The 61,222-nt window shown below is 53.8% G+C and overlaps 5 protein-coding genes and 1 pseudogene across 5 annotated transcripts in view; 3 read left to right on the plus strand and 3 right to left on the minus strand.

The window, feature by feature from the left end:
* Positions 1–2,082, minus strand: part of LOC119097279 (RNA-binding protein 45-like) — a gene marked incomplete at its 5' end in the record, with an annotated part of 9,317 nt that extends 7,235 nt beyond the window's left edge. Inside the window, 1 exon segment of the mRNA XM_037220328.1 lies at positions 1,890–2,082. Coding sequence (XP_037076223.1) covers positions 1,890–2,082 — 193 coding nt within the window.
* Positions 2,083–4,001: 1,919 nt separating this feature from the next.
* Positions 4,002–24,468, plus strand: LOC119097280 (zinc finger protein 628). Its single transcript, XM_037220330.1, has 12 exons — positions 4,002–4,022; positions 6,229–6,376; positions 6,756–6,862; positions 7,005–7,176; positions 7,816–7,985; positions 12,038–12,129; positions 12,598–13,165; positions 14,016–14,099; positions 14,826–14,958; positions 20,540–21,181; positions 22,148–22,257; positions 23,856–24,468. Exons 1-12 carry the CDS (start codon positions 4,002–4,004, stop codon positions 23,907–23,909), a joined length of 2,301 nt encoding a protein of 766 aa, XP_037076225.1. The 3' UTR covers positions 23,910–24,468.
* An 11,074-nt stretch (positions 24,469–35,542) lies between these two features.
* LOC119096733 (cytidine deaminase) lies at positions 35,543–37,596 on the plus strand. Its single transcript, XM_037219644.1, has 3 exons — positions 35,543–35,605; positions 36,196–36,473; positions 37,248–37,596. Exons 1-3 carry the CDS (start codon positions 35,599–35,601, stop codon positions 37,374–37,376), a joined length of 414 nt encoding a protein of 137 aa, XP_037075539.1. The 5' UTR covers positions 35,543–35,598; the 3' UTR covers positions 37,377–37,596.
* A 50-nt stretch (positions 37,597–37,646) lies between these two features.
* Positions 37,647–45,721, minus strand: LOC119097634 (protein LSM12 homolog). The gene is made up of 5 exons (XM_037220672.1): positions 45,567–45,721; positions 40,521–40,657; positions 40,089–40,198; positions 38,964–39,093; positions 37,647–38,241 (listed from the first exon to the last, which is right to left on the minus strand). Exons 1-5 carry the CDS (start codon positions 45,685–45,687, stop codon positions 38,188–38,190), a joined length of 552 nt encoding a protein of 183 aa, XP_037076567.1. The 5' UTR covers positions 45,688–45,721; the 3' UTR covers positions 37,647–38,187.
* A 542-nt stretch (positions 45,722–46,263) lies between these two features.
* On the plus strand, positions 46,264–47,717 carry LOC119097281 (coatomer subunit epsilon-like; annotated as a pseudogene).
* Positions 47,718–51,471: 3,754 nt separating this feature from the next.
* Positions 51,472–58,698, minus strand: LOC119097282 (ras GTPase-activating protein 3-like). Its single transcript, XM_037220331.1, has 10 exons — positions 58,626–58,698; positions 57,154–57,312; positions 56,733–56,803; positions 56,309–56,452; positions 56,047–56,153; positions 54,597–54,721; positions 54,088–54,206; positions 53,574–53,680; positions 53,029–53,197; positions 51,472–51,499 (listed from the first exon to the last, which is right to left on the minus strand). Exons 2-10 carry the CDS (start codon positions 57,208–57,210, stop codon positions 51,472–51,474), a joined length of 927 nt encoding a protein of 308 aa, XP_037076226.1. The 5' UTR covers positions 57,211–57,312; positions 58,626–58,698.
* Positions 58,699–61,222: the final 2,524 nt, after the last annotated feature.

The following is a 61,222-nucleotide window of genomic DNA, read 5'->3' on the forward strand; positions in this document are numbered from 1 at the left end:
CAGGTTGCTGACCACCTGCCTATGAAATGGTTTGGTCCTGAATCCAAAGCATATTGGCAAATTCCAAAACTAGTGGGATTATGGCTACAACAAAAAAGCCTTGTACTTGATTGCATACTACCATGGGATACTCTTCAGAGCTTATTTAGTGCCTTTCCCTTCACTTTAAGTTTTACTTTGTGCTGCTATTACAAAAACTTTTGACCTGGCCTGGACCTGGATGGAGCCAACTACACAGCAGAGGTTCTGAATTTATGGCACACTTTTGGTTCATAGCATGGTCAAAGGCAAGATGCTTTTAGGCAATTCAGCATATGGCTGGTGCCACATATCTTGTTGTTGTACCTGTCATGTTTGCCCTCAAAGGGATAAATAGCTTGGAGCCTTTATTAAAATGACATCCATCTAAGATTCATTGTAAAATGACGTAGTTGAATTTTTGAAAAGTAATAGTCTGCTTGGATTGATAATGCAACTTGAGAACAGGTATACATCTGGAACAGGTACACAGCAGGAGAACAGGCACACAGCATGGAAGGAGCCAACTTTGCTCTGTGCCATGCTCACCAGGTATAAATTCTATGCATGCCAGTCTTCAGATATCTTCATGCATATCTGCTATTAACTGCAATGCATTTCACATTCATGATGGCCACTAAGTGGTGACTTTGACAGCAGCCAACAAATGTATGTAGTGGCTGGGTGTGTCATCTATGTGGTCACTTCCACTGAAATCTGCACTAAATCTTGAAAAGCCAAGTATAACAACCTTTGACTTGTTCCTGTTAGAAGCACCTCACTGCCTTTGAGGCCATCCATGGAAGATGGTTAACTGATCACAGCACTATATACCAGAATGCAATGCATGCATGCTGTGCTGAACATGTCCAACATAGCTGTGACATTACAGCAATTTCAGCTCACAATTCTAGTAAATCTGAGTGCTCAGAACTGTTGGTACACAGCCAGCTCTGCTCTGAGTGGGCAGTGAGCTAAAGTTCAAGAAGTGTGATGCTGCAATGACAATATCAGACACAGATAGTCCAAGCTGCTTTTGGCAAGCAAATGTTGTCAAAATTTTGTTCAAGTTCACCTGCCATATGACTGAGGCACACAAGCTCAAGGTTAAGTATACCAACATTGTATAAGTGTTTATCTCTAGAGAGACTATTTTGCCTGTTGGGCTGGGTAGAGTTTTAAAAAGTTCCTGTCAAAACATGACAGGCTCTCTCATTCCAACATACACTGTGCATATCAGCAATAGCTATTTCTTTAACTCTTATGCAGAAATCACCAGAACTACCATATATGTGTTCAGATCCTTGAGAAATGTAAAGCCCTGGCAGGTATACTTACAGATCTCAAAATACATCACATAAAAAAATAGAGCTGGATGTTTCATATGGTGCAAGGCACTGATGCAGCCTACCAATCACTGGATATCTTGACAAGATCTTGCTAGGGCAAAGCTAGGATTTAACCTTTAACTTGGGGCTGCATGTCAAAATTTGGTGTCCAAAATTGTTGATTTGAAGCACTGAGGGTATCATATTCTGTTTTATAGCATACAAATATGACTAGTTCACAGAAAATGGACAAATATCATGGTGAATCATATTTTGAAAGCAAATTTCACAAAATCTAACCTAAATAGAAGAGGACACTACTCTCTTTAGGCAGGATTGTCTGACAAAAGAATTGTGTTGGAATATGTGTCATGGTTTGCAGATTATACAATACTGTGCCTTATTGGTCAGGCTGATATGCAGGATCAAATTTATGCATCTCATTTAGTATGGTGCATCCAATTTTACTAGCACCTCACTGACCTGTACATCATGACACAGCTTGTGATAATCGCATTATACTTAATAAAAACATGTACTTACCCTTAGGTTCACCTGTTGCTCTGTCCTTCACAACCCATACTTCCGAGACAGTTCCATATTTGGAAAAGCACTCTCTGAAATCATCTTCTGTGATTGACTTCCCACAAACGATGAATAGTCTAGAATTGGGTGGATCACCATATTTCCTTCCTTGTTGAATCTTCCACCATCTGAACCCATGAAGTCTCTCATCTCACCATTCGTTCGCCGCGAGCTTCCACTTCTATAACTACTCGTGCTTCCAGAATCACCCCTTGAATCAGCCATCTTGAACAATGAGGACGATGGATGCCCTAATGAAAACCCTGCACAAAATGAGGCACACTATCTACTTTGGCAAATCCTCGGCGGCAATGCGACAATCCCGAAGCCATTTGTCAAAGATCACTGAGCCCAATTAGATAAGAGTTGATCACTAGCAATATTGAATTAAATGACCAGTATTTGTCTGATAGCAGTCCTGGAATAATACAGAATTGATTTTATGACGAAAGTTCCTTTAGATTATCGGTAACATCAATTTCCCAGACGATCACTTTCACTTGCGTCAAGTATCAAGTACAAGAATAGTGTGTATCATTTGGAACATCTCTAAAAGAAAGCTGTCACGCAATACAGCGCACTGTTACATATTTGGAACATCTTGTTTTGATCCGTTGCTAGCCGCGAGATTTAACTGAGCAACGCATGCATGGAAAAGCGCGCGCCGGCGCCATTATCTCTGGCCTGTTGACTTTTGGGAGGTCATCACCAGTATTTCATGCTGTTTTCCTCGCATGTACGCGTTGTATGCCCCGCTCCAATGCGCCCCGTTACGTCGGAAAGCGTTAAAGCATGTCCTCAAGTCTACAAACTCTGATAACCATGCCGATGAGACGTTTGGGGCAGACGGGATTCTGTCCCGGGTGGGGATAGTAGACCTGGCCCATTTCGGGGAATTTTTTAACTTACGTTAACCCAACACACTTGCCAGCAGATTTGATAATTTTCTGTGTTCCCATCAGTTTTGTGTATAATATAGTGCAGGATATCCTTACTAGTCCAGTAAGTTATGCCCTAATATTTTGGCAAGCAATGCAGACTGGAAAATGTGTTCCTCCCCCAGTGCATTTTAATAGAATAAAATGTCAGCAGCATACAGAAATGCCATTCTGATCATGGGGCATATGGGTTCTGGGTCCAGGGTCTATATCAGCAGTGAATAGCATAGCCATGCAGTGACCGTGTAATGTCCAGGGGATGTGCATTGATGCTGCTCCGAACTATTATTTCTTCTGAACCAGGTCACAAAATATTTTGGCGTGCAGTGACGCCACCACAAATCCCAAAACAAGAAACAAGGATCTTGTGCCACCAAGAGATGGTCAGATATTTCAACATTCTTTATGCCACCTATTGTTAGAAAAGGGAGGGTTAACCATTGGAGCTTTGGTTGTCTGCATGGCTACTAAATGACTATATTTTCCACTGAGAGTGTTCAGTTACAAAGTCATGTCTTGTGTTTAAGTATTTTTTTAGAATGCAAATGTTATTCAACTGAAAGAAAACTTCCTCACAAGAATTAAATCGAGGGACCCATGATGCTTCTCTCTCACTTGTTTTTGTTGAGCATAGGATAGCTTGTTGTCATACACTTATATGTGGCTGAACAGAACATTACCAGTACAATCTATAGCTACCATTTAGGCCATTTGGGCATATTTTCCATGAGCAATATGTCTCCAACTATGACAAGCTTGCATCTGCCAAAATTGCATCTGCTTTGTCTACCTGTACCATTGCTTGGCACATGGGTGTGTATGTTAGTTCTTGATTGGTGGTTGGTACAAGATTTCTGATGTGCTAGGAATGCCATTACATCACACTGCTTTATTGAATTTAGGAGATACCCAAAACTGAGTTGAGCTGGCTCTGGCTTGTTAGTTTGTGCTGGACTGTTACTGCATTGCATAATATGTATTCAAACTTCAGGGCTCAGCAGAGGCTGGATGATTCTCATAAGCAAATATGACATCCCTGAAGCAGGGTAATATTCTATCATGTAAGACCTCAGCACTGAAACAATTTGGCAGGAGTACCAATAGTCATGCCTCAGAGTTGCCACAAACAGACATGGGAATCAATAAAATACAGGTAAGTACTGCAGGGATATACTCAAAACATGTTACCCCAAAATTTGGGATATTGTGATTAGACAATCACCATACTGCACTGTGAAACTTGTGTCACCCCAACTTGCAGTGGTCATGATGTCTGCTGCTCTGCAGCATATACTATGATACATTCCAGTGCTGGGATATCACAACATTGTGTCATTGTATTGTATGGCTGCACACCATGCTCTCAACCTACAAGGCCATCAATATTTGCTGCACTGCATCCACAGCCATAAGATCTGTGACTTGATGCCTGATCTTGACATCGCAGGTTCAAATCATCAAGGACGTGCGGCGTCCGGCCGCCGGTGGGGCGGCGGCAGGCGGGCCCCGCTGCCGCCAGCGGCAGCGGTGCGAGGGCGCCGACTGGCCGCGGCCGCCGCCCGGGGACGGCTCCGTGCTCCGACTGACGGTGGACGTCGGCAGGGCGGATCGCGTGCTGCGCCGCGGCCACAAACACCGCTTCAAGGTCAGTGCTGGGCTGTGGCCACAAACACCGCTTCAGGGTCAGTGCTGGGCTGTGGCCACAAACATCGCTTCAGGGTCAGTGCTGGGCTGTGGCCACAAACACCACTTTAAGGTCAGTGCTGGGCTGTGGCCGTAAACACCGCTTCAGGGTCAGTGCTGAGCTGTGGCCACAAATCGCTTCAGGGTCAGTGCTGGGCTGTGGCCACAAGCATCGCTTCAGGGTCAGTGCTGGGCTGTGGCCACAAACACCGCTTCAGGGTCAGTGCTGGGCTGTGGCCACAAGCATCGCTTCAGGGTCGGTGCTGGGCTGTGGCCACAAACACCGCTTCAAGGTCAGTGCTGGGCTGTGGCACAACACAGCTTCAGGGTCAGTGCTGGGCTGTGGCCACAAACACCGCTTCAGGTCAGTGCTGGGCTGTGGCCACAAACATCGCTTCAGGGTCAGTGCTGGGCTGTGGCCACACACACTTCAGGTCAGTGCTGGGCTGTGGCCACACAACCGCTTCAGGGTCCAGTGCTGGGCCCGGTGGCCACTACACACCGCTCAGGTGTCAGTGCTGGGCTGTGACCACACACACCGTTTGCAGGGTCGATGCTGGGTCCGCGGCCACAAAAGCATCGGCTTCAAGGGTCAGTGCTGGACTGTGGCCACACACACCGCTTCATGGTCAGTGCCGGGCTGGACCACCAAACAACGCTTCAGGGTCAGCGCGGGCTGTTGGCAACACACACTGCTTCAGGGTCAGTGCTGGGCTGTGGGCCACACACCCATTCAGGGTCAGTGCTGTGCTGTGCCACACACACTGCCGCAGGGTGAGTTGCATGGGGTTTGGCCCACACACAGCCGCCTTCAGGGTCAGTGCTGGGCTGTGGACCACACCACCCCGCTTGCAGGGTCAGCGCTGGGCTGTGGCCACCAACACCGTTTCAGGTTCAGTGCTGGGCTGTGGCCACACACACTGCTTCAGGGGTCAGCGCTGGGCTGTGGCCGCACACACCGCTCACAGGGTCCAGTGCTGGGCTGTGGCCACACACACCATTTCAGGGTCAGTGCTGGGCTGTGGCCACACACCGTTTCAGGGTCAGTGCTGGGCTGTGGCCACACACACTGCCGCAGGGTCAGTGCTGGGCTGTGGCCACAAACACCACTTCAAGGTCAGTGCTGGGCTGCGGCCACAAACACCACTTTAAGGTCAGTGCTGGGCTGTGGCCACACACACCGTTTCAGGGTCAGTGCTGGGCCGCGGTCACAAATGCCGCTTCAGGGTCAGTGCTGGGTCACGGTCACGAGCACCGGTTCAGGGTCAGTGTTGTGCGGCGCGCTGTCATGCATCCGTGGCTTCACACTAGGTTTTTACCGAAACCGGGCTTCCAGGCGCGCCTGCTGTAGGCGTTATACTTGCTGTTGTGCTGGGATGGAAGTGTTCCTTTTTTGTCCGTCACGTTTGTCTGTTGCTCCAGTGACCAGTGCTGTCGTGTGGAAGCAAGTGTTGCGCCCCGTAGGTTGCTCAGCGGTAATATAAAGGAGATGCCAGAGTTGCTCTCACCCTGTGAGTTGGTAGACCCCACGGCACTGGACCCAGTGCGTTCGTGCCACACCATTGAATTGGAAAGCGGCGTTATCAGCTGGTGCTAGCTCCCCTCTGCCAGCTCCTCCCCCCCGTCCTGGTTAGCTCGGTGGACGGAGACGTGTCACCGTCACCGGTCGCCGTCAGGTGGTGGACCAGAGCACCAACCCGCCGCCGCTGGAGCTGCCGCCCGACGCCAGCATTCTGGTGCTGCCCGAGGCCGACTGCAGGCGCCACTACATGCTCTTCACCAACAGCGCTGGCAGGGTCACCAAAAGCTGGATGTGTGGGATCTGTGAGTGACAGGCTAGCAACACAGTCAGTGTTGGTTGTGGCTTTTAAGCATATCAGATTATGGGAAATGACTATTTTTAGGCTACTGATGCACCACCTTTGCAAGTTCAAGTCGTCTGTGATGAGAAAAGTCAATGCTTCATTGTTGCTGGTCTTCAAGTTATGCCTTGATGAAAATGATGGGGTTTGAACTCATTTTATTACATGCCATTTTTTTTGTTACGTTTGCATGCATTGTTATACCACATTTAATCCAGCAATATTGCATGTAATGGTACGTAAAAACCATCGTCCGATTGTTGCAGTGGCATTTATGGACGGTGACCGCTTCCACACAATCCTGTGCCCGGTGTATCCTTCCCGATCTCTGTTTGCGCCAGGTGGTAAAGAGTTCCCCAAGCAGTACGCTCTGATGCGGCATCTGCGGATGCGCCACCTGAACGTGCGGCTGTTCCGGTGCGGCACGTGCGACAAGGCGTTCAAGACGGTGGGTGTTGACGCCGCCGCCACGCTGGCGCCGATGGGCACACGGGCCCATTGACCGGTGCGTCGCCGCCGCTGCCGCCGCCACCGCCGCCGCCACCGCTGTCGGCGGGACCTCCGTTGACCCTTGGCCGTTGCGTCGGCAGAGGATGGTGCTGATGCGCCACTGCGCCTGCCACTCGACCCTGCGGCCGTACGTCTGCGGCGTCCTGCCAGAAGCGCTTCAGCCGGGCAACGGCGCTCGTCCAGCACGGGCCCGTGCACCTCGGCACACAAGTCGCTTCGCCTGCCACTGCGGCAAGCGCTTCCACCAGAAGGGTGAGTGGCGCCGGTGCGGGCAGACCTGGGCTGGTGGCACGAGGCGGATTTGGGCTGATGGTACGGAGCGTACCTAGGGTGATGGTATGGGCGCACCTGAGCTGGTGGTAACAGGGCGCACCTGGGCTGATGGTATGGGGGCTGATGGTACGAGGCGGACCTGGGCTGATGGTATGGGGCTGATGGTACGAGGCGGACCTGGGCTGGTGGTACGGAGCGGACCTGGGCTTTTGCGAGAAGCCCTCCCAAATGCTAGCGACAATGCAAAATCTGAGCTTTTAAGGAACGATTGGAGAAGACTACCTCCGCAGCCCAAGAAGAACGAGTCCAGTCTAAATAGCTGCAGATGTGTTAAGTCAAATTTGGACTCAAGTTGGCAAGTTGGAAGTTGGCATTTTTCATTTCATATGATGCCACTGTGCTGTATCACTTCGCTGTTCAGGTGTAGGTGTAAAGCGTGGCTGTTCTGAGCATATTTTCCATGAATTCTTGTTTTTAAAAAATCAGAACAAAGAAAAATAGCTTCAGAATATCACAAATTTAAGTGTCAAAGACATGAAAACTGCGAAAACTGTAAAATCATTGTTGCGCGGGAGATATTGCGGGGCGTTCAATGTGTCGCGGTGCCTGTGTTCCCAGCGAACTTGGTAGTCCATCAGCGGACGCACCAAAACTTGAGCAAGATGTCCGCGGCAAGCAAACTGGCGAGCTCGCGCCCAGCCTCGCCGCCACACCATCCGATCTTCAAATGTTTCAACTGCGACAGTGAACTGGACTCACTGCAGGCCTTCCGGGATCACCAGCAGAGGGTACGTGACTGGGCTGTGGCAGGTTACCTGGGCTCGCTGCAGGTCTTCCGAGATCACCAGCAGGGGTAGGTGGCCGGGCTGTGGTAGACCCCCCCCCCCCCAGTTGCGGACTGGACACCACAACTGGGGGGGGGGGGGGGGGGGGGGTCCCCGCGCTGTAGGTCTGTTGCAACTGGTGCGGGAGTGATAGGGGCCACTTTGCTTCGTATGACGCCGTTGGGTGCCTTAGCGTGTCCGTCTTCGTGGACTTAGATGTGTGATGAAATGCTCCGTCTTTGTAACATTAAAGTCTTTTTAAGCGCAGATATTATTGGTCACGCACAGACGGTCAGTTGTTATCGAATTAAAAATCAAATCATAAAACAAATTGTATATCAAGTTAGAAGAGGAAGAAAGTCCGGGGCGTCCACGAGCATTAATTGTCGAATGGGCGAGGAGAAATTACAGACGTTGTCCTCCCCACATTGTGCTACTTCTGTGGGGAAGGGGGGGATGCTGTGGCGGGGTGCCTCCGCCGCGCTGCTGCCGGGCTGTCGCTGGATGTGTGCGCCGCCGGCTGCGGCCGTCACACCTCTCCACAAAGAGCGAATTTATACTGAGGAGCCCGTTGGTCAACATACTGGCCAGATGATGTTAGCGCACGACTCGGCACGTTGTGACTCTGGTATACCCGACATCAACACACACTCTTGTGGGCCACGTAGCTAGGGTAAAACGGGTTGACCGGGGCTTTGGCGTGATGGTAGGTCCGGTCAGCACCATGAACGGCTGTCTCCCCGTACATAACTGTGCACCCTTAACCACGGTATCCCACTTCCACCTTTTTAGTTGATAATAATATTTAAACGGGGCACGAACGGAACCAGATGCAGTGATAATACGCCCAACTGGCGGGGATCACACGCAACCGACGTATTACACTGGCAATGGTCCGCTGGATGGCGACCCTGAGAGTCCCCCTCGGACCTCACTAATCCACGTGGACTCCATGCATCCGGCGCCCCACCACAATCGCGCCAAGCATTCACATCCGCCGGCGCCCACGTCACCCCACTCATTCTCGGCTCGCACAGGGATGGAACTGCCTCCCACTTTTTTATCCAGCGCCTTGGCATTTAACTGGCTAGTCTGCGTGAGCCCTCGTTACGATGAATTAAGTTTATTTATCACATTTCAAACATTCAGTACAGCCAAGTTTAAGCGCTATTTAAAATATACCATGTCAGTTTATCAGCTCGGCATCGACGCAGCTACTGGGCCGACATTAGGTTTCCGAAGCTGGACGACTCGTTCCCCTGCCTGACCTCCAGGGTGACGGCTCCCTATTCGAACGACTCTTCCCGCGTTCCGTTCACGGTGGGCGTCCCAGCATTTTTCGGCCACGCCCACCGCTCGCAGCTTTCCGCTGCTGCGCACGCGCCTGAGGCAGCGCCTCGTCCAGGACGGAAGCGTCGCCGTCCGGCGCCTCTCTGCCCTCCGCCTGCCACCTGCCGGAGGAAGCTTTGCATGACACTGCCCCACGGCGCGTCCCTTAGAGGCCTGAAGAAAGACAGCGCGCCCGATGGGACGGTGGAGCCCCTCGGCAGACGGCGAGCGACCGGCTTAACCTGCGTTCACGCCGTACGGTTTTCTCGGCTGGCGCGCTCCTCGAGACTCGGCCTGACCGGCCTGTCCGACGACCTAGTTCCTTGTCGCCCTTCCTTTGAGCGTCGAAGGCGGGATCTCTATCCGTCCCGAACATCCCGCCATCAAGCCCTCATAAGGCCTGGCGTAAACCACGCCGGAGGGGAGCATGCTGTGCGCTGTTTTCCCCTAAGGCATGGTACGCCGACGGATAGATCCAACTACCACCGCCGTGCATAGTCCGGCACCCCGGGCGGTCCCCACCGGTCCCTGGTCAAACTATGGCATATGCCTCTTCATGCCGTCACGCCTGAGGTCAAGTGAGAGACAACGAAACTAGTCAGGCGTCTTCTAGTCCAAAACGGAGAGTGAAACCATGTCTTCAAGTCGCGCTGCTCATCCACACATTGATGTGCGTGAGAGCAGGACCGCGGTCGTCTGGCTCCTCAGCCTTGCTGTAGTCGAGCCGTGCTACTCGAGCGCGTTCCACACCTATCACCCCTTGGTCACGATCACCGAGTGGCTTGATCTTAGGGAAAAGGGCGGTATATTGCGCACCGGACAGACGTCTGGCAGTCTGGCGGGAGGTCAGCTCCAAGGCAATCAGTCATTCAAATCACAGCAAAACAGGGAAAACAAAATACACGCGCACGAATGGTACGCAAAATCAGTTAATAACTCGGGCCGGACAAGAGATAAAGTAGAGTGAGAGGACAGCGCTCGTTGATGAAATCAGTGCGTGTGCGATGGACGGGGCTCGGGCGATGGTCCGGCCGCCCCGAGCAATGGAAAAAGAATTAAGAGAATCAGAAAAGACACGCCGTCCAACTAGCCAACCCATTTGCACCATGGTCAGAGGACACCGTCAGGAATGTGCAGGCGTGGCCGATACGCCGCGCCTGGTCGTGACGTGGGACATGACGAGCCGCCTCCACGTGGCCGCCTCCAACGGTAAAAACCCAGATAGCCACGGCGCGGGCTAACGGGCGAGCCGTCGCGCCGAAGCGTGCATCATGGATCTCGGACGCCATGCCCACCCACGCCGGGCGCGAGTACCGTCACCGCCTGGCAGAATCACCCCCAGCCTCGCTTTCACGCCGAACAATTTAAAAGGCACACTGCCAACTGTATTTACAAAACAAAAATCACTGGGACCTAGACGAACCATGTGACGCATCGTCCCCCGTCCTCCCCCCCCCCCCCTCCCCATTCCCTTCCTTAATTGCGGGAGTGAGACCGAGAAACATTGCCCGGCCGGGAGGGTCCTATGGTCAGTGCCCCCCCCCCCTTCCCCACCCTTCCCTAACGATAGGGAGGTACAGGTGGCCGTGATCCGAGCCCGCCCGTTGGGGAGGGGTCAGGGGACACGAGAGCGCCAGCCGTCCATGGCGTGGTAAGAATGGGGACAACAGCCTGTGGACTCACGTCATGTGCGTTGTCACCGGTGGCCTGTTGTTCGCGGGGCCAGGTGTCGCCTCCACTTCTCCTCAGCGCTCCTCACTCTCCATCGCCTCCGCCTCCAGCGCCTTCTCGGGACTCTCCTTTTCTCCAGCGCTTCGTCAAGTCTCCCTCCTTGTGGGAGACTCCACTTGCTAGCCCTCTTGCATGATCCGTAATTTTCCGTGATTCTTTCAGCTTTGTCAGCCCGCCCTCGCTTTTGCGCATGGGTCAATAGTTTTACCGCAAACCCTCCCCCCCCATCCATTGTGTTGCCGGGCCGGCCCAACCTTCTGGGGATCTGCCCCAACGTGCCCCTGGGCCAGATCTCGGGCGTTGCGTCGTCGGCGGCAGCGCAAGGCCCGCCCGCTGTCGCCTCGCGTGGCTCCACGCGTCCCCCTCTGGCCCATTTCCCACGTGGCGCTGCGCCTCTGATACCAGCTGGGTTAACGGCGTCGCAGGTGCGGCGGGGTCCTCGGGCAGGGCGGCGCATCTCTTCATATCAGACAAACATGCCTGCGCGCATGACGTTTGGCCGGTGCTCTGGCTTTTTCGCGTCCATTAATCTTGATCGGCCGGCGGCGGGGGGGGGGGGGGGGGCAGGAGTTCCCTTTGACGCCATGGCCCATTTGGGTAGAAGAGGCCACTGTTCTGGGCGTTTCGGGAGGAAAACGGCGGCTTACCCTACCTGACCGGGCGACACACACTGTTTTCCTTAAAAATCCGGTCAATGATGCTGACCGATCGGCCGGAGCATCGGACGGGTCCGCATTCAGCTCCCAAGCCCCGCTCGTCCTAATGGTCGTGTTTGGTTAGGCGGGGGGAATTACTGGCGATGGTCGGCCTGCTCGCCGTCCCACGTTCCGCTGGGGAAGCCTCACCTTTCCTGGACGGGTGGCGCGCGAAGTGGAAAGTAAGAAAATGCGTGCCTACACTTCCTGCCGCAGACCCAGAAGACGGGAGTGATTTGAGAACGGTGACCATGGTTTCAGTGCACCCCTTTACTGCCGGCGCTGCCGCCTCGGAGTCAGAACAACACCCCGGATACAAACCACTGCCTGAATTCAGGAGGACAGGAGGACTTGTGAGTGTCATGATAGCGTACCACTTAGCTGCTTGGTAGAGGATAACAGAAAAGGTAGCGCTAGTAATCCACGCACTGTAAGAAATTGGAGTTGGCATTATTTGTAAGGACGGCTACTGCCTTACAACACTGGAGAGCCATCCGGTGTCACTTACGCGTGTTTTTCCTTGCGTTGACACGGGACTTCAGCTGAGTACTTCCACAACTGGTGGGGGTAGATTGGAGTGGGGGATGGGGGGATTATTGAGCGTCATTAGTGCCACCTATGACCTGCTGATGCTGACAAAGATAAAACATGTTTTTGCGATCGGAGATTTGCCCTCCGTGATACCAATGCTAGGGCGAAGTCACCAACCAGTTTACCAAGGCCATGTTTTGCGAGGTAACCGGAGGAAACCGTGGCTATTGCGCGGCGAGGTCGCTGCTGGTGGTGCCCTCGGTGATTCTCCTTCGGCTCTCCGCTCGCAGGCCTGGCGGGCTGCTACGCAGGCTCCTCAGCCTCGGCGAAGGCCTGGAGGGGCGGCGACCGGCCAGTCCGGCGGCCGAGCTCGCTCTGCAACCGCTTCCGCCGCCGCCACCGCCGCCGCCGCCCAGTCCGGCACTCGGACGGGTGCAGACTGGTCTACCGGTGGGGCAGCTGCAGGCTGGTCTGCCGCTGGGGCGGCTACAGACTGGTCCGCCGCTGGGGCAGCAGCAGGCTGGTCTGCCGCTGGGACAGCTGCAAGCCGCTCTGCCCCTGGAACAGCTGCGGGCTGGCCTGCCGCTGGGACATCTGCCAGCCGCTCTGCCGCTGGAGCAGCTGCAGACTGGTCTGTCGCTGGGGCAGCTGCAGGTCGGTCCGGAACAGCTGGAACAGCTGCAGACCGGTCCGGAGCAGCTGCTGACCGGTCCGGGGCAGCTGCTGACCGGTCCGAAGCAGCTGCAAACTGGTCCGGCACTGGAGCAGCTGCAGACCGATTCTTTGCTTGTGCAGCTGTCTCCACAGCCAACGCCCGTGCCCGCCGCCGCGCAGCAGGAGATGTCGAAACTCAGACAGGTTGGGTTTGAAGGCGGGATGAGAGTGCTTTGATGGCGTGTGTCCAATGCCACATAATATTTTGCTTTGGGTAACAAACGACACGCAAACGGTAATAGCATTCCAGTAGCAACCAACTCATGGGAGAACGCATATCTTTACTTGTGATGACTGGACCCTGCCGCGTAGTATGGCGCCGTGGCCTGGCTCGCTTCTGTATGGCTAGTGTTAATCTGTCATGGCCTACTTAGTCTACTCAAGCGAACTATATATATATATATATATATATATATATATATGTATATATATGTATATATATATATATATATATATAATATATATATATATCGCCGCCCTCAGCACCGGCCACCGCCGCAGGTTCTCCGGCGTGCTGATGGTGGGCCCGATCCAGACGCGCTCGATGCGGCTGGCGCGCGCGCGCAACATGCAGCCGTTCGCGCTGCTGCGGGCCGACGGCGAGGAGCCGACCCTGGCCCGCGTGCTGCGCACTGCCGACCGCCGGGAGGTGAACCTGGCGGCGGCTCATCACGCCCCCACCCCCCACCCCGCCTGCTCCTCCCATGTGTCGTCGGCACTCTCATGACAAACGCGCTGACGCAAGCTGTCCGACTCTGCGCCAGTCTGTGACTGCGCCGACTCTTCCGTATGACCCAGCCTGAGAAAGCGATGGGGTTGGAAGCATCTGCGCGATCTCGGGTAGTCGGGCTGCGGCCTGATGTCGTGTCTTCCGGTTGTCAAACCCGTGCGTGATTGATGTCTGTTTTGTTACGCGGCGTCCCGCCGGTGTCTGTCACTGTCCGGTGTCGAGTGGGCGTGCCGCCGGTGCTGACCTCGACCCCGCCGCCGACAGCTGCTGATCCCGGCCACCACGGAGGACCTGCGGCACCTGCAGCGGCAGCAGGGCGGCGGCGGCCCCGGGCACGACCGGGTCGACGTAAGCACGGGCTAGGCGAGATGCTATGAAATTGGGGAGGGAGGGGGGGGGGGGGGGTTGGGAGGCGCTTGGGAGGCAAGCGCTGCTGCAGCTCGCGTCCGCGCAGCAGCATCGCTGGGAGGGCCTGGCGCCAGCTCGAACAAATGACACAATCGGCCGGGGCAAGGTGTGTAGGAGGGCTTCGCCAGTTAACTTGCACTTCGTTCCTCGGGAAGGTACGAAGGTCTCGATTGTGGCGCTGCCCTAGAAGCTAATGTCGCCTTGTTTACTAAAGTGCCGCGACGCTGAATTATGATTCCATTTTAAGGCTGGCGTTGTGATTAGGTTCCAAGACACAGCTCAACCGTCTTGAGGTGGGCCAGCTGACAGTGAACCAGAACACTTTATCTGGTACGGGCGCCGGCCTGACAGTGTTGCACTAACAGCATTGGTTAACGCTGTCTGGTTAATTATCCGGCATAAACAAATCATGGACTGCAGCTGCGCCACTTAACGGGCCCGACGGGTTCAGAACGCATGCAACAAGGTCCGCCTAACATGAACTTTGAGCCAGATCTGTACACACGAGCCTCTCCTGCAACCCGGCACGGCGGACCTACCATGCGCAGCGCCTCGGGCTTTGCCAGTGGAAAATGGCCGCTGGGTGACGCAGCGTTTCCCGCCAGATGCCAATGGTTGTCGTGGTAACGCGGTACCAGAGTTGGGTGACGCGGCGTTTCCCGCCAGGTTCCGGTGGTTGCCGTGGTTACGCAGTACCACAGCTCCGACGGCACGCACCTGCACGTGCAGCCGCCTAGCTCGGAGCGTCCCGACTGCTCGGAGGTGGCCGTCTCAAGGATCGAGGTGCCGCTGACGGACGGTAGGTCGCTTAACCGCCCTGACAGCCGTCTGACTGGTCAGTCTGAGGTCACGTGTCCACCTGCTGGCCTCTTCTCAGTGGTGCCGGCTGCTGGCACGGACTTCAGACGGTGACCTATTAAAGGCGAATGGAAGAAGTTCACGTGAGCGTGATCAGCATTATATGCTTTAGCTCTGATGGCTTAAAATTATGGAAAATTTGTTTATTTTTTAATGTCATTGACCACCATGGGACATTGACAACGGTATGCCACACTCAACAGCAAGAACCTGTGGCGAGGTCACCGGGTGGCATAGTGGACATGTACGGTACGGAGCTGAGACAATCATGACGTGGTCACCGGGTGGCATAGTGGACATGTACGGTACGGAGCTGAGACGATCATGACGAGGTCACCTGGTAGCGAAGTGGACATGTACGGTACGGAGCTGAGATAAGCGTGACTAGGTCCCGGGTAGCGAAGTGGACATGTATGGTACGGAGCTGAGACAATCATGACGAGGTCACCGGGTAGCGAAGTGGACATGTATGGTACGGAGCTGAGACAATCATGACGAGGTCACCGGGTAGCGAAGTGGACATGTACTTTACGGAGAGACAGTCATGACGAGGTCACCGGGTGGCGAAGTGGACATGTACGGTGCGGAGCTTAGACAATCGTGTTCTGCAGGGGAGGAAACCGACATCGACAGCCATTGACACAATAGGTGCTGCACTTATTGGCGACTGTTGGGTCTAGTCTCAGTGCATAGGGTCTGTCCGCAGTGCATAGGGCCCGTTCGCAGTGCGTAGAGCCTGTCCGCAGTGCGTGGGTATCGTGGATGGGGTAAGGCAAGGCGGGTAAGGCTCGGCCCCCCCCCAAAAAAAAAAATAGCTCCCGTCGCAAATCCTTGTAGCCCTCCCCGTCTCCCCCCCCCCCCCCCCATTACTACTCCTAGCTCTACCCCGTTTAACAGAACACCGTCGGTCTTGACAGAGCGCACACACGCCGGCGTCACTTCTGTGAGTTTGTGTGTGACATTTTGATAGCTTGAGTGTCCTGGAGCGGCGTGTTTAGCGCTGGTGTCGCCCGTGCGCCTGTTCGGTGGAGGGATCGCCGTTATGTTTACGTTCCCGAACGTCTGCCGTGATGATGACCGTATGTCTGCGATCGGATATGTGGGCGCTTGTTTGGGAAGCTGCTGTGCGGGCGCCGGGCTTGGGAACACATCCCCACGGGGGCCGGGTAGATCCATCCCCGGGAACCAGATAAAGCCATCCTGGGAGACCAGATAAGTCCACCATCGGGGGCCAGAGAGGTCCATCCTCGGAGACCAGCTTGGTCCATCCTCGGAGACCTGGTAGATCCATCCTCGGAGACCAGCTTGGTCCATCCTCGGAGACCTGATAGATCCATCCTCGGAGACCAAGCACACACGCTCCATGACCGTGTGTACCGTATGGTCAGAGTGATTTAGGAGGGGAGCATCCCGACGACATGACCAATGCCCAATATTGATTCATGTTACATACCCCGAAATACGATTTCGTCTCAGATTAAAGCCGCTGTTCTTGCGTGCAAAGAAAAAAAAACACGAGAAATGCGGCCGACTGGCTGCGATGTAAGGCGGAGCTCGAACGGGGACTAGCCTGCTAGGCGACTAGTCCACCCGTCCCTGGACTCAGGGCAGATCCAGGTCTTTTAAGTGGAAGGGGATTGCGGCAGTACCAGAAATCACAATATGACTTTCTCAGGACTCGATATAACAACCTTTCTAGACTATATGACAACAGACTTCTCCCGATGGCAGCACTGATAGCTGCCTTGTGTCCCTTTTTTGCTGTTTGTACACAGATATCAAACATTTTCCCGTTACATTCCGTGATTTTCCGACAGCGTTATGGATTGCATGTACCTGTTATCAATACACCTAACAGCTAGGGATGCGTACAAGAACTGACAGCTGCATATACCTATGCAACACATTTGGCCTGTGCAAAAAGCTGTAATCATGACCGAAACGGTACGCATTTTTGCCCATCCCAAAGTCACAGCTCGGGCATGTGCCCATGTATTTGTCAGACACGTTCACCGCGGCCGGCTGACCGTGTCAGCTAACGGCCCGGCGGTCAGCTGATGGATCAGTGGCCAGACGGCTGGCAAGCGAGCCGAAAACCGGCCTTGCTGGTCTGAATGAGTAGCTAGCGTTACGCGCAGCGAAACCGCCGAAAGAAAGGAAGTACACAGTTCCCTGACCTTGCAGGAAATGGTTGAAACCGATTGCAGTAACTTGTACAGGAGTTCTTAATTGTAAGAACTCAACTGACGTGGCGTACACAGGCATTATTATGTGGATAGTGATAACGGAATGCCTTAAAACCAGTGCAATTTTGAGGCCTTGAGGCCTTATATTTCCGCGGCAATAAAACATGGACTTGACTCTGTGGAAGGTGCTAACAAATTACTTAATGTCGGTGCAAGGCGGAAAGCAGGAAAGATTTTGCTGCACGTGTATAATGAAAGAGTAGGAACTATACCAACACTCGGGCTGTGTTGAGAATATGATGTCCAAGTACTTTAATGTCACAAAGACGATAGCCCAGAAAAACTGAGCTCGAGGCCTTACGGAAAATCGTCATGTAGATTTCAGATTTTTAAATGTGAATGGATTTGACAAGGCCTATATCCGACCAAAAATGCCCGAAAACACCCACAGTTTTGTTGTGGTGAAGGCACATTTTTAATACCGCTGTCCTGAAAGATGCGGAAAATATTCCATGTGCGTACCGAAGTACTGTATTTATGTCTTGAGCTTGAAAAACTGATCGCACGAGAGGTCAACGGTCTCGACTCAGAAAGTCATTGACGAAAGCTGAGGAAAATGTGTAATTTAGCCGGCCGGTGATTAATCTTTGGACGCTTGATTTGAACAATTTGCCTACAGCATTGCTACAGTAAAAGTCACGTTTAATAAATCCGGGCACGACCTCATGCTGACCGTGATGCCCAATCGTGAACTCTCCGCACGCGCTAGCACCACCATGAGTGACGAAGTGATGGTAAGCGCGAGCACATGTTGGCTTTCGGCATCGGCGTGAGGTTCCTCTGAGGTCATGGGATGAGCCCAAGACCGATGTGAAGGACTCCGGGGCCACCTGGATTGCCCTGGCCGATCAACATCTAGGGTCTCTATCAACATCGTAGGCCCTCCAAACCATGAGAAAACCCAACGCCAATGCGGACGGCATCTGAGCGGTCGAGGGTGCAGCGGCAGTTACATAAACAGCCCCCCCCCCCCCCCCACACGGCAGCGTAGGAATCCACGGGCAAACGAGAAGGGTCCAAGACCAAGGCGTCGGGGCACCTGAATGATCATAGTGCCCCAGCGGGTTGACATATGGGGCCCAGAGGCCACAGCGGACAGAGATTTCCCGGTGAATGAGAAGAGCCCATGAATCAGCCATGCCATCATTTTCTTTTCTGCTCATTGGTCCTTCACTTTTGCTTCCGGCTTTTCTTGGTCGACTGGAAACCAAAGGCTTCCGATCACTCACGTGTTGTGTTAAAAGCCGCGCGCGATCACGCGGTATGGCTGCAGAGTTCCCAGTTCACGGCATTTCCTGTGGCCGCTCTGGATATGTCACGGGCTGCAACTGCTGTTAGGTATGTTCCCAGTTCCCAGTTCACGGCATTTCCTGTGGCCCCTCGGGATCTGTCACGGGCTGCGACTGCTGTTAGGTATGTTCCCAGTTCCCAGTTCACGGCATTTCCTGTGGCCGCTCTGGATATGTCACGGGCTGCAACTGCTGTTAGCGGGGTATGTGGTCAGTGCTGGGGAAATTCGGCCAGTTTTCCCCCTGCGCCGACCCTGCGTATTATTACTGGGAGCAGACAGCAGACGCTCGCAAGCCAGACAGGCAGACATTGGGAGCAGACAGAAGACCCTCACATACCAGACAGGCAGACACTGGGAGCAGACAGCAGACGCTCGCAGACCAGACTGGCAGACACTGGGAGCAGACAGCAGACGCTCGCAAACCAGGCAGGCAGGCACTGTGAGTAGACAGCAGACCCTCGCAGACCCGACAGGCAGACACTGGGAGCAGACAGAAGACCTTTGCATACCATACAGGCAGACACTGGGAGTAGACAGAAGACCCTCGCAGACAAGACAAACAGACACTGGGAGCAGACAGCAGGCCAGGCAAGTAGATACTGGGAGTGTACAGCAGACCCTCGCAGACCAGACAGGCAGACACTGGGACCAGACGGATTCCGGAGACCGAACGGACCCGTTCGTACCGCAGCTACATGAACAGGAATCAGAGTGCCTATATCACGCCACTGTGGCAACACATGAGACTGGTAAGTGGCTAATGCGCTGTTTCCGCAGCGTGCAATGCTGGCAATGATGGATGGGGAGCACCGGAAGCTACTGATGATAGTAGGTAGCGCATTGGCCGAAAGAACCATCCATCTCACTACCATTTATTTCTCAATATCTCACCGCTAATTGGATGACGCTTGGTGTCCTTGGATGAGTATTAGTGATACCTCCACCAGAAAGTTTGTGTTGTTCGGTTTCAAAATGGTGGTCTGAACAGTGCAGCCATCAGTACCCTCATTTTCCATCTCTCCGACTTCGTTCTCCGCAGACAAAGGCGGCGTCGATAACGACAGAAGTGACACGTCGGGGGGAAATGTGGACGCATGAGTTGTTATTGCTGCGTTCTGTGTGTTGATTGATCAATGCGGACGGCATGCGTGCTGCCCAGCCTTACCAGCTGTCGCCTGCCACCCCCCCCCCCCCCCCGCCCCCCGCGCGCCATGAGAGGCCGCACTCATGCCTACGCAAATACACAGTCCGCGTGACGCAAATCCTGAAAGCTTTGCAGAGAGATTCACTGCCTCTCAAAGTTCAGGATATAAACATTCCCATCTGAGCTGCGTGCAGCGATTTTCGCACCCGCGCACCGGTACTCTGTGCACTTTGTGCTACGATTTGCACGTCGTCAAGAGCTCAGGCCTGGGCATCATTATCAGCATGTGATCGTGCCCGGATTTACCTGTCGCGGCTCTCGCGTGGCAGTGCTGTGCAGCGATTCGTTGTAAGAAGCGTTCAGAAAATCACCACGGGCGGACTGGAACGCACATTTTCTCCAGCTTTCGTAGGCGGTCTTTTGACGCGAAAATTTCGGCCTCTCGTGCGATCAGATTTTTTGTCAGTGTAGTAAAAAAAACTCCTATGTCGATTTTATAGTTTGTTGGGATGCAGCTCTGCTGCTAGCTTGTGGCGGTGCCTGGGTTCCCTGTTACCGGGGGCCTTAGGTGTTGGTTGTACATTTCTGAAATCGGTTTAAAGCCCTGAGCAGGGTATGGTCCTTTCTTGGAAATTGTTGAGAACACAAGTAGTTCTCTGCCCGTAGTCGTCGCTGCCGCGGCACGTGCTTCCAACACTAAAGACCATTTGTAGGGTGGGGAATTTCAACGATATAGCACATAAGCATTGACACAGCTTGGGTCGCCCGTGATGTGGCCTCATGGGCACACCAACCTTGAGGCCTCTCCAGCGTCGACACCCGGCGCTGCCGTTCGTTGCAGACGGGCCGCCGCCGGCCTCCTGCCGACGGGAGCAGCTTCTCTCGATGCCGACGAGCGCCGAGCTCCTCAGCACCGAAGCCGACGGCCCGGCGAACGCGGCCGACGACGGGCCCGGGCGGGCCGTCCCGCCGCCAAGCGTAGCCGACATGCTGTCGAGGGGAGCCGACAGAACGGCGGGGACTGATGGTCGGCCGAGAGCGACCGAAGCTCTGGCGAGGGGCGCAGACGCTCTGGCGGGAGAGGCCGGCGTGGTGCCGACGGACGCGGAGGTCCTGCCGAAGGAAGCCGGCCTGCTGCCTGGCGGGCTCCAGCTGCAGCTGCCGACCGAGCTCGACGCTCTGCCGAGAGGATCCGACACCTTGCCCGCTGGAGTCGACGCGCCGCCGTTAGGAGGCGACATGCTGCCGAGAGGGGCCGATTCGCTGCCCGCCGGAGCCGACATGCCACTGTTAGGAGCCGACATGCTGCGAAGGGGAGCCGATTCGCTGCCCGCCGGACCCGACATGCTGCCGTTAGGAGCCGACATGTTGCTGTTGAGAGCCGACATGCTGCCGAGAGGATCCGCAATTCTTGCCGAGGAAGCCGCCGTGCTGGCGGGAGCAGCCGAGGGGCAGTCAGATGGAGCTGACCTGCTGTCGGCCGGTGAGTCAGATGGAGCTGGCCTGCTGTCGGCCGGTGAGTCAGATGGAGCTGACCTGCTGTCGGCCGGTGAGTGAGACGGTGTTGACTTACCGTCAACCGGTGATTCAGACGAAGCTGACCTGCTGTCGACCGGTGAGTCAGACGGTGCTGACCTGCCGTCGGCCGGTGATTCAGACGGAGCTGACCTGCCGTCGCCCGGTAAGTCAGACGGAGCTGACCTGCCGTCGGCCGGTGAGTCAGACGGTGCTGACCTGCCATCGGCCGGTGAGCCAGACGGAGCTGACCTGCCGTAGGCCGGTGAGTCAGACGGAGCTGACCTGCCGTCGGCCGGTGAGTCGGACGGAGCTCACCTGCTGTCGACCGGTGAATCGGACGGAGCTGACCTGCCGTCGGCCGGTGAGTCAGACGGAGCTGACCTGCTGTCGGCCAGTGAGTCAGACGGAGCTGACCTGCTGTCGGCCAGTGAGTCAGACGGAGCTGACCTGTTGTCGGTCTTAACACGGACCGCCGCTCCACAGCCGGCTGACGCGCGGTGCGAGGTTGGGGGAAGGGGGCTCGGTCTGGACAGGGTACAGCTGTGACCATTGCCGCACCTTCCTTTTCCACCGCGGGCGGGAGATGGGAGAAGACAGGCTATTGACGAAAAGGACAACCTGTTAACTTTTCTCAGCCAGGCGGGGATAAATTCTGTCAGATTGTGATCCATAGGCAGATTGTGTCCTCAACGGTAACTATGGCGACTTGGGCGTATCGTCCCGGTGGGTTATCACTGCTCCTGATTGAAGTACGAAACGGCAACACTATTCCTGTCGTAGGTTTAAAAGCGCGTTCTCGTACCATGATTTTAACCCAGTTCAAGGAAGAATAACGTTTTGCAACGTTTTGGTGCGTTCACCCTGTTCAATGCGCCGCCTTGCGCGTCTTGTGTGCGCCTGTCGATGACGGCCCGCGGCGGGCGTCCGACAGGAGCCGACACGATGGTGCAGTTCGTGCGCGAGACGCCGTCCGGAGGCTTCGAGGCGGTCTCGGTGGCCGAGGCGGCCCTCCTCTTCAGCCAGCCAGGCAGCTCGTACCAGGTGCCGTTCGGTTATAGAGCTATGTAGAACACGTACTGTGGTTCCGGCTCACCACACGGTAATGGAGTTCGGAAAGAGCCCGTGTCGGCAGACGTATTTTGTGTATGTATGAGCTTGACCGGTATTGTAATTGAATTGACCTGTATTGACCTGTATTTAACCGGTATTGTATTGCAAACGTTGGGGTTTGTACGTTGCGATATTTCTTCTCGGATTGTTGTCTGCTGCATCAGGAGTGACCTTGAGAAAGTGTTCTTTTGGTACACGAATTGTCTGCTGCATCAGTGGCGACCTCGGGAAAGTGTTCTTTTCGTACATTCATTTTTTGCATTATCAATCCATGAAGTTAAAGCAGTGTGAATGGTCTAAGACAACCATTTTCGTAATTGTCAATCAGTACGGTGTTCCGGCTTGCTGTTTCATGACATGTGGACACTCATGATAATCAACTGTCCGAACGTGTCCCGGCCCTGACCCCAACGTAGCGTCTCTGCCTTCTCTCACTCCATGGCGGCCTCTCAGCCGATCTCAGAATGCTGGCACGTGTTGTGCGTCCCCCGCCACGTCGTGGACGGGGCCTTGACACCCAAGTCGGCTGTGAGACAGCGCCGGATCCAGGGCGGCCTTTCTGACCCAGATGCGTCCCGCCAACGCTGCGGTGTCGCATTACCGCCGAGCATGGACATGGTGTCGGAACGGGCTCGCCTGGTGTAAACAAGCCCGCCTCGGCCGGTGGCCGGCCGCCGGCTTTTTGAGAAGAGGCCGGCTCATTGCGTCATCCGAACGCCCTGGTCCAGTTTGGGCTCCGGTCACTCCGTGTTACTTGTACTCTTTTTTACTTTTAACTCCGGTTACGGGGTTACTCGGAAAGAGAGCTTGCTCGTGTAGTGCTTGAGTGTAACGCAGTGGAAGTGATCTCCTCAAAGGTCTGTCCGAAAGCTGTGTGGAATGGCAGCGCTCTTCGCAACGGCCCAGGGGCATATATTAACTGAGCATTCGAGAACATCTCTTACCTTATTCAGTCATTGCAGCTTGGGTGCCTGAATGTTGTTTCCCCGTGATGGCATTGTCGTCGTCTCTGCTTACACCCTCGGCACACCACCGGGTTCCACGAGCCCGCGTGCAGCCTCGCATAGAGTACCCACGTTAAAAGCACTCTTTAAAGGCGCTGTCTGCGAAGCAGAAGGTGCTCTTTAACCTAAGACTCCTCTCTGAATTGAATACCCAGTCTTCTGAGCGAGAGTATGGTCTGGCCGGCTACGGGACCTCATGTGCATAGCACGCTGTGGAAAACATCACTGCACCCGAACATCTCATCACCTGACGTTGCCGAGGAGCTGTCTGCGTCCCCATGACGTCTCAGGAGCGCCGGCGGCACGACGATTTTTTCAGTGGAGCTGCGACTGTCTGATGACATGGTAATCCCCAGCTCCCAGCCTGGACTGGCCGGGAGCCCGCCCGCCCGCCCGCCCGCCCTGTCTATTCATCGCGCTCGCTGACAGTACGGCGTTTGCGTGCTGTCGATGGGGGCGGGGCGGGAGCTCGCCGGGTGCCCCCGCCACCCCGCGCGTCTCGTGACTCCTCGGGCCGTGTTCCAGATCCTGCCCGGGGAAGACCGGCACTCGCCGTCGGTGGCGCCGCTCTCCCGCTGAGGGCGGCGGCGCCCGCTGGCCGCGCGCGCACGGGCTAGTGATAGTGCGGCCGTGAGTCGGTCCGGACGTGTTCGCGCCATCCGCCGCCGCCCACGCGCCAAAGTAAGCAGAGGCGGGAGGGACGCGATGGCGGTTGCCATGACAACGCCATGTCCGGTTGGTATGGCTGATTGTACGGGTCCTGCAGCCGTCGGAAAAGAGCATGCAACGAAGACGGTGCGGTGATTCTAAGGTTGTGCTTCGGACGGGAGGTTCCCTCTAACTGATCTTTTAAGCGTTAACCTTCGTAACGTTTATTCATGAAACGAATACGGTGAGGTGATTGTAAAGTTGTGATTCAGGCGAAGTGATCTCTCCAACTGATCTCTTAAGCATTAGCGTTGGTAATGTTAGTTCCTGCAACGAAGACGGTGTGGCGATTATAAGACTGTGGTTCGGAAGAGATGTTCTCCCCAACGAATCTCTTGTTCGTTAGCGTTCGTGGCTGTTCGTTGTGTTGCGCTATGCCGCGCTTTAGTACTATCTCGCCATTAGGTCCAGAAGTCACGTGATAGCCTTCACCCCATGCCATTGCGAGCCAGCGGCTAGTCATATCATACCACCGTTTTGTGATTGCGCAGAAGTTTTTCAATAAAGCTGTTTGTGTGTCTGCAACACGGTGTGCATTTAAGAGAAGACTAAGAGAAGAATGTACCTATAACACGGTATGCATTTAAGAAAAAACGAAAAGGAGAATGCAATAGCTTTTGGGTTCTACTGACTCCGAACGTCGTAAAGCGGGTCTTACCAGTGCGGTTCAGACTTAGACATTTGTAGCGCATCAAGTTTCTTGAAGGCATGTGTTGCTCCCAGTCTGTTACTCCGACTTAAGCCTGACATGATGCTCTTTTGGCTAACTAGAGAAATAAAAAGTGCATGTAACCGGCCAAACATGACAGTTGTGGACGCTGCACGACCTACAGCAGTCGATGTGCCCCAAACCAAAAACCATCATCATCAGCAACCCTTCGGGAATATTGCAGAAGCAAAGGCTTATGGTTTCGTATCGCTTGGAAATGTCGACATGCGCAAGAGAGAATGGAATGCTTGAAACACCGTTATTACCAAGGGCGTATACAGCAGGCGTCCTAAATTTAACAACGGACCTGTTTGTGTCGCGTAGGAGTCTACACGGTTCACCTCAAATCCCGGTGAGCACCCTCCCCATTCCAGGGTTTTTAAAGTTTTTAGGTCTGGTCAAGAGCACTGAGCCTGCTAAAACTTTCGCGGGCGATGGCCAAGGACTTCGCCGGGCGTCAGCTGCCGCCGCTGGTCGGGTCCCCTGCACGAACTCCGTTGGGCATTAGCTGGCACCGTTGGTCGGGTCTCCCTGCACGGACTCCGCTGGGCATTAGCTGCCGCGCTGGTCAGGTCCCCTGCACGAACTCCGTTGGGCATTAGCTGGCACCGTTGGTCGGGTCCCCCTGCACGGACTCCGCCGTGCGTCAGCCGGCGCCGCTGGTCGGGTCCCCCTGCACGGACTCCGCCGGGCGACAGCTGCCGCTGCTGGTCGGGTCTCCCGGCCTAAAGCTGGTGTCGCTGGTCGGGTCTCCCTGCCCAAAGCTGGCGCCGCTGGTCGGGTCTCCTCCCCGAAACCGATCGCAGTTACTCGGTGTTGTCAATGCAAATGGATGATCGGGTTTTCAGTTGAATCCATTTCGTAGTGTTAACAACAAACGTTTTGCACATTCTCTTAAAAATAACCCTATGCCAACACCGCAGGACACGGCAACACCATTTCACATTATCACATCACACAAATCGTACACGTCCTCGCATTACATGCATACCAGGTTTCCGACCACGCTCCGTCTCTCACTACGCCAGTTGTTTGATCTGAGCTGATCTTGCCGCCCCTCCCGCACCCCATTTTCCTCCCAGATCCCTCGCCCTTTCCCACATCACATATCTGTCTGGCAGCCTTCGATCTGGTGGTTTCCTTCCGTCTTTTCTTGTTTTGGCGCCTTAGTTTGATTTGATCAGTATCGTGAATTAACGCAGTTTTGTCTCAAATTCTGTCATGTTGGTATTTTTATTGGCAATTCACCATTCATTTTCCAAGTCACGGTGTCTCCTTAAGACCCGAGTAACTTGGTTTCGCGTCATGGAAGACAGTTTGACAGGCTGGTGCATGATTTGGTGAATAATTTGGTTTAGACAGATCGGTGCATAATTTGGCATTGGAGGTGTTGAAATTTCGTTAATTTGGTGCGACAATAAGTAATTGTAACTTTTGCCGCTCAATACAGAATTACGGCTTACAAAAAGTACAATACGAAAATACGGTACGAAAAAAATACGATACAATACGAAAATACAGCTCATAGTATCAATTTTTGATATCGGTGATATGAATTTTCCATATCATATCATTTCTTTGCCCATCTTGGTATAGCTTTTGTCCGATTCCTCCCATTGCAGCCAGGTTAAAGTCAGAGCTTCGTACTTCAGCGATTTTTTCGATTTCTTCTCTAGAAATAATGTTGAATCTCTGTCAGTCGCGCTCAATTACTTGCCTGGATCGTTTGCTCTCACAATTTTCCACGCTCGCATATCTCGCAAAAAATATCGACACCAGGCATTGCAGTCTCCATAGGCCGCTCAGCGTCGGCTCGTGGTTAACACCAGGTCATGGTCGACAGGTGGACGGAAATGCTGACCCATTTGAAAGAGGTACCATTAAACGCCTTAGGACATAAAATTGCAAATTTCTGTTGATATTTGGCTTTTGCGGGACTGCGAAGTAGTGCTGTAATCGGGTGGTGAAACTGATGCAGTTAAGGAAGAATCTCTATTTTTCCGTGCTGCTGTAATTGTAATATTTCCAGAGGACATCCTTAAGTTGTAAAAAAGATTTACACAGTCTCGTCTTTTAGCTGTACGAATTAATTTAAAAGGCATTCAGAAACGTTATTTTACGATGGTCGTTGCGCGCACGGCGCCCGCCGTTTGGCGTTGCTTGCAATTGCCAACGCCGTTCGGTTTTACGGAAAGTGCGACCCAGACTATGGCTGTCCTTGCTACCCGAGATTGCCGACGTGTCAGTGGGGCTTTACGACTCAGCTGCTAACGCTAGATGGCGTTTCCTGCCTCTCATCCTGCCAGGGACGGCGTGGACCACGAGGAATCGAACCCCGTACCTCTGGTTTACCAGGCGCGCAGAGGTTAACGTAGGCCGGTTCACCACTACCCTATCGGTACCCAGCGCGCAGGCTCAAACATTTTGATGTTATTGATTTCACTGGTCGATTATGCCGGAGAATGAACGTTTTCAGGCAAACATGGAACTGTCTTGTCCTTTTTTGGACTCATTTCGACTCACTCCATTCAACATTAATGATGTCCCTTATTTCTTTCCACGCAAGGGGTCATCTTGAGTAGAACACTAAGGAGCACATTGTTCTCAGTCAAGGATTGAAGGGCTATTCTGTCCCACTGCGGTGTATCTTCCGACCGTTATTCTGGCGACACGAGGCGGAATCCTCGGCCGATCCGGAGGTCCTCAGAAGGATAATCATGTCCCGTTGGTCCGCTTCCTGACTCGGGAGGCCTTCTGATACGCACAGTTGGCCCCGGATCGACGCAGTAAACCTCACTGACGCAACGACATCCCTGATCGCCACAGATGGTCAAATAATGCCTAGTCCGGCTGAACGGACCCACGCTGATATTGGGATGGGGTCCACCGTTCGGTACTGAGAACCATGACTGGCACAGGCCCCTTCCATCACTTCAATGTAAGCACTTATGATAAGCTCTCATGTTCCGTCCATTGCCAAAGGGTCCCGACCAACGTAAGAGGCCCTCTATCATTCGGGCTCCCGTCGTCGTTCCCGTTGAGCAAAGCTTACCCCGACCGATTTGAGGCCCGTTGTTGACACATAATACCCCGTTAGGCACTGTGGGCCCCTGTGCGATACAATAGCCCCGACCAATATAAATCGCGGGCCCAGCCTTGTTTGTCCCTGCTTGGGAAATGGGCCCCCAGAGCTCAGACCACACGGAACCGACTGTTCGTTGTTGGTGAGCTCTGGCGGACATAGAGAACGCCCTGCCTCAGGAGCTCATATCGGTGCGAGAGGTCCTCTTACTTGGATTTGAGATCACGGCATCATGGGCGGGAGTCCTAAATGTGACCTACAGCCAGCCCTCCGGACCTTTTAGCCTTCCAATCGGGCCGTTAATATTTAGTCTCTTCCCTTTCGCTTCGACCTTCAGACCTCTCTTCGGGTCTCCTTCGAGACCGCTCCGACTCGGGGTCACTTGCCGCCACAGGACCCCCGTTAGGCGCTAGCCCCTGACCAACACAGGAGCCCTTCGTTGTGTTATGGACTGCAAACGTTGCAAATCGCGGGCTCTGGCCTCGTTCCTGCCTGGAAAAGATGTTTCAAGGGCTGAGACTGACTGTCAGACAGACAGAATCAGATGACTGTCCGGTATTCGTGGTCGGACCTCTGACATTCCGGGTCACGACCATGGGCCATGATTCTTTATGTGACCCACAGTCAGTCATTCGGGCCCATACATCCTCCAACCGGGCCTCTTATCGTCGGTTCCAGTGGGCCGCCCGGGCCCCTCTTTGGGCTTCATCAAACACGTTCCTGGGTCGACTTGGGGCCCTTGCGACTACGGGACCCCCCGTTAGGCGCTGTGGGCTCCTGACAGATACAAGGCCCCCGACCAGTGATCTCTGGCCCCGGCTTTGTCGCTGCTTGGGAAGTGGGCCCCCAGGCCCACACCGATACGGAGGCGACTGCACGGTACTGGTGTTGTCTGGCCAATCTATTTGAGGGCCCACCCCTGCACAGCGGGCTTCTAACTAAGACTCCGACCAGCCTCTCGTGCCTCTAGAAATTCCAACTGGGCACTGGATCGTCGAACCCGGTGGTCCCTCTAGGATCTTTGGGCCTCCTCGAACACTGTCTCTGACCGACTCGGGGCCGCTTGCCAACTCAGGGCCCCAGTGGCTGTGGGGCCTTGACAGACGCTGGGACCCGACCAATGTAAATCACTGGATCAGGCTTTATTCCTGTCTGGGGAATCGACTTTCAGGCCCATGCCGCCACGGCTGCGGCTTCGTGTTATTGGTGGTGTCTGACCAACATGTAGACCCATGTAGACCCTCAAGTGGCCCGTGATCAGCGCGCAGGGCCCTCTGGCTGGCATTGGGGTGCCCAGCATGCGGGCCAGGGTCACCGAATGCGACGTCCGGCATGTCTTTCGGGTCCCTTGGGCCCCTTTACATTTGAGGCACCACATTTCTACTTAACATTTTACTTTCGGGTCTACGGCCGCCATTAGTTTCCGGGGGACCTTTGGGCCCCCGGAACCTAGTGGGGGGGGGGGGGGGGGGGGCAGGTGCCCCGTATGCCTCCTCTGCTCATGCTATTACCCAAGGCCACATAAGAAAGCCAAAATGCTGCCCTTATTTAGCACCACATTAGGTGGATGTTTGATGGCATTCGCTCAAGTTCGCCTTCCGCCAGTTGCAATTAACGCCAAAATGCAGCATTTCTGGGCTGTTTGTGGGATGAGGAATCCTTGTGCAGTACAGCTTCTCAGCCTTGTCTGGTTGATCGGTAACGAGAAAGGACAGTAGGAACAAACCTCGGGGTCACTAGACTAGTCAAGAAGCTGTAAGATAGTTAAAAGCCTCGCAAAAAAGCCAATTAACGTCTGCTCTGCATTCAAGCGCCGTCCGGAGCGGTCCCGCACGGCTGTGCCGATGATATATGCTTTTTCTTCCACCTCAACGCCGACGTTACAAGCCAGTGCCCATGCATGTGTGTCTGCTGAAACGGGCACCCACTAGTATTTGCCTCACGGGAATACAGTATGAATATACCCTACCCGGTGCAAAGCGGGAACAAAAAAGGTTCTGCTTTTCTATTTTCCTCGTTTTATTTATTCGCCGGTCATGATTTGGAGGCCAAACCGGGGAATATGGTAGCTACGGTTAGCGGCAAACACGAATTAAATAGACAGACACCAGAGACCGTTGACATTTAGTGATAGTTCTGTTGTTCTGGTTGTGGGACCTAACTTGTGCGGGTCTTACCAATATTTGGGTAACGATGAGCATAGAAACCATTGACGGACAGGAGGTGATCGTGGTAGTAACATCTCCGTCGCCGACTTTTGGTATTGATGACGGTGTGGCCACAGAAGAGTCTACTGAGCCTGCCACTAAGAAGCGCGCAAGGGGCAAGGCACAGGTATGGGATGAACTGTGTACAGTTCCTTCAAATGAAGCTCTCACCCAGTGGTTTAAGGAAAGTGGTGAGTAATAACGACCCCCGATAGGTGCGGTTTGTTTGTTTATGATGTTTGTTATTTCACGATACGGGCTGCAATGCTCGCAGAACAGTCAAGAACTTGTAAAAGGTATAATTAGTTGTGATGGCTATTGACTGGTGGGGCAAGTTGCTGACTTGAGTTTGATTAAGATAGATCAGCTCATGTCAGGCTGGCTTGGATCTGATCTGATTTGATTAAGTCAGATGGGATCATGTTAAGTCATATCAGCTCTGACCAGGATTGGGTGTTAATAGTCACACTCAGCTGCTGAGGCTTTATGGCATTGGCTGCCTCTCACCCTGGCAAGAACTGCATGGCACACATAGTGGGGAGTCAAACCTGTACCTCTGCCCCTATATACCTGTAGGTCATGCATCCAGAATGCTTCCCCTGGATGATGATATGGGATGGTATAACAATATTTGCATATAACACCATAAGCATGATGCATAATACTGCTCTATTTGCAAAATTGTATCAAAGTATTAATTTTCAAACCCTAATGAATTTGAACTAGAAAGGCTAATTCCCAAGTGCACATGCTTTGAAACATATTTGATGACTGCATTTGTCACTTTACATGCTTGGTCATCATGTTAGGGCCTGCAACCTGCTAGGAGTGAGGCATCACCTTGCTTGCACATGTTACTGCTGAGCATTGGGAAGAATGTAGATATTTCTTATAATTCTTGTAACACATTTTTTTCTAACTATAGACCCCTTGGAGATACCAACCTTGACAGCTTTCTTTTGTCATCACAGAAACAGCAAGTGGCTACAAATGGTGCAGGAGACGAACCTCATACACATCTCGGGGTGCCAAAGAGTACTTTCAGTGCACTGGTGCTGGATGCCTGGTGCAACTGGAAGCCCTGTATGAGAGCTCCAGTGAGAACATTATCATCTCCACCAATGGCAAAGAGCACCAGCATGAGGAGCGATCCCATTCTGGCTGGGGTCTTTCAGAGGAAACCAAAAGCGTGAGTACACCACCTCTGTCTGTGACTTGCATTGGTGGATTCATGGTCATGGACATGTCCTGGTGATTGTCCATGGTGGACATTGTGGCCAGGAACAGATGCTCTCAGGATTTAAGTAGGTTTAAGTAGTCCACATAGCCCCACCTGGGTGATATCCTGATGCAGATCTTAAGCAGTGTTGTATGACTGCTGTGAAACTGAATGTTATTCATGGATTCATGCTGCTCTGACGGTTATCTGGGAGTGGGTAGTTAGGAACCCAGTAGTTTTTTTCTTCCTATTGCAATACCCAAATGCAGTTAATTGCAGAGCTGGCAACAATATTTTGTACTTGAGATGGGTGCTGGGACTCCTCATACCGGAAGAAATTGACTTTCAATAGATTAGGAGGTTCTGGTCAAATGACATTATCAAGCAGTCGTTGGCTACATGAAGATTACGTGACACTTCAAAGCCTGTCCTTGGTTGATATTCTATCAATGGCTGGCCTGTCCGGCCTGGCCGGCCACGTGCAGGACGCGTCACGGATGGCAGCTGTTCACGCGGTCTTTGGTCAAATGTCACTTTGAGGATGAGTACATGGCACAAAATGCTTAGTTCCTTCAATGGAACCGATGCATACATGATAATGTTGTTTAACCAGCACCTCATGGAATAATGAAGGCCTGTTGTTTTCAGGACAACAATTTCCAACTCATGATGCCTAAATTCATAAGATGACGATGAACATAAGATGTCTTTCTTGCTAAAAGTTTGGCGGTCGGCCCAGTTCTTCCGTGTTGGTTATCAGGACGGCTAAGGATCCAATTGCTCCTCCAGTTGTCTGCTATATCATATTCACGGATATCCAGAAAATAAGGAATCATGCCAATGCTGGTTTACTAGATATTGCAATGTTCTTGGTCTCTGTATGATCCTGCTGCACATACAATTTTTGAACATGCATTGTGTAATTGCATCTGTTATAACTGCAGCCTTGTCTAACATTATTGGTGTGTGGCGTCCAACGCACCACCACAACGGCTCCGCGGTGACCCACCTCATCACCGGCGACTGCGGACCGGCGCCGGCAGGAGGCGACCCGGCTGTTCCGGGCTGGCATCACCAAGGCGCCGGTGATGGACTCCGAACTGCGCCAGCTGGGCTTCACGGGCTTCACGGCCCGCCAGCTGACCAGCTTCCTGGCGCGCCTGCGCCGACAGACGCGCGACGAGTCCGTCCTCGAGGAGTACTCGGAGCTGAGCGTCTGGTCCAGCGGCGGACGGTAACTCCCCCAGGCCGCACCACCCTCCAGCGCGCCGCGCCCGGACCAACACCGGCGCCGGCGGCGCAGCGCAGGGCGGCGCAAACGCGGGCTCATCGGTGGTCAGAGGAATGCACTCGCGTTGAATTTTGTGTTCATGTGGCTACTGTGCCTTGGCTGTGTCGTTCTGTTGAAGGCATCTTGTTAGCTGTGACTTAATGGTTGCAAGATTGGAACAGCAACTTACAATGTGCTTAGCAGGCTGTGATTTTACATGCTTATATTGTTGCCTGTTAATGTGTCAGATGTCGTGCATTATACTTCATTGTTACCTGAGCGTCTTCTTTTATTTCCTGTAGCGTCGTCGGCATTGTGGAGATGGAAACTTCATGTGGGCATACAGGGAGGTCAATTGTGCTGTTCTCCTGGCTGGTTTCGCTTGCTTATTTTCCACAGTTCAGCAGCAGTTTCTGTGCCAGTATTCTGCAAAACCCTTCAGCCCTTTTGATGTTTGATGTCATGCACCTCGGGCATTTGTCCGGCCCACGCTGGTGGCGGCAGAGGGACACGAAGGCTCCTGCGGGCCGCGAATGGACCGGGCATCTCCAGTTGATGACTTACAGCACAAGACGTTTCTCGGAATGCGGGAACGGGCAGAACCTGTGACACAAAATTGTTTTGGGAGAGTGGTGCTTTGGCTAGGTTCAAATCAGCAAAATTTTTGTCACCTAGTCGAGCATAGTGAAAACACACATTGCAGGACTGTAACGCATGCCTGCATAAATACACACGTGAGCATATTTCCAGCTTCCGCTAGTGGTATGGCACTAGCTATATCACTCCCCCTGCATCGTTTGTACATTGATACTCTTCTGCTGGCTCTAGGTTGCGTTACTCGCTGCAAGCTTTGTGGTTGTCGCGCTGGTTGTGGACCGTTTGCCTGATGACTCAACAGTTGCCTAGTTCCATCCTCGATGGTTTCTCTATGTTCCTTCTGAAATCAACGTTCCATTTTCCCGACACTGGCCTGGTACTTGCTGTTCATGCGTTGGCCCTCGACTGGTCGCGGTTTTCCTGCCGCCTTACTAACAGGAGGCTGTGTTGGTTTTTCTGTTGCTTCTCTTACGTCAGCAGCTGTTGATCAGCTCGTTACCACTGCTGGTTATTGTTTTGCACGTAAAGATGTTGGCCCGGCCTGCGGCGGTTTTGTTGTACATTGTTACGCGCCAGGAATAGGTACCTAAACGCGTGGACAAAACAAACAAAAAAGGCCAAAGCAGTGTGTACTACACATTTGGAAACTACTCGGGCTGCAGTGCTCGTCTTGGTCTGTTCTTTCACTATGTATTACATGCACATGCACACATTCACGAGCATCAGTTCACCAGTAAACGTAATATTATGTGCAGGTATTCACTTTCTCTTGTCAAATGTGTTTTGCGATCACTCCACATCATTGGTGTACTGCCTATATGACGTTTCAGCAAGCAACGTCTCCCAGCCCTTGTTTATGGCACTAGCGTTGGTGGCTACTATTCCGAACATTTGTTTCACCTAAACGACACCTCGTGGTAAACGTTCCGTAGAACGGATGGGAGCTGATTGGTGATCGGGCCCGAAAAATGACGCACCGGGACCTGCGCTGCGACTCACGGCTGGTTTGAAAGCGAAACGTGCGACCGTATTCGGGCGTGTCCTTGAAGTACGGTCTATGTTAGCAGCTTTTTACCTGTGATATTGTATTGATTTGAATGAAAGGGACCGTACAATGATAACATACGTGGAAGTTGTAATGTAACACGTATTTCGAACGAATTTTCGGCCACGAACCTTGCTCACAGATGCGGAAAGTACAAATGTGATACGGACACCAGATGCCAGGCGTGCCAGCGTTTTTCCTAAGAACACACGTGAAGTGCCTCGCATTGCCCACGCCTCGACCGAACCAATTACAGTAAATCACAGACGATAAAATACCCCCGCTCTGTACAAGTGAAATGTACTAGCTTTGCACCAATAAAATGTGCTGGCTTTTTTCAAGCGAAATACACTAGCTTTCACTGGCCAAGCACTAGCACCGTGTTTTTTCGTCCGTTTTTTTATGATTTGTTCGGTCAAAGTGTGAGCGATTTACATAGTTTTATCACGTGTGCTCTGAGGAGAAAACGCTTTCAACATTGTCTGGTGTTCATTTTAAGTTTTTACTTTTTGAAGCTGTGAGCAAGGTCCGTAACCAACAATTGATTCAAAATGCATATAATTTAACGGCTGTTACAGATAAACTCACTGTAAGGCCATTGCAATGCTATTGCATACTTAACATGTCTTACGTTTCGCGAGCACTGTTCCATCTAAGCGGTATTGTATATTGTTGATCGGACTGGTATGGTATTGTTTTTATCAGATTTGTGTTGTACTGAGTCTTGTTTGGAGGCGGACCAATTACGCACTCCGGTGGCGGGTAGTTCACGAGCCGCGGTGACGTGGACGTACATTCAAAAGGGAATTGAAGGCAAAGGGTGAGGCGTAGGACGTAGGCGGTGAGGACAATCATAATGTGATACGTTAGGGATACGCTGCCAGGGGCCAGTTCACGTCAGTGACAAAAAGCCGGGCTCAGCAGGTCGGTTGAAGCGGGCAGTGATTAAGGTTGCAGGATTGCGGAAAACTGTAGTCAGAGACACGAAGCACGGGATGTATGTGAACAAGAAAAGGACGACAGTGTTTCCAATCTTATTTTACAGTTTCGGAACGAAAAATGATGACCTGCCCAAGGGCGCGTCGGTCACTCGATACCCATGTGCGGCGGCCGGCTGACACCGTATCTATCCTGTTGATGTATTTTGAGCTATGGCTCGATTGACGCTTTTTTAGGTGACGGTCTCAGAATACCAGCGTTCGGTTTTGTCACCCAACCTCAGCTGCTGAGGTTTCCGACTGTACCCTGGCATTCGGCCCCTAGCTCGCTCCAGTGCGGTCCGGCCCGGCCCGGCCCGTGACCTTTACGCGGCATACCGACCCTGCTCATGCCCCCAGGAACTCCCCGGACGGCGCTGCGTCCCCGCCCTCCAAGAGACCCGCCATCAGGATAGTGGCCAAGAGTCCCCCGGAGCCCGCTGAGCCGCCGACAATGGACGGTGAGGCACCGCAGACCGCCGGGTATTTACGGAGTACTGTGCTGATTACCATGACTTTTCAGTATGGAAAATCAGACTCGCTAGTCGATGTTTTTCACCTCGCTTCGGATTAGCGGTCGTTACTTTCCAGCCTTTCCTTCATAACTGCGTAAATAGACCAGTGCCAGGGGCACCATTAGGTGTCATGCCTGCGGTCCTCGGATTAACCTCTCAAAATTTGAACGTTGCATTGGAAGGGATGCTCACCGAGACCGCGTGACATGCATTTTACAAAGCTGAAGACAACGACTTTGGATAATAGTTACGGATGATCAAGCGAGGTGCAAGGTGCGATTTGCCGAAAAACGCTCAAATGACCGTGGGGCTTCTTGTGAACGGGTAAAGGGACGTGCTTTTCTCTGTAAGCACTGGGAACAGTTTTCCATTCCATTCAACACCTCGCATACCTTTCGTGGTCATACAAACCACAACCATTTTGCAAGTAAGCTTGGTCATTTGCCGGGTCAGTCAGCGCCTGAACGAGACACCATCTAGCCCGACACCGCCCCTCCCGACGCGGCCGTGACCTGGTTGGGTCGGCGCGTCCACAGAGGCTGCTATCGCCCAGCTGGTGGCCAGCAGCCTGGAGGCGCGCGAGCAGGCGTACTGTGCCTACAGCCAGTTCGCCGTGGGCGCGGCGCTGCTCTGCGCCGACGGCCATGTCGTCACCGGCTGCAACGTCGAGAACGCCTCGTACGGCCTGACCAACTGCGCCGAGCGCACGGCCGTGTTCCGCGCCGTGGCCGAGGGCCGCCGCCGGTTCTCGGCCGTCGCCATCGCTGCCGAGATGGGCGACGTGTTCGTCGGCCCGTGCGGCGCCTGCAGACAGGTGGGTGATGACGTGCCGACGCCGGCGGGGTCTGCTAGCTGGTGGCGTGGATCTGGGCGCCTCCAGCCATCGGAGAGATTAGTGCGGGCTTGTCACCATTCAAACGAGGCCGACCCCAGGCATGGGAACGGTGCTGGGAAATCAGGATTGTTGCTTGTAAGCCGCCGGGGGCTTGGGTGCAGCCATGAGTGCAGGTTACAGTATTGCAACATTCCTGAACAAAATTGAAATTTTAAAAGGCTTTCAGATCGCTTTGTCAGACACTGGATGTCTCGACGACAATCAGTTCGAAAGACGTTACGACGTGGTTACATGGCACCGTCGCACCACGTCCATCGACTAATATGCGCGAAATGCATTTCGATCGGACAATGTGGCGTCGGGTCCCCTCCCCATGATGTACAGCGCGATTCAGAGCAAGGATACAACCGTATTTATCCTACATCAGTAGCTGGAAGCAACCCATCGCATATCTTCCCATTTTTAGGTCATTGATGAACAGTGAGTGTGCAAAACAAAGTAGTTTCCGGCCCGTACGCCCACATGGTGCGATGGGAAACGGCACAGTTATGGCTGCGCCTAGACCAAGATCCCGGACAGCGGTCCACGACATACCGGCCAGTAGAGAATAAAATGTGGCAAGCCCGTGTGAGAGGAACATATGAGTAAAGATGGGCGGCGAGCAAAGCGCACGGTGTGGACTATCACACGGCGTTTTGTTCCAGGTGCTGGCGAAGCGCACGATGCGGATTGTCACATGGCGCTTTGTTCCAGGTGCTGGCCGAATTCAATCCGGAGATGCCGGTGATCCTGGCGAAACCGGACGGCCAGACCAAGAGGACCAGTATGAAAGAACTGCTGCCGATGCCGTTCCTCCCGAAGGACGTTCCTTTCAAGAAGTGACGCTCGCGCGCGATGTGAGGAAACATGGCCCCCGATGGTCTTCAGGCGGCGTGCCTGTGGTGCGCCGCTGTTTCCGCGTCCGCTCTGCCTGTGATGTGGCGCAGCGTGGGAGGGGCCTCATCCTGGTGACAGCGAGCGCAGGGGGAACCCCGCGCCGGAATCTCGGCGGTCTCCGCGTCACGCATCTGTAAATACAACTGCCGCTAACGGCGCCACAGTCGAGCGCGTGTGGCGCCCGAGCGCTGCTGTACTACGCTCGACAACAGCCACGTCACCTCCGGGAGTGTATTCTCTCCGCGCCAGCTCACGCACGACTTCGCTCTCAGACACGTTCAATTTGCTTGAGCTGAGTGTGCCGAGTACAAAACTGTGACCTGCCGGGCGGACCTAGGCCTCCTGAGCACGCGTCCCCGCCGGAGGATCGGGCGGGGGCGGCTGCTCTGTATACTAAATGCCGCCACGGCAGGGGGAGGGGAGGGGCGCGCGGTCCGGCTGGTGCCCCGCGGCAACACCACCGCACAGCGCCACCCACGAACACCCTTATAAAATAATACAAACGACACCTCGGCCGACCGCCGACTCTTGCGCGCCACGACGCCGCGCGCAGCATTCACACCACGCAAACAGTCAACGAAATTTTAAATTAAAAGCTGTCTCGTACCCGCTTTGGCCTAATTTCTCGACAACCTCATCGCTTCAGGATTTAATGGAGCGGGCCTGTTTTACATCGCGCATTGCGGAGGCTGGAAACATTCACACTAGGCAGCCGAACATAAATAATGCACTGATACCAGGGTTGGGTTATGGTACTCTATTGGCTTGGCGATGCTGCTGACGAACTCCGCTCGTTGTTGAACTTCTCGACCTGCCGGCGAGAACGCGCCAGGTTAGCAGCTTGGCGGCTATCAGTCAAGTGGGTACGGTGCAGCAGACCGCGCGCCAAGCCCACTGAAGTGCAATGCTGAACGGCGCTTAGATTAGACGCTGGGGGTTCAGTTGATAATTTCGGCGTCCAACCTGCTGCTTGGAGCAGGAGGCAAGCCGTCGAAACCTTTCGATCGACGCTCCCGCCAAGGGTGTGACGAGAGGACGCGCGCACGACACAGAGGAAGGGAACAAAGTTGGGCCAATGCTACGTGATCTCAGTAACGTTACACGACCGCAACCGCAATACGTCCGCGACACCCAAGGATATTGCGCTAGTGCAAGTAACATGAGGGGGTTGGACAGTCTGCAGTTCCCCTTTACTTATCAAAACCAGGGTACGAAGACAGCCTGAAAATACTGCAGCTCGAAGAATGATACAATATTCCGGCTTCACCCGACTCGAAGACCCTTTTACCTCTACTGGCCCACTGCCACCGGCGGAAGCTTGCGTTGGATTCCATCGCAATTACACGAGTCGACAGTCATACAAACACCTGAGCGACAAACATCGTTCCTGCACCACATGCGCTAGTACCATACGTAGCGTGGAAGGGAAAGCCTGAGCCGCTTCCATGAGCAACACGACGCAATGGGGGCGTCAGGCCTAGTTTACTTGCACTCCGTGGCATTTCACACGCACAGGTCTGCATGGGTCCTCACAATTTTGGAGACGTATTGGTAGGCTTGGCTATCGGTCTGGCCGGCCATGTTGGCCGTCTGGTAGGGCGCCTTGATGGTGACCTGGTTCATCACCACGATGTCGGTGCCGCTCCACTGGATCTCTTCCAGACTGCCGGCGCGACGTCGGGAATCAGGTGAGCGCGGCCGGCCGCCGGGACGGGGGGGGGGGGAGGGGGGCGAGGCGACGAGGGCACGGGAAGGGACCAGCCCTGGTGTCCAGACAGACCGCGCGTCCCGCCATACCACAACGCGTGAGATGTTCGTCTCTGTGCGCCAACGCAGCGGCACGGGAACAATTGATGCTGGCGTCCAATTGTCAGTGTGCCGTACCGTCATCTCGGTTAACATTTAATATTGGGACTGGCAACAACTGGCTGCAAAGTTGCCGCCAGCCAGCTTTTACCATTTTAAACAACTGACAGAAGCCACTAGCGCCATAGACTGCCATATATTACCAGCAAAATAACAAGTAGAACTAACCGCATTGCAGTATAATGTAATGTCCAATGAAATACATCAAAGTCTTGGCTGTATAGGCAATGACAAGCATAAGTTTTAAAAGCATACATTTTGTTGTGAGCACTCGACATCTGTATAAGTCTTTGCAACAGAAGTATAGTATAGTCACTTATAAGCTAAGTCTGTGTGTAAGGTTTTGCCATAAAGATACTATCGCGTATAGCTGATGTCGTAGCACTCTTGTCCGTAGGAGTCTTTGCCGTAGCACTTATGCTGTGACACCTGTTCAAAGGGCATGGATCCAAAAGCCAATTTCTGTGAATGTATCACACATTGACTGAAATACCACTGCGGTCAAGACATGTCAATAGGGCGCTAAATTTTGGAGTATTATGGCTATCTGGTCTTCTGACAGAACATGCCAGATTTTAAAAGCACAAAAACTGATAAAACCCAAAATTGTTACCCCCTGATCAACATGATACTGTCACATAATACAGGATAAATTAATCTGATGCCATTCGTTCGCTTGGTCACACGTTCATCACACACCGCAGGCAGGCATGCAACACGCAAATGGCTGCCTATGACAGCAAAGAAAAACAGGTACATCAACACCATAAGCAGGGCGGTACGGGTACGTACGTCTTGGCGATGTGTGCAAAGAGGTCGCGACCCTCGTCTGACACGTTGGCCTTGATGGCCGCCACCAGACGCCGCTTCTTCTCCAGTTCCGCCTCCTTCCGGGCGGACAACTGAAAACATGGCCACCATGAGCTGCTGCGTGGAGAGCAGTCATTGCATGACAGCTGGGCCTGCTGGCGGCAGTCTACTCCAGCCAGGCCACCCGCGCTGGGTCAGCTTTAGGCATCTGGATTCAAGTCGGTGACCAGTGCGTTCAGTTGCATATACCGGTGCCAAATTGGGCAATGACTCAAAATGCACCAAACCCAAGCTATGTTATAGTCTATGTCTTACAGATGCCCAACACACTAAGTGAGTTTACTTTGTCATTTTTAATAACACGATTATTACAGCCAGGCCAAGCATCACAGTCTTGAAGATTGGGACACTCACCAAGTTCATGTCCAGGTTCTGAAGCGTAAGCTCCGTGGGACTGTTAACCTCCTTGGTGATCTTTAAATCCTTGACAGTGTTCAGATTCAGGAACAGCACATCACACTGGGTAGGTCGGCCGTTCGTTGGCGGCCGTTCTGGTTGTTCTTGGTTAAGGAAATACTTCATTCACATCTCTGCCGCAATGTCCATAAACAACCTTGTGCAAAAAATGCCCACATTGTTTTCTGGAGATTACAGACCAGCCTTAGCCTATATGATTTTCACTGACATACCAATGAAGTGACACAGCTCTGTTCCCTCTCCTGTTTGATACAACATTTTGTGGAAGTTTTGGCTTTCACCGACAGCCACCAAAGTTAGACTTGCTTCACTTCCACAGTGATCATGTGTTCAATTAATCAGTGTTGGCAATTCTACAAATTTTCCTGGTAGCGGAGTACAAATTTTCTATAGTGGAGTACAAAACTACCAAAGTGCTGTGGGTCATTACAGCTATGTTTAGGTTATCTTTCAGAGATAATAGTACAATGGGTGGCGCTCCACAAACGTGCCACTTTTCATATACAGCAATTCATGTAGAAGCATTTTAAATGAAAGGAAACATCAGTATTAATCATGCCACACTGAAACAACAGTCTCATGCTCTGTACTATGAAACACATGTGCATATTCATTGGTTTGCAATTTATGAAAGGCTCTGTGTATACATCCTTCAAAATGGAGGGTAATTACGCGGCAAGTTTATACACTCTCCAAAATGGAGGTTGGGTACGATACGCACAGCCAGACAAAAACAGTACACAATACATGCGAATGAGCACGCCACAGACGGCCACCCTCTCATGCTCCACCACGATCACGCTACTCTCGCCCCACCACGGTCACGCTCCACCAGCTAGCTGGTTTTAAACACAGCTAAACATTCATGCTCTCCACCTTCCCACACCCAGCTAACACCCGAGGCCCTGCACGTCCCACCCAAACAATAGAGACAGACAGCACTCTCCAGCCATTTACTGAGCCAGCGCAAGCACAATGCCTGACAGACCCGTGTAGGCCGGCCAAAAGAGATCGGAGTCAGTCACTCCGCTGGCTCCGACGGATAATGCAATGCATTAATGGATTTTGATGCGCTTTAACTGATATTGCACAAGATGATAACTTATGATGCCATTAATTGATGTTTTTGTCCTAATAAGCCCTTCTCCTTACTTTGCCGGGCCAGTCATGGATTCATGTCACTCTAGTGTCCTGGCGCTCTTGCCGGAGTGAGATGGTTGTCTCCGAACAGTTTTTGGGCTATTTATAGCAACATTTAAAGGACATTTTGGGTATTTTAACTTTTATTTTTTATTAAAAGAGTATTTTGTAAAGCCTGAATTACCAGCTTTAATGTGACATTCAACTTGGTTTAAATCCACAGCTGCCTTAACATTTTTGTACTCCGAATACCAGGAAGTGGCCAAAAATCCAGCCACATGGCGGTTCTGGGCGAGTACAAATAAGTCCTTCATAATTGTGATGCCCATCTCTATACAGCTTCCCTCCAAATGTTTACAAGTCTGTTCATGGCATGGGCGTGTGCAGAATATTTATGCTCTTGACAAATCAGTCACGAGGAGGTGAATCATTAAAGCCAGTTGGAGTTTTCCTATGTTCAACCTCCAACCTGAGCTGGGAGGTGGGCGCAAGCCGCTGAATGGTTCAGGCGTTTCTGACGCTGAATTGCGAGTGATTCTCTTATTTGCATTGCCATGACACAGTGGCGACGCGTGGGTAGGCGGCCTTTTGCGGTAGGTGATTGGGCGTGCGGTTTTTAAGAGTGTTTCATTGCATCCTTGGCAACTAATGCGGTTCGTCGTCAATGGTAGGTTAAGTCATGTTCAAGTTTGAGTTGGTCTGCATAGCGTAAAGGTAATCTACAGACCAGTGCGATTCTAGTACCCATTTCTTATTTCCTGGCATTGTTTATAGGCTATTCCATTCAGCATTGACATGCTTTATTTTTTACATTTTCATACATGGTTTATCATATACCTAAGTGGCAACACAGGCTGCTTGCTATTAGGCATGTTAGTCTGGTGGGTGCAATATTTGTGCTCTTGCATATATCAATACATGGCTCCTGATGGAAGCAGCACGTCTCAAGCTGTTGTACATCCTGGTTTTATTCTGTCCTGACACAGAGATAAAGTGAGTTTTTTCCAAAAGCTGTTCTTGTTGCATCATGATGGAGTATAACACATTTCATTTTACCTAGTCACAATCCTGAGTACAGAATCTTCTGGCATACATTATACCAGGAAACACCAAGTTTTCCAATGCTGATTAATCAAACCACTTACAGGTTTTGTCTGGCTTTATGTTTGGCTCATGATCAGCAAGGCACACATTTGCAACCCTCATGCCATTTGCATGCCTTATTCATTTCTCATATTGAAAGGTGAGCCTTAACATTGAGTAGGCACACACAAATTTCTTTCTACATCAGACCTTCAAACTCTTCCCTGGAGCAGGGTCACACAATTAGTGGAGTACTATATTGATTCCAGAACAAGACCGGTGTTTCTGTTTATTACGTGTGGTTTTTTATAACCTAGGCTTATTTCTCCCCTTCTGGTTTTACATACCACACTGGAAAGCCTTGTTGGCTTGGGTGAAAAAGCTTGGTGGCTTCCTCAGCTGATGAAACAAGCAAGCTAAAATTGAGGCACCCAACAATACCCTGTGGTACGCAACTTGTGACAGGCATTTTGGGACATGCTGCTTTTTAAGGTTCCTTACTTTTGCTGAGTCAACATATGATTGAAATGGGTTCTCATATTACCACACATCCTAAATGGTCATTTACCATCTTCAATACTTCAGATTATAGGTTGGGCAAAGGAGTATGTAAGGAGGGTGATGCAGCAATGCATTCCACAACAAAGCCTTCTGGCAGCACAACCCTCAACAAAATACTTTTCCTCGCAGGTCAATGGTCCTCACAGCCAAAAGTATGCTGTAAAGAGCCAAAGACCACAGTCCATTATGCAAATTTGGATAAATCTGCAATGAAAATCAATGTTTCTCATTATGCTGCACCAATCAATTCTTTTTATTTTTTATCTAGCAGAGCCAAACCCCAAGGGAACTGGCCAAGGTTTTGTCTGCACGCTTGCTGTTAATTTTCTGCTGTCCTGACCAAATAGTCTGACCTGACCTCTGACCAAATAGCATTTCTATGGTCAGATGGGCAGTGGCAAATTTTTATGGTATGGTATGCCTATCTGGGTGACCTTGAATAGTCTGCATGGGTGTGTACCAGGCATGCTAAGAAACCAGTGGGTTTGAAGCCTTAAAACAGACAGGGGCTTTTTTATTTGATCCTCAAAACATCTGTCTGATTGACAATCCCATGCATATGAGGATCATTGCCCTTCACCATTTCTAGCAGACTCGAAATAAAGAATACATTAAAACTTGGAATGCATGCAACACCACAACATTCACTTAATGTTACCTACACTTAACCATGCCAAATATCTACTGAGAGCTAAAATTGTGCAGCATAATTGCATAAGTAAAATAATCCAGTGTTGCTTTGAAATTTGTGCCATGAACCCTTTTACCTAGCTTCTATTGTCCTAACAATAACACACCAAGTTTAGCTTGCATGCTGGAATCAAATGTCATTCAACCTTTGCTTAATAATAGCTTACCATATTGCTGGTCATCTATACAAGCATTGCAGAGGTAGATAAAAAAAGTACAACAAAATAGACTCTGATAACAATCACACATCATACCAGCATGGTCCAAATGTTGCCAAGCAGAGATGCATCAGGCCACAAAAACAGTGCCAAATATGAAAATATAAAGAATAACTTAATTTATCTATAGATACCTACATCAACCTTGTATCTGTCTCATTAAGTTGGTTCCTCTTGTATCTACTATATAATACTGAACAAAACCAGGTGTGTTCAAGTGATACAAGAAGGGAGAAACAGGCAACTTATACTATTTGAGTTGCCATGCTGTATTTAATAGCATAATTCCCAGGATCACATATCTCACTACTGATTTAAACATGGGATGCTGATTTTTCACTGCATTTGCAATATTGAAGGTCCAGAACAAGGTAGAAATACATGAAAGGATTCCTTGCAAGTGGTAAAAAATAATGTTCCGTCAAATTCTTGCTTCATGAACATGCCAGCCATTACTGACACTTATGCCCAGTGCAAAGTGTTCTCTTCTTCTTCCGCAACCTTCTGTTTAAGAGCCAAATGACAGATATCATTCATTGTTATCTTACTTCTTGGGGCTGGAAATGATACAAATAAATATAATATAAATGCAATTCTCATGTTAAAGGGTACAAACATGCCTAATGTCAGACCCCTCCATATGTAGTAGCTGTCATGCATGGTACTTATATAATTTAAAATAATTGCTTACTAAGAAAACAGTTCACTGCATTTAAGATTCACTATTATTATAGCACCAATAGTAATACAAACTAATCATTACAGGGCACATACTACATTAGTTATTTGATAGTTCACATGATAATTCACTCACTAAGATTGGTAACAACCTGTAACTTTTTGTTGCAACCTTATTAATCATTTGCAAAGCCTGCTGGCTCAACCTGTGCAATCCTCATAGAGAAAACAAATACTTATGGTGTTGCCATGGCTACTGGAGCAACACCACAATACAATACAGAGTAGGCTACAATGAAGACAAAGCAGAATCACAAAAAGTGGAAAGCCAGAAAACCAGCAAGAACATCACATATTACATCACCTTCACTCCTGACTCAGCTGCACACCCACACCTTAGTCACGCCCATCACGAGGTTCTGAGCATTGTAAAGCAATAGGTGCATGCCATCTCTTGGACTGAAGATCAATACGTCAAAATCTCATGTCATTATTTCCTTTCAAATTCAATTAAAATATTAAAAATGCATTCTAAACACATTTCACGTGCGACCGGCGTGCGAGACTAATCCGACGCACACAACCTCACTCCGACATAAGGCGAAAAGGATACTCAAAACCAGAAACTTCGTCTGCCTCTCAAACGCAATAACTTCTCCCGTTATTTCTTCGTCGAAACAATTCTTGCAGTACACAGTACTCCCGACACCAATGATATCGCCCTCATCAGCCATCTTCCCCCAGCTCCACTTTGGTTTCCCAGTGATAGAGAAGGGCAATGACGCTGACTGCTCCAAACTCTCGGATTTGAATGAAACTATTGGTACTAATAGACAGTATATCATGAGTTGCAAAAATGTTGTAAAAACAAGGGAAAACACCATGATAATGATAATGAGAAATACTTATATACTTTATTATGTTCAGTGCAGTGTCTCTCATTAGTATATCATCACAATACATCTTATTGAACGTACGTGCGACGGTATGGAATGAATGTGTTCTATGGTTGAAGATAAACGCCCAACCGCCGCTTGAAAGCGGAGCGGATCAGGTTCTGCGGGAATAATAAGAGAGTTACAAACCATGTTCAAAATAAAACACCATTTACTATGCTAGGTGGAAGTTAACAACATAAAAAATAAAAAAGGATTCACTTACTTCCTCCAGCTGGTCGCATGGTCCGCGCCCGTTTTGCATATGCCTTAGCGCGGTACAAAAGCCTGAACTTTAATGAATCAAGTCTACAATTGGCAGTTAGTCGGCTGTTCAAACTACTATACAGTTTGTTACAACGCTTCGTATGCAATATGCGTAGCCGAAATGCGTAGCAGCGCGGCTTTGCCGGTCGATTTTGATTTGGTACTGCTGTTTCCTTACACGTCAACATATCGCGTCAGGTATGCCGCGCTGCTGTCGTTACAATCGAGCCTTGGTTTCGGGCAGGTGCGTTAAAATACGCCACTTTGCAAGATAGCAGCGACTAGGTCCGCGCGGTGGTTACTGTTTATAGTCTATGGTGATTTCGGATTTGTTTTAGAGGTTTTTAAAACAGATCCCCGAATCAGGGCGGTTTGGCAAGCGGAGCTGCGTGCTGACTGAACGTGTGGCAGAGCAGTGTCGGCCACATTAAACGGCATATTCCGGAACGGATGATGGGGAGCCAGGGAAATGACGTAGATGAGCTGTTTGAAGTGAAAAATTCCTTTTATTTGGGCAACTATCAACAGTGCATAACAGAAGCTCAAAAGCTGAAGGTAAATGGACAAGAGCAGCGGCTGGCAAGATGTGTTCTTGTACAGGGCGTACATTGCTCTGAAAAAGTTCAGCATTGTGAAAGATGAAATTCATGGGCATCACACCAGAATTGCAGGCTTTGAAACTCTTGGCTGAGTACCTGTCTGGTTCACGATCCAAGCGAGATCAGGTTGTGACAGAACTGGACAAGAAGTTTTGCAGGTGACATTGATCCCAACAATGTGGCTCTGTTTTTGGCAGGGGCAACAATTTATGCAAATGAACAGAACCATGAAGCAGCCCTGAGGTCCTGCACCAAGCAACAGACCTTGAGTGCTCAGCACTGACACTCCAGATGTACCTTGCAATGGACAGAGTTGATCTTGCTCAGAAGGAACTGAAAGCAATGCAGGAGAAGGATGATGATTCAACAGTCACCCAGCTTGCCCATGCATGGTTCAACATTGCTGTTGGAGGGGAAAGCTCCAGGATGCATTCTACATCTTCCAGGAGCTTATTGACAAGTCTGTTCCCACACCATTGCTGCTCAATGGTCAAGCTGCATGCTTCTTGGGATGTGCAAGTATGAGGAGGCAGAGCCTGTATTACAAAATGCTCTGGATAAGGATAACGACAACCCAGAAACCCTGATCAACCTGATTGTCCTCTCGCAGCACACTGGAAAGCCTCCAGAAGTATTGCCAGATATCTCAGCCAGCTGAAGGACTCTCATGCTAGCCACCCATTCATGAGAGACTACCAGGCAAGGAGAATGAGTTTGACAGGCTGGCTCAGCAGTATTCCATGATGGTGAAGTCATAGGTTATGCTGTGGTTGACTTGCCAAAGTTATCTGAGTAAATGCATTTGTGACTTTGTTGCTAAAATGTTTAGAATAAGGCTCCTGAAGGGCTGAAGTGTTGGTAAATATTTTAGTAGATGTATGTGTAGTTTCCATTGGGATGCCAATTTGGTGGTGTATGCTTTGCTTTGCTTCATTCTTTAGTCAATACAAGAAATGAATATGTGCCATCTTGTTTTCAGCTCTTCGCATCAACAGGTGCCACCAACAAATAAGATATATATAGCAATTCCATCATTTTGCACACAGTTATAGACAATGTCTCATGTAAGGATTAATTCCATGTGAAACACTGCATGATGCATATGTGCTTTTGCTAATATGATTAATACTCTCTGACAGGGCTCCCTATGCCATTGGTCTTATCTGGGATGATTCCTCATTCCTCCATTCCTTTTGGAGTAAGAGAAACTATCAGCACAATGTATGGAATGCAAATGTTATTATATATGTTCTTGCATGTCTTACATGGCCAGCTGAGCAGAACCAGATCACTCACAATCCCCAGGATCACCCCAGACAGTGATGACATGGCCAGAGTCACCATGTATCACAGGTAACAGCACCACCTCTACTGTTGATTGCACCAGCACCACTGCTAACTGCACCACCTCTGCTGCTGACAGCACCAACCCCACTGCTGATTGCACCACCTCTGCTGCTAACTGTACCAACCCCACTGCTGACCACACCACCTCTGCTGCTCACTGCATGGACCCTGCTGCTCACTGCACCACCCCTCTACAACATTACTGACCATGCCACCTCTGTTGCTGACTGAATTGACCCTGTTGCTGACTGCACCACCTCCATCACCTCTGCTGCCGACAACATTGGCTCTGCCGCTGACTGCAACTGCCCGCCTCTGCTGTTGACTGCACCGACCCTGCTGCTAACTGCATCCCCTCTCTACCACCTCTCTACCACCCTTGCTGTTGTCAACAGCATTGGGCTGACAGCTGACAGCACCACCCCTGCTGTAATCATTCACCAGGTGTCAAATGCTCAGCAGTGCTGTTGAGCACCTATATTGTAAACATTTCAAAACTTTCAAAGCAGACCACTTCCTTTGTCCAGATTTATGCATTATGCATTACTCATGACAGCAATGACACTATTTGACTCATCCAGGACATTCACTGGAAGTATGCTATCTGGATGTGTCCATGATGTGTGTTCATGCAAGGTCATTGAGTGACCTAATCTGGCCTTGGGTCTGCTTCAGTCGCCTGGCCTCTTGCACTTTAACATTGTGATGCAAGCCTGGATGGATCCAACAAAAATAACTTAAGGTGGATTCTGGCATGACCTTGACCCATATGACCCAGTTAGCAGCAGAGGTGGTGCATGACCATGACCTTGTTTGCCGGACATGAAATGGACAAATGGGCGCAGGCAGCGATGAATAGTGGTGTAGGGTTTGTTGACCTCCGAAGGCCGAGCTTTCCATGGCCCGCAAAAGGCGGAGTGGTCGACGTAATCTCGTGTGGTCATCTGTAGCGATTTGAAGGAAATGAGGTCGGGGTCATCCAGACCGTGCTGAAGGCGGTAGGGCACATTCCAGACCGTGTGGAAGGCAATGGGAAATAATGTGCTGGGCCATATACAGATTATCTCATGTCGTGCTATTAAATCCAAAACTGTGTCATTCCATGACACCAATGATACTACAAGACTTGTCTGGACATGTGTCATATGCTGCCTGGACATGTGCAGCTCAAGCAGACCGGCACGAGGCCGCCACGTGACCTGACTTCAGTCTAGGGTCGCCCGCTAGACTAATTGCACCCCAAACTAAGATGTAAGATGGAAGTGAATGTGTCAGCGGAAGTGGAGTGGTTTCCAAATTTCGGTGCGCTTTAACCGGCCGAGCGTCATATGGTAGAATGAAGTGGAGTGTACAGTGGAGTGTCGAAGATCCACCTGGTCGGGGGTGTGGAGCTTGTCGTTCAGCTGGGGGGAGGGGCTGAAGCTATTCCCGACTTGGGTTCCAACATCTCATCCTTGGGAAGAAAATGGGCGAGATCCGGGAGGAGCTCGTCTGTTTATTATGGGGCTAGGTTGAGTCATTTTACGCTTCAGCCTCCCCCCCCCCCCCCACACACACTGTCACTGCAAAACCACATTGTTGCTTCCTGGTGTTTGGTGACCTCTGTAGAGGTCACCGCTTTCGATGCACCACGGAGAGCTCAGCATAGTCGATCTGTCCTGGAAGAGCGCCATGATTTTCCTATCCATTATGTTCCACTCGGATATTAATAGGAAGATGGATCAAACCTTGATTACCTTAGATTACGACATATCATCGGGTTTCTTCTACGACGGTTTCAGAGGTGTTTCTGAGATTTACAGCATTCTGGACCAGATCATACGTAACACAACAGATTGTGCCTCAAACCTCTGAAGAAGCGCGCCCGACACTGCATTCCAGCACGGGTCGGAAATGGAAGGGGAGACAATGCGCATTCAACCGTTTCCTTTTAAGCAACACCACAGGCGTACATTCCTAGAGAAAGGGAGCGAGGCTTCCCCGCCGCCCGGTGTGCGGTCCTTGGCTTCAACATCCCTCAGATGTGTCAGATTACGGAAGGCTCACGCACACCACGCAAAACCAGGCGAACAACCCACCGGGGCCGGCGCGGACTGCGCGTCAACGCACAAATTCCTGCTCGCAGTCTGTCATGCGGCACCAGCCCACACCGCCCGGCCATTTCGCACTCACTGAGCGCAGTGGGCCCGGAGCGACCCCCACGCGCCAGCTCGACCCAAGACCGCGCTGCAGCAGCGCCCAGTCCCGCCTGCACTCCTCCGACTCCCCGAGGCTTAAACACGGCCGGTGCGCTTTGTTACAAATGTATTAAAATACGGTGGCACGGGCCGACGCGTCCGGCCCTGCCTCAGCGGGTCCAGCCCTGCCTCGGCGGGTCCAAGGCCTCCCTCGGGCGGGACCAAAGCCTACCTCGGCGGGTCCAGGGCCTGCCTCGGCGGTCCAGGCCTCCCTCGGGCGGGTCCAGGGCCTACCTCGGGCGGGTCCAGGGCCTACCTCGGGCGTCCAGGCCTACCTCTGGCGGGTCCAGGGCCTACCTCGGGCGGACCAAAGCCTACCCCGGAAGGGACCAGGACCTGCCTCGGGCGGGGCCAAGGTCTGCCTCGGGCGGGACCAAGGTCTGCCTCGGGCGGGTCCAGGGTCTCCCTCGGGCGGGACCAAAGCCTACCTCGGGCGGGTCCAGGGCCTGCCCTCTGGCGGGTCCAGGGCCTCCCTCGGGCGAGACCAACCTACCTCGGGCGGGTCCAGGGCCTACCCTACTCGGGCGGGTCCAGGGCCTACCTCGGGCGGGACCAAAGCCTACCCCGGAAGGGACCAGGACCTGCCTCGGGCGGGACCAAGGTCTGTCTCGGGCGGGTCCAGGGTCTACCTCGGGCGGGTCCAGGGCCTGCCTCGGGCGGGACCAAGGTCTGCCTCGGGCAGATCCAAGGCCTACTTCGGGCGGATCCTGGGCCTGCCTCCGGCGTGTCCAGAGCCTACCTCGGGCGGGTCCGGGGTCTACCTCGGGCGGGTCCAGGGCCTGCCTCGGGCGGGACCAGGGTCTGCCTGGGGCGGGTCCGGCGCCGGCTGGGCGGCGACCGCGCCAAGCGTTAGCTGGCGGCTGACTTGTTATCCTTCCGCACGACGCGGCGTGCGGTGGGGCGCCTCGTTAGCATTACATGCGATAAGCGGCGGGTTACCGGTGTTACTGAACACGATATGGGGGAGGGGGACTATGAGGACCGGGGGTCGCGATCCCGGCTACACATGGGGCTACAATGGAGGGGGGGGGGGGGCGCTCTCAAGCTACGGAGCTCCTGACACTGACCTCGGTTCAACCACGTAACAGCGGTCCACACGCGCCCCGTAACAATCAATAAATAATCTAATTTGGCTAGGCTTTCAGCGGGTGCGAGGCGCGCCTCGGGAGCGCACTCCAAACGGTGCCGGTCAGTTACAACGTCACAAAACATATGGCAGCGCTGAGGGGGGGGGAGGGGCATTGGGCCGGCCACTGCGGCAGATCGGCACTTCCAGCTGGACCGTCGGGCCGATGGCGGCTGGCGGCGGCGGACAGCGCCGGTTGACGGCAGGGCGGGCGCGGGCGGCCGGGCGCCGGTGGCGCGCGCCACTGCCGCCGCCCACACCTCCGACATGAGATCACGGGCGGCCGGCGCGCCGCCGACGCCGCCGGCGGGCTCGCGGGCCGCCACGCCTAAACTACAGTCGCCCACATCAGACTGGGAACAAAATGCCACGACGCCATGCACGACTCCTGCAGTTAGCCACATGCGAATGGGCCCTAGCGAATTATGGCGGACACGACGAGCTCACTGTCAACAAACAACGATCACCAACCAACGCACAAAAGCCGGCAGACACCAAAGATCATATCAAAACCTTTCGTCACTCCAAGCTAAGTTTCATCCAGTCCATGAGTATTAGAAAGTAACTAAACGTTGTCAACTACGTAAACATAAGTAAGAGGTATCCACTTCACGAGCTTAAAGAGAAAATGCGATCTTGGACGCTGGCGGCGCCCGGCAATCTCCGCAGTTCCAACAGCCAGCCCTGTGGCGGTCGCTTGGCCGCAGGCTTACCGCACTAATAAATGCAAAACAAACGCGGTCCGGGCAGCCGGGCGGTGGCGGCGGCCAGCTGGTCCCGGCCGCGCCGCCCGCTGCGCCGGCCCGGCGGCGGCGCGCCCGGCCGCCAGAGTATTGTTTGTCGTTGAGCGGTGGTCCGGCCTGCGGCTGGGCCGACGGCTGACTAGGTGGCGCGCGGCGCGACGCGGCGCGGCGCGACGGCGGCGACGGCGGTGGCCGCCGCCGCTAGCCGGGGCTGCCGCTGACCCGGAAGCGACGCTGGTGTGGCGCTGAGTCGGAGGCGGCCGCTGCCCGCAGCTGCAGGTAGTTGTCGTCACCGATCGGGGCCATCCTGCCAGCGCAGAGAAGGCCGTCACCACACTCCAGTGGCGACGCACGAGGTCGCGATGCGGTCGGTTGAATCGGCAAACCTATTTTTGGAACTTTAATGCATAAGGGCTGAGATCGAAATAGCAGCTAGGTAGACCTTATTTTGACATGCTTCTTAATTTCATGTACCTTTGCTCATTATTAAAGTACGTAAAACGGTCAAAGTCGAATGTCTAATGCTAATAACAGCACACTTCCATTACTCTGGGAAGTCATCTGGTCTTTTCTTATCTGCCTATTGCATTTCACATGCCTATTCTCCTGGGTCTTAACAATCGTCGCATGTTTCGTGACAAGCTGAACCTTGACAACCATCTCAACGTTGATGATAGACTTCAGCCGCCCGTACCCGGAATCACGACAGCATGCTATTTACGCAGGCTCGTGTGCACAGGTCTGCGCCCACACGCCGGTACCGCGCGCCAGGCGAACGCGCGCGCTCGGCACCCGCCAGAGGGCGACCGGCGCCGACTGACCGGGAGCCGTAGCGGATGCCCCGTGCCAGGCTGCGGCTGTGGTCGCGGTGCTCCTGCTCCAGCGAGATCACCGCCGACACGATGCTGTTGATGGTCTTGTAGCCCACCTCCGTGTCCTGGATCTCGTAGTCGGGGTCGCCCAAGTACACGGCCTTACAGGCGTACTCGTCTGCCGGCAAGACATCGCGTGTTGCGTAAGATTACCTTTCCCACACGACTGGGCCCGCACGTGATACGCTCAATGGCACCAATATCCAACCAACGGTGACTGTGAGCTCGCTCAGCGTCTCTCGCGCAGGGCTTTGTGACGTAGGGACACTATCACGCTAAGTGACTCGCTATCAGAAAACGACAAACTCTGCCGGCTGAGGCTCTGCTACACCCCGGGCTCTGTGGCCAGGCGCTCCAGATGCTACGCCCCGCACTGCCCCGAGCGTCAAACTCAGAATCTCCGGACCAGCACGGATCACGCGGCGAGAGCGGCGCCAATACTGACCCTTGAGCTTGCCGAGCTCGTCAAGATTAGCGGCGAACAAGGCGTACACCCCGCTCCATCTCGCGGTCGCTGTCGGCGGCCAGCTTGATCTCGGCGTGCAGCTTATCGGCCGTCACCGGCGCGCAGCCGATGGCGTTCTTGGTCGGCGTCCGGCAGCTGGACACGGCGCGGTCAGGTCAGGTCAGGTCACGGGTGGCGGCGGCGCGGCCCACAGACACACGGGGATGGCTCCAGGCCAGCGGGACCGGCAGCCGTCGCACGCGCGGCCGTGGCGGTCTGCCGCCGCAGCCGGCCGCCGCTCTCAGCATCAACACTTCACCCAAGATCCTGCCATACATAGGTACCCGGACATACTAGAATGGGGGAGTCGAACATGCCTGTATAACCAGAACATCGCGTGTGCCGTGCGTACGTCGGACATGACGCGTCGAGTCGAACACGATCACAACGTCCAGAATACAGGGCACGCCGCCATGGTCCCCCCAACCAGTGAGCACGTCCAAGACCATGCGACCCCGCCGCGTCGGCGGCCGTCTCTGTCCGGCCCGCCGGCCCGCCCTCACCAGGTCCAGATATTGTCCCGGAACTGGCCAGGGTGGAACTGGTCCGTCTTGTCCTGGTTGTGCGCGCACACCTTGGACAAGATGTCCACCCAGGCCTTCTGGTCGACGCAGTTGTTGGCCTGCGGAGCGGCCGGCATCAGGTGGTGTTGTGTGTACGTCTGCGCGTGTGTGTGTGTGGGGGGGGGGGGATGGCAGCCACCGCTGACCGCGGCGAGCTAGACAGGCGGGTAGACCTTGTCACGGGGCTGTGTTATTGGCTCCAGGCGTAGCCCGTGAATTGTAGAGACAATCAGGGCTGGCCTTCGATTCATTAACTCAGTGTGAAGCAGTAGCAGAAGCAAAAGTACAACTGCTGTCTTTGCGTATGCATTGCACGATAACAAAACAAAAAACAACAACTAGGTAATGCAAGCGTGGGACATGCCACGTGTCTAATGCTTGCAATAACCCGGGACTCTGGCACCCAAATAATCTATAGCTGGGCTGTGATGAAAACAAACTGCACACACCTGTATGTACAGATCCTTGTCCGGCTGCACCAGCTTGAACATGTTCTTCTTCTTGAACTGCGCCTCATCCACCAGCTCCACGGTCCGGATGTTGTCCACGGGGATCTCGTGCAGGGGCCGTTGTCCTGGGGCAAGGACGGCTCTATCAGACACTCGGCTGTGAGGTACTGGGCGTCGTCCGCCGCCGGCCAGACACCGTCCCATGACCCGGCGCACGGCGAGGGACGGACCAACAGCCCCGCTCCAGGACGTCGCGCCCCGGCCCTGGCTACTGCTGAAGTGAGGAAAAACGGTTTGACAAATAGGGGAGGGGGACACACTGGGTTGCTTTCGCTATGAAAGGAATAGATGACACGCCAGCGATGCTAACCGCGATGTTAAGAATAAAAAGTCACATAGTCCAATCAACTTCGGTTGAATCCTTAAAAGTGCTGCAGGTCAGATTTCAAGTCGTAAAATGATGCATAACGACGCCCCAAAAAGCACGCGTACAACGAGAACAGCTGACCAATGTCCTGACAGCCTTGTGAATGACGTGAACGGCGTGTAAATTTCCAGCCGCCTCCAACGCTCGCTGAGCCCTGGCTGATGGCCGCCGTAGCGCCTCGCCCGCAGTCCCACAGTCCGCCGCCCGGAGACGGTAGAGACCCGGCCCGCCGTCCCACAGTCCGCCGCCCAGAGACAGCCGAGGCCCGGCCAGCTGTCCCACAGTCCGTCGCCCGAGACAGCCGAGGCCCGGCCCGCCGTCCCACAGTCCGTCGCCCGAGACAGCCGAGGCCCGGCCAGCTGTCCCACAGTCCGCCGCCCGAGACCGTAGAGACCCGGCCCTCCCCCACAGTCCGCCGCCCGGAGACAGCCGAGGCCCGGCCAGCTGTCCCACAGTCCGCCGCCCGGAGACGGTAGAGACCCGGCCCGCCGTCCCACAGTCCGCCGCCCGGAGACGGCCGAGGCCCGGCCAGCTGTCCCACAGTCCGCCGCCCAGAGACACCGAGGCCCGGCCAGCTGTCCCACAGTCCGCCGCCCGGAGACAGCCGAGGCCCGGCCAGCTGTCCCGCAGTCCGCCGCCCAGAGACAGCCGAGGCCCGGCCCGCCGTCCCACAGTCCGCCGCCCGAGGACGGCCGGGCCCCGGCCCGCCGTCCCACAGTCCGCCGCCTGGAGACAGCCGAGGCCCGGCCCGCCGTCCCACAGTCCGCCGCCCAGAGACAGCCGAGGCCCGGCCAGCTGTCCCACAGTCCGCCGCCCAGAGACAGCCGAGGCCCGGCCAGCTGTCCCACAGTCCGCCGCCCGGAGACGGCCGAGGCCCGGCCAGCTGTCCCACAGTCCGCCGCCCGGAGACGGCCGAGGCCCGGCCCGCCGTCCCACAGTCCGCCGCCCGGAGACCGTAGAGACCCGGCCCGCTGTACAGTCCGCTGCCGCCCGGAGACGGCCGAGGCCCGGCCAGCTGCTCACCCTTGTGGGCCGCGTACGTCAGGCTGCGTGTGGTGAGGCAGAAGTAGCGCTGTCGGAAGTTCTTCAGACCCATGAGCCGGCGGCCCATAGCCCGCTTCACCAGCACCCTGCAACGAGAGCGGCGCTGCTCGAGAACAGGTGACAGGCGCCGCCGAGGCCGGAGCGCGGCGGCCACCCCCGGCCGACCGCGCGTACCCACTGCTCGCCGCCGGCCGACCGCACGGACCCACTGCTCGCCGCCGGCCGACCGCATAGACCCGACTTGGTGCCCGATGGGTACTGCGCTGCGAGATCTGGCTGTTGCGCTGGGGACGGGCGACGATCTACACGTGCGATCGCAGGGGAACCAAGCAACGTCCCACAACCGGAAACGCGCCGTCGTCTTACCAGTTTTCCGTTCGGGCAGCTGGACGAAAGGAAACTAGTTAGATTTGCACACGGTCGCGTGGCCTGCTCTTGCCGATCGAGTCACATCTCCTTCATCAGAGTCGCCTTTCCTCATCCATTACAGCATGCCCATGCGCGGCACGTTTAGATGGGCAACACGACGAAGCGAAATCGACAGTAATGGCGGAAAGTTTAATGTTGTGCCGGCTCACAGTTTGAAAAAGATCATAATGAGTAAAAACCTGACGACCCCAATGAATTTTGTCAGGAGAAGGCGCTGTAACAGTTGCTGCACGTACCCCTCCTTGAGTATGATCGGCGAATCCAGGGCCTGGTGGGGAGCCGACTCCGTCGATATCACGTCCAGGAACTGAAACCGCGTCCGCCACACGTCAGGGACGGTGCCAGTCTGGACCGCCACTCCGGCCACAGGCGGCCCAGCCCGGCCACTGTGTCCGCGTTACCAGGGCTCGAGAGCTCGACGCGCGTGACGCGGGCCGTGACGGGCTACAATGGTATCGCATAGCTGGACTGAGACGAGCAGTCACGCCTTCTGACTTTGGCAAGTCCGGCTGCAAATGAGCTAGGAACATCGCAATGTCAGACCGCGATCATTCCGACCACGCTTTAACGGGGGATGAGCTAGGAACATCGCAATGACAGACCGTGATCATTCCGACCACGCTTTAACGGGGGGTCTTCGCGCCTGTGACCACGTACCAGCCGCAGCTTCTGCAGGTAGCTATCGTTGAAGAAGTCCTGGTTGACCGGCGTCATGTACTCCTCCTTGAACGTTACGGCGCTGCGGGAGCCGACGCAGCTGCCCAGGCTGTTGATGGTCTTGGAGATGAGCTTCAGCGTCCGACTCGTCTGAGGGTCCTGCGCCACAGACGTGTCACGTGATCGCCGAGGCCCGACTCGTCTGATGGTCCTGCGCCACAGACGTGTCACGTCATCACCGGGGCCTGACTCGTCTGAGGGTCCTGCACCGCAGACGTATCACGTCATCAACGAGGCCCGACTCGTCTGAGGGTCCTGCACCGCAGACGTATCACGTCATCAACGAGGCCCGACTCGTCTGAGGGTCCTGCACCACAGACATGTCACGTGATCGCCGAGGCCCGACTCTCTGAGGTCCTGCGCCACAGACGTGTCACGTCACGTCATCACGGGGCCTGACTCGTCTGAGGTCCTGCGCCACAGACGTGTCACGTGATCGCCGAGGCCCGACTCGTCTGATGGTCCTGCGCCACAGACGTGTCACGTCATCACCGGGGCCTGACTCGTCTGAGGGTCCTGCGTCATAGACGTGCCACGTGATCGCCGAGGCCCGACTCGTCTGATGGTCCTGCGCCACAGACGTGTCACGTCATCATCGGGGCCTGACTCGTCTGAGGGTCCTGCGCCACAGACGTGTCACGTGATCATCGAGGCCCGACTCGTCTGAGGGTCCTGCGCCACAGACGTGTCACGTCATCAACGAGGCCCGACTCGTGTGAGGGTACTGCGTCACAGACGTGTCACGTGATCGCCGAGGCCCGACTCGTCTGATGGTCCTGCGCCACAGACGTGTCACGTCATCATCGGGGCCCGACTCGTCTGAGGGTCCTGCGCCACAGACGTGTCACGTCATCAACGAGGCCCGACTCGTCTGAGGGTCCTGCGCCACAGACGTGTCACGTCATCATCGGGGCCCGACTCGTCTGAGGGTCCTGCCCACAGACGTGCCACATGTCACTGCGCACAACCGGGGCAGGCGAGCCGCATCACTCCAGCTTATGGTCAGGCTGGACAGCGCTACGGCTAACAACGCTCCGCTCCTCACCAATGCCTCACGTGTACATTTCATACCTCTCGGAAGCCTGAGGCCCCGCAGCTCGACGCCTGTTCGCTGGTCGCCTACCAACACATGCTCACGTGCACGAGCATATTAGCCGCGGTCGGGGCGCTACCTCGCTGCCCAGGGTGCCGGACGCCAGCAAACGGCGCGGGAGCTCGCTCGTGATGAATCATCGCGACACTACAACACTCAAACACTACAACACGGACTAAGCGCCGACGAGACCCTGGCGACTACAGGACTGTACGGCCCAACCCCCTGCTTTTCTACACACATTCCTCTTGGACGCCGGGATGCATGAATCCAATCACGCCGCGGCGGCTGGCACGGCCCCGCGGGCCAGCTCGCTCACCAGCTGCTCCTGAGTGAGATCGAACAGCTTCGGACTGAGCAGGGCCGGAGCGAAGAAGCGCAGGAACACGAAGCCGGACACGCAGTACTGCACCTCCTGGTTGTCTGCGGAGCGACCACATGGCGTCACACACGGCACCAGCGGCGGCGACTCGCGCTGTGCTGAGGCCCGCGACGCACCCTGCGGTCCGGTTCTGGTGGGCCCGCGGGACGCGACACCGCATCGGAGCCGCCGCGAGGACCGCGGCGGGAGCGTCCCAGCCGGCGGCACTCGGCTGCCGACGCCGGGTCAAAGCGCACACCAAGGCCGGGCCCGCTTCGCTGACGGGGGCCCGACGTCCCGCCGCCACCAGCGTACCTGGGAACCGCAGCTTGGCCTGGCGCTTGAGCGCGAAGAAGACGCGGCACATGATCGAGGGACACTGGTAGGCCGAGTTGATGATGGCCCGAACGTCTCGCGCGGATGTAGTCCTTGAGGTTGGACAGGTTGGCGTCGATCCGCCGCTCGGCGTCGCCGATCTTGCCCGGGTCCACCTGGGCGCGCGCGCGGGCGGGCGTTACAGACGCGGCCAACCACGTGCAGCCGAACACGCTAGGCGTAGAAGAACAACCGGTCCAGTTTTTAGTGAATGAACACCATCAGATCCACGAGACAACAACGACCTATTAAGATCGATAACATCGTTTACGAGGACCATAACGTCCACTGAAACAGCTAAAAACGTAACCATGACACTGATATCCGTAAAAAGACCTATCTTGACGAACAATTCTTTATACCCCCACAAAAATAAAAAAAACGCAATTATGCGCACCGAATATAAGGGCGATGCCGCCGTCCTGCTCTTCACGCAAGCCCCAGCCGACCGTTAACAGGGGGTCGGCCGAGCGGGCGGAAACAGGGCCAGTGTACGAAACCCGGCCGCTCTCCGTACCTCGCATGGCTTCTTCTCCTGCGCGATCCGCTCCACCACCGGCTTCAGCACCGTGTGCAGGTAGTGCAGGCCGGCCAGCTTCATCAGCTCGTCCATGCACTTGGAGACGAGTGTGTTGCCGCGGAAGATGGTGTTCAAGTGGCTGTAAATGGGACACACGACCGTGACATGTCGTGCACCGAACCCGCTGTCCTGCTGCAAATCGCCTATCACAACATGCCGTTCAATGACGTGTGAGGCATAACTTAACCCCATCAACTTACAGCCTCGACGCTGTTTCATAACATTCACGTGCTGAGATAATGTCACAACCCAGGTCACGAACGCTAAGCGCGCCTTCACCCTGAGACTACTTGGAACGTCCGCTTCGCCCACATTGCCGCCGCGGGCCGAACACTAACGTTTCATGGGCGATCTCCCACTCGGCAAGCGACTCAATGAGAGACACAATCTTGCCATGATGCAGGAAGATCCGGACCAGCGGCTCAGCCGCCTCCTGCTTGTTGGCGGCCACCTCGCCCAGGATGTAGACAGCGCTGCAGGTTACCGGCTGCCGGCGGCGTCCCATCGGTCAGCGTCTAACCGGGCGTCGGTGGGGGAGAGGGGGGGGGGGGGGGGGAGGGGAGGGAAGGGGGGGGGGGGTGATACGGCCGCTCGACACGACAGCGCCGGTGCCGCCGTCCGGTGTCCGGCGTCGTCTCTCACCTCGCCCGTTCGCAGCGAGGGAAAGGCGAACACCGCCGGATGTGGTGACAGCGCGCCTCGAGCCATCTTACACGGTCTGGAGTCCCCACGCGCACTTGCTCAGCGACCGGGTGGGTATGTATGAACTGCGGCGCACGAAATGCTAACACCACCCGAGAAAGTGTTCATCACATGCAGATTGCATGCATACCACCGTTTGAGGACAAGGTGCGCAACGCTCCATTATGCAAACATCGTGCTTTAAAAGCGCAGTGAACACCGCCCGATCTGCGCGGCGTTTCCCACCGCCTCCCGGAGCTGGCCAGCTGAACGGCGCCAGGCCAGGCGTCGTCCCGCCTCGCTCGGGCTCCAGCCACGCACCTGGACGCCGGGCTCTGCAGGATCAGGTTCAGAAGCTGGTCGTAGTGCTTCGAGCTGATGAACCTGTCTGAGGTGTACTGCTGCAGCTTGACCCGCAGCGAGCCGAGGTCGTGCGCGATCACGCGGTTGTTCTCGCGCGGCTGCAGGAAGTACTGGAGAGGGCGCGATTATGACAGCGTCACACGGAAACGCCCTGCAACGCGAACGTGTTCTAATCCGCGTAGCGGGCACGGCTGCTCCCACGAGGTCAGTTCTATAGGGAGTACGCGATCCACTTCAAGGTGGGGTGGGACGGGGGGGGGGGACAGGACCGTCACTCACGCTAGGCTCCCCCGCACCGCGCAAAAGGCTGAACTGGAAGCAGGACGGTGCCATCATTCTACGAAGGATACTTTCTATATTCGTAAGCAGATGAGCCCCGCAATGGCCAGGACTTTCCAAAGCGAGGCCGTATTACGCGCCGGATTGACTTCACGTGCATCTTCACAACTGGCCACAAATACGCGCTTGCTCCGACTAGTCCAACACGGTCGCATATGCCAACCCGCCGCCAGTGTTGCCCCTATCTCAAGTGCCCCGGCTCGGCAGTCCATCCGCA

Source organism: Pollicipes pollicipes, unplaced genomic scaffold, assembly GCF_011947565.3.
Source record: "Pollicipes pollicipes isolate AB1234 unplaced genomic scaffold, Ppol_2.1 Scaffold_4295;HRSCAF=5057_pilon_pilon_pilon, whole genome shotgun sequence".
Classification (NCBI taxonomy): domain Eukaryota; kingdom Metazoa; phylum Arthropoda; class Thecostraca; order Pollicipedomorpha; family Pollicipedidae; genus Pollicipes; species Pollicipes pollicipes.

Bases quoted from the DNA above. Each gene is read 5' to 3' on its own strand.
- LOC119097634 (XM_037220672.1), bottom strand. From the start codon at position 45,687: ATGGCTGATGAGGGCGATATCATTGGTGTCGGGAGTACTGTGTACTGC. The intron at 40,199-40,520 runs GTGAGTGTCCCA...CCATGTTTTCAG, and splicing joins AGAACCTGGACATGAACTTG to TTGTCCGCCCGGAAGGAGGC. The intron at 38,242-38,963 runs GTGAGGACCCAT...TCTCGCCGGCAG, and splicing joins ACCAATACGTCTCCAAAATT to GTCGAGAAGTTCAACAACGA.
- LOC119097280 (XM_037220330.1), top strand. From the start codon at position 4,002: ATGGGAATCAATAAAATACAG. The intron at 4,023-6,228 runs GTAAGTACTGCA...GGTCGCCGTCAG, and splicing joins TGGGAATCAATAAAATACAG to GTGGTGGACCAGAGCACCAA. The intron at 22,258-23,855 runs GTGCCGTTCGGT...GCCGTGTTCCAG, and splicing joins AGCCAGGCAGCTCGTACCAG to ATCCTGCCCGGGGAAGACCG.
- LOC119096733 (XM_037219644.1), top strand. The intron at 36,474-37,247 runs GTGGGTGATGAC...GCTTTGTTCCAG, and splicing joins CGTGCGGCGCCTGCAGACAG to GTGCTGGCCGAATTCAATCC.
- LOC119097282 (XM_037220331.1), bottom strand. From the start codon at position 57,210: ATGACGCCGGTCAACCAGGACTTCTTCAACGATAGCTACCTGCAGAAG. The intron at 56,154-56,308 runs GTCGGGTCTATG...CTCTCGTTGCAG, and splicing joins CAGTACCCATCGGGCACCAA to GGTGCTGGTGAAGCGGGCTA. The intron at 54,722-56,046 runs GTGAGCAGCTGG...TCCTTGCCCCAG, and splicing joins GACGTACGCGGCCCACAAGG to GACAACGGCCCCTGCACGAG.